The sequence below is a fragment of the Dama dama genome, chromosome 20, assembly GCF_033118175.1.
Source record: "Dama dama isolate Ldn47 chromosome 20, ASM3311817v1, whole genome shotgun sequence".
In the NCBI taxonomy this organism is placed as follows: domain Eukaryota; kingdom Metazoa; phylum Chordata; class Mammalia; order Artiodactyla; family Cervidae; genus Dama; species Dama dama.
This window is the reverse complement of record NC_083700.1, coordinates 15,570,972-15,622,915: the sequence shown is the minus strand read 5'-3', so window position 1 is coordinate 15,622,915 and position 51,944 is coordinate 15,570,972. Positions and strand designations below refer to the sequence as shown.

Sequence of the window (51,944 nt, the reverse complement as noted above, 5' to 3'; positions counted from 1 at the left end):
GTAAAGGTCTATACAGTCAAACCTATGGTTTTTCCAGTAGTCATGTATGGATGTGAGAGTTGGACTATAAAGAAAGCTGAGCACCGAAGAATTGATGCTTTTGAACTGTGGTGTTAGAGAAGACTCTTGAGAGTCCCCAGTCAATCCTAAAGGAAATCAACACTGAATATTCATTAGAAGGACTAATGCTGAAACTGAAGCTCCAGTACTTTGGCCACCTGATGAGAAGAACCGACTCTTGGAAAAGACCCTGATGCTGGTAAAGATTGAGGGCAGGAGAAGAAGGGGGCGACAGAGAATGAAATTGTTGGATGGTATCATCTACTTGATGGACATGAGTTCGGACAAACTCTGGGAGATAGTGAAAGATAGGGAAGCCTGGCCTGCTGCAGTCCATGGGGTTACAAAGAGTCGGACACGGCTTGTTCAGTTGAAGCAACGGAACAACAACAACATAACTTGTTGACTCAAGATTCCGAATCTGGCCTAGGAACTTGAACTCCTGCTCTGCCTGGCTCACTCATTTGATAAACATTTATTAAGGGTCTTCTATAGACCGAGGACTAAAGGTCCAGCTCTTGTTCTGTTGGGCCTCTCGATCATGTGGGGGTGTAACAAGTTACCATGAACTTATACCAGTGAGTGATGGGAGCTGTGGCAGGGTCAGGACACAGTGCTGTCGGGGTAAGGGGAGCAGTCAGGGCCCCTGCAGGCCTGTCCCTGGGGGCTATGTGGGGTTGCAAAAGAAGAAATGGGCCTCCAGGAGTTCAAAATTTCAGGGGGTCTCAAACTTCTCACAAGAGTTGTACAAAATAAAAGTCATTATGAGAGAACAAGAATACATGACTATTTACAAGGTAAGCTCAGGGTCTTTCTACTCCTCCATCTTGGCCCCTCTCAGTTCTGAATGCCGGGAAGTCCAAGATCAAGGCACTAGGTTGATGACCTTCTGGTGAGGGCCCTTTTCCTGATTCATATCTGGCAACTTCTTGCTGTGTTCTTTTGTGGTGGAAGGGGCCATTACTACTTATACGAAAATAATCTGAAATGCAGACATAGAAAGATCAGCAGAAATATTTATTACAGGAATATTTATAAAATGGAAAAAAAAATTTAAAGAAACTAAATATTCCACAACAGGAGAATGGCTAAATTACTTACAGTGGAACCACTGTTGCTTATTGCCCAGTCACTAAGTCATGTCTGACTCTTCGTGACCCCTTGAACTGCAGCACACCAGGTTCCCCGTCCTTCCCTATCTCCCAGAGTTTGCTCAAAGAGTGGAACTATACAGTGCACTAATACATAGTCTTAAAAAATGAATTTGAAGAAGGATTCTTAGTAATTTTGGGGAAATGTCTATGATATGATTGAAGTGAAATAAGCAGGTACAAACTGGTCCCTAAATAGTAAGAGCCATCTATGTTAAAAATTCATCAACTATGGCATCAAAATAAATAAAACACTTAGTAATTTAACAAAATATAGCAAAAAAGTGCAATAATTTACACTGAAAATTCCAAAATGTAATTGAAAGAAACAAAAGAAGACCTACATAAATGGAAAAATACCTGTGATCATGGATTGTCAGACTTAATAAGATCACAGTACTCTCCAAATTACTTTGCCAACAAAGGTCCGTCTAGTCAAGGTTATGGTTTTTCCAGTACTCATGTATGGGTGTGAGAGTTGGACTGTAAAGAAGGCAGAGTGCCGAGAAATTGCTTTTGAATTGTGGTGTTGGAGAAGACTCTTGAGAGTCCCTTGGACTGCAAGGAGATCCAAGCTGTCCATCCTAAAGGAGATCAGTCCTGGGTATTCACTGGAAGGACTGATGCTGAAGCTGAAGCTCCGATACTTTGGCCACCTGATGCGAAGAGCTGACTCATTTGAAAAGACCCTGATACTGGGAAAGATTGAGGGCAGGAGAAGGGGACAACAGAGGATGAGATGGTTGGATGGCGTCACCAACCCAATGGACATGAGTTTGGGTAAACTCCAGAGTTGATGATGGACAGGGAGGCCTGGCGTGCTGCAGTCCGTGGGGTTGCAAAGAGTCGGACTCAACTGAGCGACTAAACTAAACTGAACTGACTCTCCAAATTGGTCTACAGATTCAGCACAATCTCTATCAAAATCCTAGCAGGATTTTTGCATCAGTTGACAAGTTGATTTGAAAATTCAAGTGGAAATGCCAGGGGTCCTTTTTCTTAAAAATGAGTGAAGTTGAAGGACTAACACTTCCTAATTTCCAAACTTACTACAAAGTTATAATCATCAAGACTGTGGTTCTGGCACAGCCTTGATATAAAGATCAATAGACTAGAAATGAGGGTCCAGAAACAAATCCATACATTTATGGACAATTAATTTTCCACGAGAATGCAAAGACGATTTAATGAGGAGAGAAAAGTCTTTTCAACAAATGATACTAAGACAATGGGATAGCCACATGCCAAAAAATGAAGTTGGACCCCTACCTCACATCATGTGCAAAAATTAACTCAAAATGAATCAAAAACCTAAAGTTAGGGTGAAACCTCTAAAACTCTTAAAGTGTAGATGTAAATTTTCATAACTGTGGATTAAACAATAGTTTCTTAGATATGAATCCAAAGGTACAAGCAATCAAAGAAAAAAATAGATAAATTGGACTTCATTAAAGTTAAAGCTTTTGTGCTCCAAAAGACACCATAAAGAAGTAAAAAAAAGGAGTTTCCCTGGTGGCATAGGGCTTAGGATTCCACCACAGCCTGGGGTTCAATCCCTGGTCAGGGAAGTGAGATCCCACAAGTGTTGCAACACAGCTGGAAAAAAAAAGAAAAAAAGTAAAACATTTCTCTACAGGATGGAAGAAAATATTTGTAAATTTAAAAATGGGTAAAAGATTTGGATACATATTTCTCCAAAGAAGATTTGCAAATGGCTAATAAGCTGGTGAAAAGATACCCAACATCACTAGTTATCAGAGAAACACAAGTGAAAACCACAATGTGGTATCATTTCACACATGGTAGGATAATTGTAATTTAAGACTTTTTAAAAAAAATGTGGACCATCTTTAAAATCTTTACTGAATTTTCTGCAGTATTCCTTCTGTTTTATGTTTTGATATTTTGGCCATGAGGCATGTGGGATCTTAGTTCCCCACCTGAGGACTGAACCTGTGCCCCCTGCATTGGGAGCACAGAGTCTTAACTACTAGATCATCAGGGAAGTCCTGGATAATTGTAATTTTTAAAATAAACAATAACAAGTGTTGGTGAGGATGTGAAGAAATTGGAACTCACATACACTGCTGGTGGGAAGGTAAAATAGTGCAACTGCCTTGGGAAACAGTTTGAAATTTCCTCCAAAAGTTAAATGTAGAATTACTGTATGATCCAGCAATCCCGCTCTTAGGTATACACCCAAGACAACTAGAGACATAGGTCTGTACAAAACTTGTACACAAATGTTCATAGAAGCACTATTTATAATAATAGTTTAAAAGTGGAAAAAATCCAAATATCTCTCAACTGATGAACAGATAAACAAAATATGGTAAATTCACAGTGGAATATCATTCAGTCATCAAAAGGAATAGAGTATTGCTACATTCTACAACATGGATAAACTATGAAAATATACTAAGTGAAAGAAACCAGACAGAAAAGGCCACATACTATTTAATTCCATTTACATGCCATGTCTGAGTAGGCAAATCCATTGACATAGGTCAATGGAAGAGGAAAATGGAGTGACTACTAATGGATACAGGGTTTCTTTTGACATGCTCTGGAATCAGTGGTGATGGCTAAACTTGGGAACATACTAAAACTCACTGAATTGTACACTTTAAAAGGGTAAATTTGATGGTATGTGAATTATCTTTTAAAAAAATTCATATATACAGTAAAAGAACAAGAGAAGAATGCTAACATGTTATAGGCAGTCATTCTGAGATGAAAGAACGATGGGTGTGTCCCTTTCTTTTATAACTTTTTTCTGAATTTCAGTTTTACTACAATTAACCTATTTTATCAGGCAAAATAACTTTAAAACAGCAAATGGGTACAAATCAGAGTTCCTTGGTGCTAAGGAACTTGGTATGAATATCAGGAGAAATATGATTGGAGGAGGGGATGGCTACCCACTCCAATGTTCTTGCCTGCAGAATTCCATGGACAGAGGAGCCTAGCAGGCTACTGTCCCTGGGATCGCAAAGAGTCGGACACAACTGAGCAACTAACACTTTCACTTTTTTCATGATTGGTAACAGGGGGATCTTCAAGAGGAGGTGAGTGTGGCCCTGAGATGACCAACACTTGAATTCCTTTCTAAATTTCTGGAGCAGAATGAAATCCTAAAAACTAGGTATTAGGTTACTTTTCTTTACTCTAAGTCTGCACAATGTCATAAAAGTCGTACTCTGCTAACAAATACCTTTGGTGCATAAACTTGTGTAACATTTTCCTCTACCTTTTCTCATTTATTTATTTATTCTATTACTGAACTGCAAGATTGAGGGACGAGAAAGAACTTGTGGTTGCAACTACAGCATGGGGATTTTTTAAAAGTTGGTATCACAAATACTGACAATGTTTATCTAGTATAATGTGTGTGTGTGCGTGCACTTTGACTGTGCTGCAAGGCTTTCAGGATATTATTTCTCCCACCAGGGATTGAACCAACAGTCCTCCAGTAGTGAAAGTGAGGAGTCCTAACCACTGGACCACCAGGGAGTTCCCTAACATATTATTTTTCTGTCTGTCTCTTAGAGTTTTTCTTTAGGCTGATAGTATTTCCTAATCTTCAGGCCTAGGCAGTTTCTAATTTTCCTACTCCATTAACCATTTGGAATTTATAACAATAAAAATAATACAATTTCTTACATAGAGTGCTCTGCTATTTAAAAATAGTGGATTTTATTTAAAACAGTGGTTTACAGTTTGAAATATTTTCACAAACATCAATATATTTCATTCTCAGCCTAATCCCATGTTGTACGTAATCTTCCCTATTTGTAAGTAGGTAACCTGAGGGCCAGTCGGCACAGAAAAAGGAAATAGAATGGTGTCCACCATAGGCGGTTGTTCTTTGACTCAGTTTAGTGTGTGTTCTGCTTAACAAACATTTCTCTTTGAATCATCACTGCCACTGCTTCTCTCCAGTCTGGATCAAGACCTTTCTCTGAGTCCGGCATCACTGTCCCTATAGTTCTCCTCTCTGTCTCTCCCTGACCTCAGTGTCTCCTTCTGTGAAGGGGCTTGAACACCCCAGAGCCTGTCCATGCTGGTTGTGGTGGGGGGTGGGGAGAACGGATGAGGGAGAGAACCACCTAAGAGGTCTTCTTTCCTCTGTAGTGCTTGCTGCTACTTCTAGAGTCAGCCTAGAGGAGTAAAATTTTCAAGACAGCAGATACTTCCAACTTGGGTTGCTTTTTTATATTTAAAAAATGAAATGGAAAAATTTCAGTAAAAATGCCATGGAAAAATTTTGAACGGGGGAAGTATGAAAGACACCAACATGAGTGGGAGTAGAGGTAGGAAAAAGGACTGAGCTGAAAAGAGAAACACCTCATTCCTTTGACACTGCTGCCGCAAATATCAAGAAGAAAAACACTGAGAATTGGGACTCTCCCTCTGAACTGAAGCTTAGCTAAGCCTTGGCAAGCAAGAGTCTGAAGGGCGCTCTGAGTCTGGTAGACGCCCCCAGAACTTGAAAGTCTCTGCCGTAGCATTCCCATCTCAGAATGTTCTCCGCCTTAAACAAATGGTGATTTTCTAGCAGGGCACAGGACGCCAGCTGAGTGCAGAGTCCAGCGCTCTGCAGGGCCTGTCAGTGCTGGTAATGCAGCCTTCTCCTGCTACCTGCTGGCTATGTGATGTATTGCATATTAAATCATGAAAAAAGTCAAACCAATGTAAGAAACAAAATGCCTTGAAAATTTGGAAGGACAGACAGCAAAATGTAAAACTTTAATTCTTTCTGCATTGTAGGATTAAGAGGAATTTTCATTTTTAAATGTTTTTATGTTTGTTAAATTGTCTGCAATTAGATGCCTCATTGTGGGATCAGTTTTTAAGAAAGCAATAAAAGTGGTCCTCCAATTTAAAAATTATTATTCTATAACTCATTCTGACTTCACTTTTTAATTTATTTATTTTTAAGTGGAGGATAATTGCTTTGCAATGTGTTGATTTCTGCCATACATCAACATGAATCAGCTGCAAGTGTACACATGTCCTCTTCCTCCTGAACCTCCTTCCCACCTCCCACCCCATCCCACCCCTTTAAGCTGTCACAGAGCACCAGGTTGAGCTCCCTGCATCACATGGCGAATTTCCATTGGCTCTTTATTTTATATGTGGCTTTATTGTTGTTCAGTAGCTCAGTTGTGTTTGATACTTTGTGACCCCATGGACTGCAGCACACCAGGCTTCCCTGTCCTTCATTATCTCCTGGAGTTTGTTCAAACTCATGTCCATTGAGTCTATGATGACATCCAACCATCTTACCCTCTTTCGTCCCGTTTTCCTGCCCTCAGTCTTTCCCAGCATCAGGGTCATTTCCCATGAGCTGGTTCTTCACGTCAGGTGGCCAGAGTATTGGAGCTTCAGCTTTAGTGTCAGTCCTTCCGATGAATATTCAGGCTTGATTTCACTTAGGGTTGATTGGTTTGATCTCCTTGCAGTCTGAGGGACTCTCAAGACTCTTCTCCAGCACCACACAATTCAAAAGCATTGCTCAGCCTTCTTTATGGTCCAGCTCTCACATCTGTATATGACTACTGGGAAAACCATAACTTTGACAAAATGGACCTTTGTCACAAGTGATATCTTTGCTTTTTAATATGCTGTCCAGGTTTGTCATAGCTTTTCTTCCAAGGAGCAAGTGTCTTAATTTCATGGCTGCAGTCAATGTTAGCAGTGACTTCAGAGCTCAAGAAAATGAAATCTGTCACTACTTCCACTTTTCCCCCTTCCATTTGCCATTAAATGATGGGAACAGATGCCATGATCTTAGTTTTTTGAATGTTGAGTTTTAAACCAGCTTTTTCACTCTCCTCTTTTATCCTCATCAAGAGGCTCTTTCGTTCCTCTTCACTTTCTTCCATTAGAGTGGCATCATCTGCATATCTGTGGTTGTTGATATTTCTCCCAGCAGTCTTGATTCCAGCTTGTGATTCAACCAGCCCAGCATTTCACATGATGTACTCTGCATAGAAGTTAAATAAGCAGGGTGACAATATACAGCCTTGACGTACTCCTTTCCCAATATTGAACCAGTCTGTTGTTCCATGTAAGGTTCAAACTGTTACTTCTTGACCTGCACATAAGTTTCTCAGGCGACTGGTAAGGTTATCTGGTAAACCATATCTTAAGAATTTTCCACAGTTTGTTGTGATCCACACAGTCACATATCATGCAAGAAGGGATATGATAAAGGACAGAAATGGTAAGGACCTAACAGAACCAGAAGAGATTGAGAAGAGGTGGCAAGAATACACAGAAATATACAAAGAAAAAAAGTCTTAATGGATAACCATGATGGTATGGTCACCCACCTACAGCTGGACATCCTGAAGTGTGAAGTCAAGTGGACCTTAGGAAGCATCACTATGAACAAAGCTAGTGGAGGTGATGGAATTCCAGCTTAGCTATTTCAAAATAATGCTAAAAACTGATGCTGTTTAAGTGCTGCATTCAACATATCAGCAAATTTTGAAAACCCAGCAGCGGCCAGAGGACTGAAAAACATCAGTTTTCATTCCAATCCCAAAGAAGGGCAATGCCGACGAATGTTCAAATTACCATACAATTGTGTTCATTTCCCATACATGTAAGGTTATGTCCAAAATTCTTCAAGCTAGGCTTCAGCAGTCTGAAGTTCTTGTACCAAGAACTTCCAGATGTACAAGCTGGATTTAGAAAAGGCAGAGGAACCAGTGATCAAATTGCCAACATTCGTTAGATCATAAAGAAAGCAAGAGAATTCTGGAAAAACATCTACTTCTGCTTTACTATGCAAGAGCCTTTGACTGTGTAGATCACAGCTGGAATGCTATACAGACATGGAAAAGAATGAAGTTTAATGTCATGCACTAATAGGAACAGATGCTCACAACATATTATTAGGTTAAAAAAAGCAAAGTAGGGAACAGTTTGTATAATATGATCTCAAATAGAGTTTAAAAAGAATATATACCTGATGTATATTTCTATTTATCTGCATTCTTGTAGTTTCTTTAAAACTTTCTGGGCATTTTATAGAAGAAAATTAACAATAGTTTAATTGCTCCAGGAGGAGGTAAGAAGAAGGAAGGATTTTACTTTTCATTTTATTCCTTTGTTTGTAGTTTAATTCTTTTTTATTCTGTTCATGCATTAATTTTGTTGTATTTTGTGATAGAAATAAGCGGAACACTGACTTGTATGCATTTATGGTATTTGTGTTCTTAAGATCAGGTGATCCCTTAGAATCAATCAATCAGTATCTGTGTTTTGATTGATTCTGTTCCCTTTGGCACTTCTTCCCCTTACCAATGGTAAGGACTAAAATATATTGAGTGCATTATATGAGTCAGTTTGTTACTTTTGTTGCTAAGTAGCATCCAACTCTTCTGACCCCATGGACTGGAGCCCACCAAGCTCCTCTGTCCATGGGATTTTCCAGGCAAGAATACTGGAGTGGGCTGCCATTTCCTTCTCCAATATGAGTCAGGCTCAGTTCTAATTATTGATGTTGTTATCCTCATTTTCAGATGAAAACAATGAAGAGAAGGTAAGTTGCCTAATGTTATCCAGCTGGTAGGCTGCCTGAGATTTATCTCCAGACACTCAAATTCCAGAGCCTGTGAAATTCTAACATTATGCCCTGCCTTTTGGTTAAGCTTGCAGAAATTAAAGAAAGAAGACCTCAATTTTATCTATCTATTCAGTCAACATTTTCTGAATGCCTACTATATGCCATGTGAGAAAGCTGTTAAATTTGGGGGAGGTGGTGACTTCCTGGAGGAAGCACAATGGATGCATTATAATGTCTCTGATGTAGCTAATGAAATTGAATTGCTGTAACAATGGTGGCCCACTGGAGCAGCAGCCTTCGTAGCCTTAACTGCAAGAAGGCACTGTAGAGGACTCTTGCTGCGAATGGCCACTTCCTCCTCGTGCCTTTGCTGGTCCTCTGCAGGCTGGTGATACAGAGGAGCCTACCCTCAGAGAGGTTCAGGCTAACAGGACACTCCTGTGCTAGTTCTACAAGTGGATCTGCTGTCGGAGGGAAAACAGCCACCAATATAGGGAAGTTGAGAAGTGGAAAAACACATTTCTCTAAGTTATTTGTTAACACACATTAAAGATTGACCTAATTCATTAATGAGGGAACTAGAAGAAGACAAAGGTGCTGCTTTGAAGAGCATTTGAGAAACAGGGAATTTATATAGTCAATAAACAAAAGGAATACTGAAATAAGACTGCTAATTTAGATATGATTGGTCAATTTTCCAGGACAATAGAACCAAAATACCTTTGTGGTTAATTTCTCTATTGGGCAGTAAAACCCTATTGTTTTATCAACTTTAGCAAGTTAACCACTAACCATGGTTGTGGTGGTTTAGTCACTAAGTTGTATCCGACTCTTTTAAGGCCCCATGGACTGTAGCCCGCCAGGCTCCTCTGTCCATGGCATTTCTCAGGCAAGCATACTGGAATGGGTTGCCAGTTCCTTTCCCAGGGGATCTTCCTAACCTAAGGATCAAACCCAGGTCTCCTGCATTGCAGGTGGATTCTTTACCGACTGAGCCTCCAGGGAAGACTAACCACTAGCTATACAGGACTGTAAATGTTTTATGTTTTTTGATTGTAGATTATTTATCAAATACACTTCAACAGCAAAGTTACAATCTCCAAGAGAAACAGTTGAGTGTCAAGCAAGCTTTTAGACAGTCCACTAGAGCAACACCAAAAATACCCCAAACTAACAAAAACCCCAATAATCAAAACGACTCTAGGCAAACCTATGGACTGTGCTCGCCAAGGTCGTCCGTCCATAGTATTCTCCAGGCAAGAATACCGGAGTGGGTTGCCATGCCCTCCTCCAGGGGATCTTCCTGACCCAGGAGCCGAACCCATGTCTCTTAAGTCTCCTGCAAAGGCAGGGTTCTTTACCACTAGCACCACCTGGGAAGCCCTAATGATCAAAACAAAACAAAACAAAAAGAAGCAATCTTCATTTTACCTCTTCTAAGTTTGGAGGAATTATTCTTCTACAGAAGGGAAGAACTTATCTAACTCTAGAGATGAGCTACCTGGGTTACTTACTAACAATTTAGCAACTTTCTTTAGATATTAATTTCTTCATCCATAAAATGGGAATGATACTGTGAGAGTATTTATACCTGTCAAGTGGCAGAATATAAAGCAATAATTTGGTGCTTGCTTTTTTATATTTGTTTTTTATTTTTAAAATTTTTGCCTGTGCTGAGACTTTGTTGCTACATGCAGGCTTTCTTTAGTTGTGGCAAGTGGGGACTACTCTTCATTGCAGTGCACTGGTTTCTTACTGCAGGGGCTTCCATAGTTGCAGCTCGCTGGCCCTAGAGCACAACCTCACTAGCTGTGGCACACGGACTTAGTTGCCCCGTAGCATGTGAGATCTTTCCGACCAGAGATCGAACCTGCAGAGATCCCCTGCATTGGCAGGCAGATTCTTAACCACTGAACCACCAGGGAAGTCCAGGGACTTAACTTTTTAAAACTATTCACATTTGAGTCTGAGAATGGTTGATTAATACCTGCAAATCTTCTTACTTCTGGGCTTAAATTTGAGCCCCGTGAGACTGAGAGTGAGACTATGTACAAAATCGAGTTAGATCCTACCAAGGCTGTCTTGAAGGAGAACAGAAGCAGGAATTTGAGGGAGCAAGCCTGAGGCCCGGGAGCATGAGAAGGGATGATAAAAATGAGGACTCGGGAACTCAAGGAATTTGCAGAGGACAAAAACACAATTTTTTAAAAAAAATTATTTTATTGAAATAGAGTTGATTTACAATGTTGTATTAATTTCTGCTGTATAGCAAAGTGACTCAGTTACACACATATATACATTCTTTATCACATTATTTTCCATTATGGGTTATCACAGGCTGTTGAACATAGTTCCCTATGCTATACAGTAGGACTTTGCTGTTTATCTGTCCTACATGTAACAGTCTGCATCTACTAATACCAAACTCCCAGTCCTTCCCTCCCCAGCCCTCCTCCCCCTTGGCAACCACAAATCTATTCTCTATGTCCATGAGTCTACTTCTGTTTCATAGATAAGTTAATTTGTGTCATATTTTAGACTTCACATATGGTATTTGTCTTTCACTTTCTGACTTCACTTAGTTTGATAATCTCTATATTCATCTATGTTGCTGCAAATGGCATTATTTCATTCCTTTTATGGCTGAGTAATATTCCATTGTATATATGTAACACACCTCTATCTGTTCATCTGTAGATGGACATTTAAGTTGCTTCTATGTCTTGGCTATTGTGAACAGTGCTGCAGAGAATTATAATTCTCAAATTATAGTTTTCTCTGGATATTTGCCCAGGAGTGGGATTGCTAGATCATTTGGTAACTCTGTTTTTAGTTTTTTGAGGACTCTCCATAGTGTTTTCCATAGTGGCTGCACCACAGAAACACAATTTAAATGGCCCACTTGGACTTTCCTGGTGGTCCAGTGGCTAAGACTCCTCACTCCCAGTGCAGGGGGCCCAGGTTCAATCCCTGCTCCAAGAACTAGATCCTACATGCTACAGCTAAAGCTCTTGCATGCCACAATGAAGATTGAGGATCCTGAGTGGCACAACTAAGACTCAGCACAGCCAAAAAAGAAGGCCCACTTGAATACAACCATGAAGTGACTGTGACAAACAGGATGGGTAGGTAACATGGTTAGTAATATGTGAACTATAAATCTTACAAAATATAAATCTTGTTAAATCTTAGTAACCATGAAAATAGCTTCTAGATATTTGTTTTTTTGTTGTTCACTGCACTTTCCATCATTTTATTTTACCCTCATCTACCTTTGAGATTGGAGAAAGAAATGGCAATCCACTCCAATATTCTTGCCTGGGAAATCCCATGGACAGAGGAACCTGGCGGGCTCCAGTCCATGGGGTCACTAAGAGTCAAGCCCAACTCAGCAACTGAGCATGCACCTCTAAGATAGGAGAGGTGTTAGTTCACTAGACTTAGCACTTCATAAGGTCAAGACCTTCATAAGTTCATTTACTGAGTTGCTCAAACAGTTCTCTATATCCTGAAGCCCTTCAGAAAAGAGGAGTTTCAGAAAAACCCTACTCTGGCCCCACCCCCCACCCACGCCACCTTAAGGAAAGAGGTGGTTGACAAACCTGAGCATTTGCCAGGTTGAGATGTGGACAAGACATCCCCACTGCAGTCTTCCAAGATCTTTTAGAGTCAGCCAGCTGCCCCCTCTGGACATCTTCACTTTTAATTTCTAGGTTCTGATCAGTACTGAAGTGGGCTTTGTGGGGTCCACTTCTCAAGAGCCCCACATCAAGGGGCTGGCATGACAAACAGGGAACAGGGCTGGGCAGCCTGCGATGAGGCAGTCAGGGCTCCATGTGGCATCTGAGGCATGGTGGTGATCTCTTCCTATTCTCCACAGAGATGGAAATAGAGTAAGATAGAAATATAGAGAGGGACACCCTCACTGTTTAGACAGACCCTAGCCCCACGAGGCCCCCCCCTGTTCTTGAAGAGTGTGGCTAGTGCAAGGATGAGTGGGTCTAATGGGTCTCAGCTCTTTCCCATCTTGTTCTCCCCTTTTCTAACCCTTTTCTAACTTGAACCAACTGTTATAACAATGAACATCATTCCTAGCGTGCCTTTCACTTGGTAGAAGGCTGCTGCATCACCCTCACCCCAGCCAGCCCCTTTTGGGCAGGTGTGGTGCCCATTTGGCAGTTACAGAGACTGGAGCTCCGGGAGCTTGGCAGAGCCTCCTATGAAGTCAGCATCTGGAGAAGGATTCCTGATTCATGGTCCAGAGGTTTTCCAATAGGCCACGTGGCCTTATGCCCCCTTCAGATCGGCCCTTGCAGGGACCACATCTTCCCCTTCCTTCCCACCCTTGACTCTAACCATAGTACAAACACTGTTCAGAGTACACGGAGGTGTCCTGAGAGGAAATCATGTCTTTCCACAAGGCTGAGTCCCCCAGGTTCACCCCCCACAACGTCCTGCAGGGCGGCCAGGATCCAGCCCCTCAAAAGGCTTCAGCCTGGGTTAGGAAAAAAGGGAGGCCTGGGGGCTCCCAGGCAGGAGGACAAGGGTGACAGCCATCTGAGAAGGAGAACGGGACCGCCCTGCAACGTCTGCTGAAGACAGTGCTGCAGGGAGACAGGGAGGTGGGGAAGCGGTTGGGTGTGAATGTAAATTCTACTGGAAGGAGAGGGAAGCCCCGCCAGGCACACCTGGTCCCTCTCTGCTATGCCCCCTAAAGTACCATTTTGCCAACTCCTCCAGCCCTCCATGCAATAATCCCGTAGAAAACTGGGCCCCTGCTTGCCATCACCAAAGATCCAGCAAACTGGTCAGCTGAATGAGCCTGGAAGGTGGAGGCTGAGACTGGGGTGTCAGGGAAAGAGGTGTCAGAACTCCGGGCTCATCCTAGATGATTCCACTTCATCCTGGTTGGTAGGCAGTGAGCATGGCAAAGGCCTGTCCTCAGAAGATGCTAGAAAACATGCCATCTCAAGCCTGAGAATCTTACCCCATTCTTATCTCACAGTGTCTTTCCGGGAGAACTGAGAATGAGTGTGACCTTGAGCAAACTAAACACAGTTTGGTTATTCAGGGTATATTTATTCCTGCTCTGTTCCTTTCTCATTCCGTACTCAAAGGGTTCTCTGGCATCTATCACAGTTCTAACCCTCCCTCCTTGCCAAACTCAGCCTTTTACGAATTTATACACCAGAGACTTCCAAACCACGACTCAGAAGTGATGAGAGAAAGAGGTGAGCTGGAGAATAGAGACACAACCATTGGCTGTGGAGCCTTTTTATGCTCCCTCTCTGTGGGAGGCTGTTTGTGTTGGGCTGAAGCCAGTCAGATGCACGGGATCAGGGTGTCCTGGCAGAGGAGACAGGCAGCTATTTGTCTCTTCTCATTTGTCCCTCTCTCTGGGAAGAAGAGGGAAGAGTTTAGGAAGGGGTGGAGGAATGAGATGACAGTCAATCCAGTCCCTAAAAAGCATCATCCTGGCGGGCACCATGCTGTCAAATGTGGCCCCAGGGGAGACCTTGTAGCTGGGGGGCTGACTCCAAAGGTTGAGGAAAGGAATGGAAGAGGAATCAGCTGGAGAAGCAGAACATTCTAGGCTTGAGTCAACAACTGCATTGTGTGGTCTTGGACAAGTCACTTTCCCTTCCACCTAGTAAATGAGGACGCTAACGATGCCAAGGTCCCCTCCAGTTTTTTTTCCCCCTCCAGTTTTGAAAGTGTAGGATTGGTCATTTGAAGTCATTGATGTTGGGTGGCAGAGGAAAAAGAAGGCCAAGAAGCAATTTGAAGCTTGAAACTTTTCAAAATGGCTATTTACAGAGAGAATGCTCCCTTTGCATTGATAGCATACAAAAAAAGAAATGGGCTATTCTGGGTGTTGGAGAGATTCTATATCTTGACCTGGGCCTGGGTAGTTCCAGGGTGTGTACACATGTCAAAATTACTGAGCTGTACACTTATGATCTGCACTTTGTTTTATGTAAATTCTATCTCAATAGGTTTTAAAAATGAGCTTAAGCTCTAGCAGGAGTTTAGACTTCAGAAAGAACTTCCTAAAAAGGGGAATTTTAGAGAAGGGAATCTCTACTCGGGGAAGTTCAGGATCTCCCTTCTCTTGAGAACTTCATCCATCTGGTGAAGGAGGAGGTAGGGAACTAGGGAACAAATAAAATGACCTCTCTGAGCGCTTTCCAAAGTCCTTCCACCCTCAGAAATTCCCAAGTCCTTCCCAGAGACAGAAAAATTCTCCTTACTCTCTAATTTCCATCCTCTCCTATTGCAATGCTAACTAGTCACTCTGCCCTCCTTGGCACCCAGCCACTTCCCTGGCCTTACCCCAATTCTCTTTTGAGACTTGCAGCTGGACTATTAAGGCAGATCCCATTTCAACCTTCTCACCAACTTTCTCTCTCCCTCTCCCCATTTTCTTCTCCTTGGGGATGTCATTTCCTGTTTTGAACCCGCCCCTACCCGGGCCCTTTTTCCGGTGATGTGTGCCAGCCGGTCCTGCATCCCACATCCCCAGCTGTTGACATTTCGTTGCCATTACCCAGAGGATAAAGAAAGGGCCCCTGTTATCCAACAATAGGGGGAAAGAAGGAGACAATGGGAAATTGTGCTTCCGATGGGGAGGGGACAGAGAAGGAAAGGACAGACAGATGACAGACAGAGGGGGCTGGACAGAAGGGGTCAGGTTTCTTGAAGCAAGTGGAGGTCCTGGAAGTCTGGTTCCCACCTTGACAGCCTCTTCCCATAGGCAATGCGCACCCAGGCGCCGGAGGGCAGAGGTGAGGACTCTGTTGGGGGAGGGAGAGGGGTGCTGCTTAGAGGAGGAGCATATAGAAAAGCAGAGGCAGCTGGAACTTGACACATAGATCTTTGAGCCTCATTTGTAATTCATCCCCCTGCCCAGCAGTCCAACATCCTTATACCCACCAATCAATCCATCCCTTCTCTGGTCCAAGAGCATCTAGAAGAAATGAGGCACCCTACTGTCTGCAATATTTCAGGCAATTATTCCTGGGTTGCCTCCTTCACTCCATCCCTCTTCGTGGGTTCCCTTGTCATGCTGTGTCTTCCCCCAGGCCCAGGGCAGTGAGTTCCACAGACACAGTGCCCAGTCACAAAGCTGGACCCGAGTCACTTAACGTGGCTTAGTGGAATGATGAGTGGGGGAGTTTCTGGTACCTTGGCTTCTTTGAACTCAGGGCAGAAGCATTTCCTCAAAGGTTCGAAAGAAGAGACCACACTGATTAGGGGCCCAAATCCTGAGGCTCTTAAGTGTTTGGACCTCCTGGGGCCCAGGCAACCCCTTCACCTGGAAACTCTTTCTCCAGCAGGACAAAAAGCTGCCAATCACTGCACCCACCATCTCTGTGAAGAGGCCCACTTCTAACAGGTCAGTGTCAAAGTATCTTACAGCATATTATTGATCAGAATGTTCATAAAATAATTATCAGAGAAATGATTTTGTATTATATCTAAAAGTATCCCATAAAAATTTTGACTATTTCTCTTAAATAAAGCTTTATCAGTGAAAACAAAACAGGGAGTAGGCACTGGCGCTATTGGCCACTCTCTCATTCTCTGTAAGGGACATGAAGAAGGAATGTGTGCGCTTGCTTTGAGATACAGAAATACAGGCCAGTGACTAAGAGCTTGAACCTCATGTCAAGCCTGGATTCAAGCCCCAGCAAACCCCTCCCCTTAACAGCTGTGTGACCTCATTCAAGAATCCTGACATGGGAGCGCCTTTGAGCATGTATAATTGGGATTCATAATCATTCCTAACTCATAGGATTGCTAAGGGGAGTAAATATAAAAGTGTACTTGAAAAGTGCTTAGAGCAGTTTCAGGCACATTTAACTTTAATGTGTTGGTGCTGGCTGTGGTTACTATGGATCCCTCAACTGATCTCAGTTCCTACTATCTCTTACCAGTTCCCACTATCTCGACCAGGTGCTTACCAAGTTGTCCTGTACAGGAGACATGTTCTCTCACTGACTTCTCTGTCGCAGATGCTTTTCTTCTTAACCATTGGGAAGTCCTTTCTGCACCTAACCTCTGTCTCCTGCTGCATACTCGGCTCTGACCTTCATCTGGAAGGTCAGAAGCTCCATCAGGACGATGGAGCTTGGCTCCTTAGCCTTCCGAGTCCTCCTCAAAGTTTCCTTCCTCTTGCTATGTCCCTGCTCTTCTTCCCAAAAGTCTTTCATGTGAGCTCATTCATTAACACACATATTTATTTAGCACCCACTGTGTGCCAGAGTCTATGCCGGCAGTTTCAGATAACAACTAGCATATACATAGCACTTATTATCCATAGATATCAGGGCCTATTTAAGCATTGTATGTATGTTACTTCGTCCAACTCCACAACAACTCAGTGAGGTAGGTGTCCTACTATCCGCCCCCCCCCACCCCGATTTTACTGATGAGGATATTGAAGCAGAGAGAGGTTAAGCAACTTGTTCAAAGTCATGTGATTAGGAAGTAGATCTTTTTTTTTTTTTTTTGAAGTTGCTCAGTCGTGTCCGACTCTTTGCGACCCTGTGGATTGTAGCCTACAAGTCTCCTCTGTCCATGGGATTCTCCAGGCAAGAATACTGGAGTGGGTTGCCATTTCTTTCTCCAGGGGATCTTCCCGACCCAGGGATCAAACCCAGGTCTCCCACATGGGAGGCAGACGCTTTAACCTCTGAGCCATCAGGGAAGCCCAGGAAGTAGATCTTAAAAAGGGATAAAACTAGGTTAAAGGGTCTTTAGCCCAATTATTTAAAAAAATGGCCAAGGTGATAAAGAATAGATAAGATAAAGAAGGGGGGAAATCAACTACTGAAATAGACGGCTGTGTTCGAAATAATTTTTAGTAGCCTTCTAATTTTATACTTTATAACTTTATAATTATTGGAAAGCTCACTGATGTAGTCTACATATGCATATGTATTTAACTTTCAAATTCACACTGCTAATTTAGCTGCTAATAGAAATACTTCTAAGGAAAAAAGTTCCGAGTCCAGAGCAGTAGGAAAACCAGAGTGGTAGATCACAGTGCACTGCAGTGTGATGAAGTGGGGGCGAGAGGAAAGGTTTCCCAGAGAAGGTGACGCCCAAACTGATTGCCTGTAAGAAGAAGGTGAGGGTGAACTTGGACTGTGTTGGAGCCAGAACATGTCTGCAGCATAGAGCCGAGGGCACAGGTGGTGAGGAGTAGGGTGGGGGGCAATGCTGGAGATGCCCTGAGAGGCTGGATCACAGAGAGCCTTGGAAGCTGGGTTAGGATGCTGGATTTGATCCTCATGGCAACAAGGAGTCACTGCTTTAAGCAGGAGAGTGACTAGATCACATTTACTCTGGCTTCAGATGGAGAATGGGTGTTGGGTGAAGATAAGAGACCAGAGATGGCAATCCAGAAGGGAGGACTTGGGAAGTAGCACTTGTGCTGAAAATGGATAGGTAGAGGAGGCTCAATCATGACCTGCTGACTGACGGGACAAGAGAGGAAAAAGGATGGGCCCAGGAGGCCTGGTGGGGTGGGGATGGGTGAGTAGAGTTTGTTACTGCCCCTCCCCCATCGCCTTTCTTTGCTACCAGTTTCAGCCCCTTTATCTGCCGCCCTGGCTTCCAGATGAACAGTCCCCTCTGAGGAATCCCGGCGGGAGTTGATCATCTCCCCACCCCATTCCCTTAGTGCTAAGAAATGCCCAACCTTGTGCCCCACAGATCGTGCTGGGCTGACTCCCATCATGCAAGGCAGGATCAGTCTCCTCTCTCTCTGCCACTTCCTTCTCCCTTGGGCCTTCGCCACCTTCCACAGAGCCCTGGGGGACCAAGGTAAGACCTTAATTCGGCCCAGAATCTGGAGAACAGTGGTGGGGAAAGTGGGAAGGGTTGTTGGAGGTCCTCAGGGACTGAGAGTCATTTCTGAGTGAGCAATGGAGAGAGGTTTGGGGGAGTCTGGGGAACGCTGGCTTTGGACAGGCACTTGGGGCAGTGGGGGTCAGGGGGTTCCTGCCACTGTGGCCCCCTCTGCTCAGCACCCCACCCTGGCCCCCACTACCTCCTGCCCCCCATCCACGAGGTCATTCACTCTCGTCGTGGGGCTACGACCACGCTGCCCTGCGTCCTGGGCGCCCCGCCTCCCAGCTACAAGGTGCGCTGGAGCAAAGTGGAGCCCGGGGATCTCCGGGAAACGCCCATCCTCATCACCAACGGACTGCACGCCCGGGGCTACGGGCCCCTGGGGGGGCGTGCCAGGATGCGAAGAGGGCATCGGCTGGACGCCTCCCTGGTCATCGCCGGCGTGCGCCTGGAAGACGAGGGCCGGTACCGCTGTGAGCTCATCAACGGCATCGAGGACGAGAGCGTGGCGCTGACCCTGCGCCTGGAGGGTGAGGCCCTTCGGTTGCTGCCGCTTTCCTCTCTGGCGGTGGTTCTGCCGTCTGGCTCAGGTCTCCCTGGACTCCTCTGCAGCCTCTCCCTGTCCCTGTTCCCGGAGCCCCCAGCCCTCTCCCCTGGGCTGCACCGCCCTTCCTTGCCCCTCTCTTTCTGCCAGCTCTCTCCAGGCTGTCTGCCCCCCACTCCCAGGTGTGGTGTTTCCTTACCAGCCCAGCCGGGGCCGGTACCAGTTCAATTACTACGAGGCGAAGCAGGCGTGCGAGGAGCAGGACGGCCGTCTGGCCACCTACGCCCAGCTGTACCAGGGTGAGTGGCCGAGCCCGGGGACCGCCCAGGCTCCCTCCGAGCTGTCGCCTGGACCCCAGGGGAGGCGAACTCTGGGTCTGGCTCCCGCCTGTGACGCGTTTAATCCCGCGACCCCCTTTCCGTCCCCCGCCATCTCCCGCCAGCGTGGACCGAGGGTCTGGACTGGTGCAACGCGGGCTGGCTGCTCGAGGGCTCCGTGCGTTACCCTGTCCTCACGGCGCGCGCGCCCTGCGGTGGCCGAGGTCGGCCCGGGATCCGCAGCTACGGGCCCCGCGACCGGAAGCGCGACCGCTACGACGCCTTCTGCTTCACCTCGGCGCTGTCAGGTAAGGGGCCGGGGCGAGCCTTCCTCCGCGGCCGGGGTCTGACCCGCACCGGACAGAGGAGGATCCCACCTGAGAAGGAGGCGGGGGGCGGGGCGAGCGGGGCCGGGACTCGGGCCTCTAGAATGTGGCGGGGAAGGTAGAAGGCCAGAGGCTTGAGATTACCGGCCAACTCCGTGGTCCCTTGCAGGCCTCGCCCCTCCGTCACTCTGCCCACCCAGCCTCCAGCCTGTCTTTTACAACCTCACCCGCACCCCCAGTCTCTATACTCCCACTCCTCCTACCCAAGCTCGGACCCACCGATCCACACCTGCCCCTCTTCCCCATCCCGACTGCGCCCTGGGAGTCTGAATTCCGCCACGCCCCGGCCGGCCCTGCTCTCGGTCGGTCGGTGACCTGCTTCGGTTCCCAGGTCACGTGTTCTTCGTGCCCGGGCGGCTGACGCTGTCTGAAGCCCACGCGGCCTGCAGGCGGCGCGGGGCCACAGTGGCCAAGGTCGGGCACCTCTATGCCGCCTGGAAGTTCTCCGGGCTGGACCAATGCGACGGCGGCTGGCTGGCGGACGGCAGCGTGCGCTTCCCCATCACGACGCCTCGGCCGCGCTGCGGGGGCCTCCCGGATCCCGGAGTGCGCAGCTTCGGCTTCCCCAGACCCCAGCAGGCGGCCTATGGGACCTACTGCTACTCCGAATAGGGGCCCACCGCACCCCCTCCAGCGCGCGCGACAAAGCCTGGGAGTCGTGGCGGGGGTCTCTCGCCGCTTTCCCGAGAGCCTCCCCTTCCATCGGACGAGGAGCAGCTCCTCCTGACCCGCCTTCTCGACCGAAGGCTGCGGGCCAAGGATCCCGGCTGGCCCGGCGTCGGGGAGGGGACGTGGTGGCGCCCCGGGTGGTAGTGAGCAGCTACGAACCTCTGACTCGAGGCGGTTCGCGCCCCCTCCGCCCCCCCAGCAGACGACGCAGCCACGGCTAGGTGACGGGAGAGGCGTCCAAGGGGCATTAACTGACTTCTATCCGGCAATAAAATAACCTGAGGACTTTTTGTGTTGGGTGAAGCTGTCAGCGAGGCGGGGGGCTGGGGGCGCGGGGGTGGAGGGGGATCCCGTTGGATCCAGCGTGCTGAGCCAGCGCCTCGGAATACAGAGGGAAACGAGGGGCTACTGCCCCCGAGGGAGGAGCCTGCAAGAGGAGGGATTTCGGGGCGCTGTGCTGGGCTCACCCGCTTCTGTCGTGTCCGACTCTGCGACCCCATGATCTGTAGCCTGCCAGTCTCCTCTGTCCACGGGATTTTCCGGGCAAGAATACAGGAGTGGGTTGCCATTTCCTCCTCCAGAGGATCTTCCCGACCCAGGAATGGAACCCGTGTCTCCTGCTTCTTCTGCACTGCAGGCAGATTCTTTACCAGGGAGCCACCTACTGGAAGGAGGAGAGGGCACCAAAAGGCCTTAGGAGAGTTGGACACACCGTGGGCGGCCTGGCCTTGGATAGAATTCAGAGTGATGTTGTGCCAGGCACCACGCGGGGGCGCCACACCCCTACCTAAGGTTACTGGCTAGGCGCGCTCCAAACCCCCAGGCCTAGCCCCTGGGCACCACAGAACAGACAGAAGGTGGACCTAAATATATTTCAAAATGTGTTTGTATCCTGCCAGTCTCCCAGAAGAGTTTGCATGACTACTATTAAAGGCAGGAAAGTCACTTCGTTGTTACAACTGACAGGAAATAAACGGAAGGAGGAGGTGGCACTCTGACACAATAAGGTCCTCAGAGGGCTAATACTTCAGGGGGTTGTGCATTTGGTTTACATTCACCACCGCCATGGCCGCCAGGGCAAAAGGGGTAACTGAACAGGGAACACTCTTATCACATCAGGCTAAAAGAAACATACCTGTAACTCAAGAGACAAGCTCCAATGTCATTAATTCCTTTTCCTTAACGTATATTGTGTATTTTATTTACTTATTTCTGTTTAAGCAATTTTTTCTTTTTGGGCCATGCCACAGTTCCCCCACCATCCAGGCAGTGAACAGTGGGGAGCCCTAACTACTGGACTGCTAGGAAATTCCCTGTTCAAGCAATCTAACTACACCACAGAAAGCCTGGGCTAGAGAATAATCAGGACTGGAGCAAAGAGTAGAGCTTTCTTTCTTTTTTTTTTGAGTATGAATTTTCGGTGATGCTTGATCCATGTTGCAAAATGGCTTCCCAAGAGGATTCTTGCGATCATTGATAAGAGAATTGATCCCATGAGAATTTATATGAGGGACAAAGAATGATTGAATGAATATCATCTTCAATAATTGTCATATAGCAAATGAAATATTTGTGACAGTTCCTAAGCTTTGATTTTCTCATCTTGGTCATGGGATAATGATAACTGCCTCCTGAATTTGTTGTGAACAGTAACTGAGACAATGCATGGACTGGGTATACATGCCTGATACCCATAAGAGGCACTCAGTAAGTGGTACCGTTAATAATTAATGAATGATGGTAACAGAATAACAATGATAATTATTATTCAGGTTCTTACCAGGTAGCCTGTGGAATTTGTCGCTGTACAGCAGTAGTTAGTCAGGATGAGCTAAATTATGCTTTGATAACAAACAACCCCCGAATCTCAGTGGTTTAAAACATAAAGATTTATTTCTTAATTGGGCCACACGTTCATGGTGGTCAACAAGTGGACTCTTCTCATTTTAGTCATTCAGGTATCTATCTGGATTGATAGAGAAGCCACCATGTCGTATGCCATCAATCAACATACCAGAAGGAAAAATAAAAGAGCTCTAGAGTATCTTATACAAGCAATTAAAAGTTACAGGTCCCAGGGACACCAGTCTTGTCTACAACTCATTCTCCAGAACTAATCACAGGGCCCGGCTCCACCACAAGGGGGCCTAAAAGAATTGGAAATACCTGGCGAACAGAAACAGCACCCATGTCTACCACCAGCAGCAAGGAGAGCAGTCTAAATTCTGGGACATACTGATAGTCACTCACTCCCTTATTCTTCTAGGTTTCTAAGTTCTGGCCCATTATGTAGTCAGAGTCCCAGAAAGTCAGTATCTGAGGCCTCGCAACTCAGACTGTAAGAAGATAGCTTTTCTTCAGTATATGAGAAATGGTCATGGGAGAAGCTTTTCATTTGCTGCAAAGCTTTGTTTCTTTGCCCATTAAAATATATAACCATGGATTCTTACAACTATTCTTCATATTGCTATTACTATTATCTTTTTGTTATAGACAATTTAAAACACACACAAAATAGAGAGAATAGAATAACAAATGACTCCATCTTCCAGTTTGATGATTTAAAAATTCTTATCTCTTGAGTCCTCTCACTTGTGTTTGCTTTTTGCTGGAGTATTTTTTTTTTTTTTTATTAGTTGGAGGCCAATCACTTCACAACATTTCAGTGGGTTTTGTCATACATTGATAAGAATCAGCCATGGATTTACACGTATTCCCCATCCCGATCCCCGCTCCCACCTCCCTCTCCACCCGATTCCCCCGGGTCCTCCCAGTGCACCAGGCTGGAGCACTTGTCTCATGCATCCCACCTGGGCTGGTGATCTGTTTCACCATAGATAGTATTGCTGGAGTATTTTAAAGCAAATATTAAACAGCATATCATTTCACCTGTAAATACTCAGTTTGTATTTCTAATATATAGTGACTTACAAATCATAATTCTACTAACATATTCCTCAATAAAATTAAGTTAATGTCATCTGATATTTAGTTCATAATAATTTTCTTCTGAATGTCTAAAAAATATAACTATATTTATATATAAACTTTATAGTTTATATGTACTTTATAAAGTATATATATAAAAAGTTTATATATAAACTTTATAGTTTATTTGCTCAAACCAGGATCTACATTGCATTTGTTTTTTTTTGGTTAAGTATCTTTTAAACCATAACACTTCTTCCTCTTTCATTTTTTTCTATGCCATCTTGTTTGCTTGTTTATGAAACTAGGTCACTTTCCTGTCAAGTTTCCCACATTCTGGATCTGGCTGAGTGTATCCTTGAAGTGTCATTAAATATATTCCTTCACCCCCTGTAATTATATTTGGAAGTTTGATTAAGCTTAAATTCACTCTTTTCCTCAGGAATATTTCATAAGTGATAACTGGCATGCTGTAGTCCATGGTGTCGCAGAGTCAGACACGACGTAGCAACTGAACAACAACTGTGTACTTCCTCCTTCATCACATCAGGAGGCACCTGTTGTCTGGTTGTTGGACTAGAATAGTGATGCTAAGACTGATCAGTAAATTCAGGTAGTGTGAGTCTGACCCATTCATTATAAAGTTCTTCACTGTATTAGTTTCCTATGGATGCTGTAACAAACTACCTCAGACTTGGTGGCTTAAGACAACAGAAGTGTTGTTTTAACAACAGTCTGGAGGCCAGAAGTCCAAACTAAAGGTGTTAGCAGTGTCTCACTCCCTCTGGAGGCTCTGAGAATTCTTTCTTGTCTCTTTTATCTTCTGGGGGCGGGTGGCATTCCTGGGCTCTTTTGGCTGCATCGCTGAAATCTCTCGGCTTCCCTGGTGACTCAGCTGGTAAAGAATCTGCCTGCAGTGTGGGAGACCTGGGTTCAATCCCTGGGTTGAGAAGATCCCCTGGAGGAGGGCATGGCCACCCACTTCAGTATTCTGGCCTGGAGAATTCCATGAACCATATAGCTCATGGGGCCGCGAAGAGTCGGACTTGAGTGAGCGACTTTCACTTTCACTGAACTCTCTGCTTCCTCCCTTTCCAGTGCTTGTGTCTCCTCCTCTCCTGTCTCTCATTAGGATACTTGTCATTGCATTTGCCTTACCTGGCTAATCCAGGATGATCCCTTCTCAAAAACATTAACCGAATTTCAGGAGTGAATTTATGTAATGAATTACACCCACAAAGGCCCTTTTCGAAACAAGTTAACCCTTGCAGTTTTCGGGGATGAAGATGTGGGCGTATCTTTTTGTAGCCATCATTTAACCGACTACACTCCTCAGCTTCTTATCTAATGGCGACTGACAGTCACTTTCTAGATCCATTATTTTGTCAGGAGTGCGAATGGAGATGTTCTAATTTTGTCATTCTTCTTTTGCTTATCAGCCGTGAATTGTCTATAAAGAAAACTGTCCCTTATCGACTATTTTGTTAACCTGACAGATAAGCCATTCAGGAGGGTAGGATTATGTTTGATTCTCAGGACTTCCCTGGCGGTCCAGTGGTTAAGAATCTGCTGATGCATGTCAATGTATGACAAAAACCACTACAATATTGTAGAGTGATTGGTCTCCAACTAATAAAAATAAATGAAAAAAAAAAAAAAAGAGAGAGAATCTGCCTTCTAATGCAGAGGATGCGGGTTCGATCCCTGGTCAGGGAACTAAGATCCCACATGCTGTGGGAGCAAGTAAAACCCTCGCACCGCACCACGTGCCTCAACTGCTGAGCCTGCACACTGCAACAAGTAAATAAACATTTTTAAAAGTTTGATTCTCTTTCATTTGTCTTAGATAGGTGTTATGGAGTGAATGTTTGTGTCTCCCTGCTCCAAAAAATTCCTATGTTAAAATCCTAATCCTGAATGTGCTGGTATTTGGAGATGGGACCTTTGGGAGATAATGAGGTCATGAGGATGGAGCTCTCATGATGAGATTAGTGCCCTTATAAGAGACTTGGGAGAGCTTGTTTCCTCTCTCTGCTCTCTGCCATGCGAGAATACAGTGAGAAGACAGTTGTCTGCAAACCAGGAAGCAGGCCCTCACCAGACACCAGATATGCTGGCCTCCAGTACCGTGAGACATTTAAATCACCCCAGCTATGGTAATTTATTTTAGCAGCCTGAACTGACCAAGACAACAGGGTTCCCTAAAAGTAGATGTGAGTCAAGACTTTGAGTGCAAGGAGTTTATCTGGGAGGTCATGCCAAGGGGCACTGGTAGAAGACTAAAAAAGAGAGACAGGAAAAGAGAGAAAGTTGATGAAAAATTGTGATAGAGCTGGTGGAGCAACTGGGGCTGAATCCTGCTTGGGAATTCTGGAAGGCGGTATAGAACCTGTCTCAGGAAATACCACCTGAGGGGCAAAGAAACTAAAGTACAGTAAGTCTCCAGATACGAACCTTCAAGTTGTAAGCTTTCAAAAATGCAAACATTCATCACTGGATTGTTGTTTCAAGAGGGTAGATAGAATTGACACCATAGAGGAACCAGAACCCATGTCATCAACGTCAGGTGAGAGTGAAACTGTGGCTTGCCCTCTGTCTCCTATTGCTGACAATCTTTCAGCTTTACCATCTCCCACCTCCTCTCCCTCCTCCAGTCAATAATTCCTCTTGCCTGTTCACTTGATGCCAGCCCCTGTATGCCAGTTGTTGTATTGTACTACTGTACTTTTCAAGGTGCTGTCCTATAAAGTTAAAAATGTTACCTTTATTTTTTGTGTTTGTTTGTTATGTACATATAATTAGTGTGTAAAGTATTATAAACCTATTACAATACAGTACTGTATAGCCGATTGTGTTAGTTGGGTACCTAGGCTAACTTTGCTGGACTTACGACCAAATTGGACTTATGAAGTGCTCTTTGAATGGAACTCATTTGTATGTAGAGGACTTATTGTATTACTGGTCAACTTCCTGTCTGAAAGTTGAGGGCTGCTTCTGGGAGCATTAACCCGTTATAGCATTCCTGGCTAGCCCTGAGCACAGGCAGGCTCCCACAGCCAGAAGAAAACACCCCCAGGTAGAGTCACAGATGCTCTCCCAGAAGGCTTCCTCTCCAGGGATGAATGCGAAGGATATCCACAGCCACGCTCCATCCTTTGCACTGTTCAGACCCATTTGTGTCTCCATAACAAGATCACTTTGTTCCTTCACTGATTCTTCAAGGTGGTAGCTGATCACAATTTCTAACTCTTTAAAAAGAGAGTATTGGGAATTCTTCTGGCAGTCTAGTGATTAGGACTCAGTGCTTTCTTTGTTAGGGCCCAGGTTCAATCTCTGATAGGGAAACTAAAATCCTACAAGCCCTGTGGTGTGGTCATACAATTTTTTAAAAAGAAAGTCTTACAACAGGAGGGTTAGTGGGACAAACAGCTTCTGCAGTTGGTTCCAAGGCTGTAATCAATATTCAACATCTCCCTCCTCTACCGTTCATTCTGTTGGTCTATGAGGCTTTAACAATGGAAAAACCCTGACCTTCATCCCCGAAGGCCTCAGTCTTTCATTATCATGCCCTTAACAGGCCAACATTGCTGGAACTGCCTATTCATGATTACCACTGGACATGGGATAATCAAGATCAAGCATCTTTGCCAATAGAATTCTTTCTTTGCTTACTGGTCAGTTGGCATGAGGTGTCCAACCTGACCCGGAAGCTGCTACAGCCCTCAGTTTAGTGATACCCTTCCTGTGACACCTGGTAGTTGCATCTCTTGCCCTAGGAACTAGGACTGCTAATCCTGCAGAGCTTAAATTTATAGGGACAGGAGGCACAAATTCCCTAAGTGGGTCACTGGTGAGGGGGTATTGCTTCCTCCATATCCTGGTTCCTGTACCCATGATTTCTAGCTAACTGGGACACAGCACCATGTAATGGCCACTGGTTCAAAATACACATACTTCATTGTAAAGCCAGTACCCCAACGCCAGAGGACATTTTACCCAAGCTGGCCACACTAATGTACTATTAGGTTGGCAGTTTCAAAGAGACGTTGTATACTGTAGGGTCAGTGGACCCTGTGATCCTGTGTCCACTGGCACATTTACTTCACTGTAAGTAGATGCCCTTGGTTAGAGGTGATACTACATGGCGTCTCATATGGATAAACCCTTTCCTTTATGTCCTTGGATATAGATATTGGTGATGGCCAAGGTACTTGGGTAGGAAAAACAAATCCATATCCAGAATATGCATTAATCCCAGTAAGGAGTAACTGCTCCGCACCTCCAGACTGAAAGAGGTATGCTGTAATCAATATGCTCCCCAGTGGTGGTTGGTGTCCTTGAGGGGTGGTACCATGTTGAGCTAACATCTGTCTCTGCTGCTGACAGGCTGAACATCCAGCATTGGCAGCAGCTAGATCAGCCTTGGTGACAGGGAGCCCATGCTGGTGAGCCCTTATCTAGTCTCCATATTCATCACCACAGTTACTCCATTCACAGGCCCATTGTGCAAGCCCTGGCATGGTGGAGGACAAAGGCTGGCTGTTATCTACTGGAGTCCTTCTGTCCCTCTAGCTCTTCAATGTCTCCTCTGCAGTGAATGCCCTTAGATGGAACGCCCATCAGACACAATGCCCACTCCTGTAGGTCCATCCATTATGGCTCTTGCCTAGACTTCCTTACCGCCAACCTTCCAGTCTTGCCCTCTCTTGGCCTGATCAACCAACAAGCCATTTGCCATGCTCAAGAGTCCGTGTATATACTTCCTTCAAGTCACCTCTCTCCCCGCAAAGTAGATGACCAGTGTACTGCTTGAAACAACCCCCTGGGAGGATATTCCCTCACCACCGTCTTTCAGGGCCACCTGTGGGTGGGGCTGCAGTGTGGTGACAGCCCGTGTTCAGCTCCCATCAATATGTCACAGTGACCCAGCCATGGTCCAGGCATAGGTTTTCTGCTCCTCCGAATTCTAATCACAGACAAACCGCACAAGGTGATCGGGTGAGCTGAGAGAGAGGCAGGGGTGCAGCAGAGATAGGTTACGTGGGGCCGGGCCTCCGGCTCACACGGCTTTCTCCTGTCTCTGCATGTACTCACACCCACTCACAAATGCACCACTGGATTGGAGCTGTGCCCACCCAGGCGTGCTCAGGACTCAGGGGTCTGAAAATTCCCAGACCTTAATAGGAAAGGGAAACCTTAGTAGGAAGGGGAGGAATCCAGTTAATAATTAAGTAAATACAATTGGGCAGGTGATGACTGAGGGCAGCTGAAGCTCACAGCTGCTGGGAGCTCTGGGAGGAACCTGCCTCACAGTGTTCCTTCCTGAGAGGCAAGGGGCTGGGTTTTAGTCTGTCAGCTCGCCCTCTGTCGCTGAAGGAGGGCGGTTGCCAGGGCCATTCTGACTTGCGATGCACTTAGCCAGGCGTACCTGCGCGTCAGAAACTAATCCTTAGGCAGTCAGCAGCCTTTGGCCTATCAAGGTGGTTGCAAAGGGCAGACGGATGGGGCCACCAACAGGATCTGCTGTACCCTGTTCATTTTCAAAATTGAGTTGATGTCTTATCACTATCCAGAGGTGACCAGTGATCCTATTTTGCAGCATCATTATAAACTCACAGACTCTGTATCTGTTTCACGTGTCTCAACCTCTTCCAGCCATTTCAGCTTAGTGCCCATGTTGTTTCGTCTCTGGCCAGTGGGAATCTTCTCAAGCTGGCTACTGGCTCCTTTTCACATGAACTTGACCTGAGCCCTATAACTTCCTTATTCTCAAGTATAACAAACTCTCCTGCCCCAGACCTGGAATTTCTCCAAAGAGTTCCTTTTAGTGAAAAGTACTATTTAGAGACCACAGTCTGGACATAAGAGGTATTCACTGTTATTGATTTGTCATTGCTTCTGAGTCTTTTCAGGAGACTTCTCTCAGAAGATAGATATGTAAATCATGAGCTCATGCTGTTATTTTCAATTCGGTTTTTTTTCTTTCAATTCGGTTTTAAGATGAGCAATTTTTGCTTAATTTTCCTTTTCTTACACTGAAAATCTTATTTCTGAACACCATTACTATAATTACTTGTTTGCTTTATCACCATAAATAGCACTTTTCAAAATAATAATGCCAACAGTAAGATATCTCCATGGTTCTTTTTGTTCCTGGGGATCTACAGAAAATGCTGAGTGTTATAATCACTTGAAAGAAAATTCTTCTATGTAGTTTTGCCTCCAACTTCATATATATAATTAGGTGCATTTGCTTCATTTTGTTTTAAAATTTTAGGGATTGCATCACTTTTCCTCCATTTACTTTAAAATTAATTCCTTCCAGTTTAATTTGTTTGTTCTAATTATATAAAGCATTTATATGGTTCCAACATCAAAACCATAAAATAAAATGTTATTACCATTTTAAAAGTGAAGAAACTGAGACTCAGAGAGTACCTACCTGCCCCAGAATAGAAAAAGTGAGCTGTCTCTCCCCATCAGGGGTGGGAGAGGGGAAGCGGGGAGCCTGCAGATGGCATGGACTTTTTTTTCGAGAATTAGGTTTGGAAGTACTCAGGGTTGAGGCTTCCAGTTCCTTCAGCTGTGGTGTCCTCTGAACACGAGTTTGCAGCCCTCAGAGCGAGGGTCCGTCAACTCAGGGGGGACAGCTGGCTCCTGCTCACGTTGCAGGGTCTCTCCCACAGCGTTGTCAGCTTGCAGGTCCCCGCACTGTCTCCCCACCACCCTACTTCCCCTCCCAGCCACAGTCAGCTGCAGGAGCCCTCAGGAGCCCATTCCTGTGCCCTCCCTCGCTAGGGCTGGGGTCCCGTGCTTCCTGGCCCTTTTCAGAAGCTATCAAAGCCCCTATTCTCCAAACACAGCTGTGCCAGCCTTCAGCACTGTGTCCGTCCCCCGTCTCAGCCCCACTCCCATGTCCCCATGGCACAGGATCCAGGTGCCCGAGCAATGTGCAGGGCCTCAGAGAGGAACCAAGCTGCTTGGGCCCCCACCCCCAAGTCTGGGAAAGTGGGGGCAGGTGTTCAAGAAGCTGGAAGGACAGGCTCTCTCAGTAGCCACTGTGACTGTGATTGACAGTCCAGTGAGGAAGGCCCAGGGCTAACAGGAGATGGGGGGAGTTGAGATGCTAGAACTTGGAGAGGAGAGGGGAGATTCTGTTTCCTGAACTTGGGTCACGGCCTCAGCTTTGTCCTGGATGGAGGATATTGGTGGGGTGGGGTTGGGGGGAGTGGTCTGGAGATTGATTGTTCTCATCCAGAGAGACTGGAAAACTCTCCAGGGTCCAGGAGTCTGGGAGACAGCCAGCTGGATTGCACGTGGGACAGGGAGGAGGGCTGCCCCCCACTCACTTCTCTCTTCTCTCTACCTCCCCCATTTTCCCTCCCCTGAGAGAGACAGCTGCAGTTTCTGGCAAGAACTCGGGCCTGGGAGTCTGGAGACTTGATTTTGGTCAAATCAGGTACATGCCCTGTGACCCTAACAGTTACTTCACCACTCTGGTCTCAGTTTCCTCATCAGAAGATACTAAGGTTACCGGAGACATGCTCCTTCTGTTACTGGGGCAGAAAGTTCTACCTGAAAACTGACTTTCAGTCTCCCTGCTTCCATTAATCCTGTTTGCTTCCAGTCAGTCCCTGAGGATCCCTCTCTTCCCCTTCCTAGAAGGGGAAGTCCTGGTTCTCATCTCTTCTTAGAAAGAGGATAGAAATGGGCAGTAGGTGCAGGGCGGGTGGGGGGGCGGTTGTCCCATGGCCATGGCTCAAGATGCAGGTAAAGAAAGTCCCTGATCAAAAATTGCCAGATCAAGGGCAAGGTTAGACTTTGGTATGAATTTTCACATTTGGAAATAATGGAAAGTCTTGGGAGGGTGCACATTTCCTCCCCTGGGAAAGGACTCCTCTCTCAAATAATGAGCCCTCTACCCCATTCGCAGGGGAGTGGCCCTCTGACCTCCCGGCCAGGAGATCTGGTGCAGAACACAGTTTATGTGTATGATTAGTAAAGGAAAATAATTAGATTTTAGATTGTGTTGTTGTGCACCTGAAACTAACACAATATTGTAAAATGAGTCTACTTCAATTAAAAAAGAAAAAAAAAAATTAGATTTTGCTGAGCCTAAGCTATGGGTCAGGTGCCTCCCTTACCCATCCCATGTAGTAGATATTACCCAGTGCAGTAGATACTATTCAGCCTGTTGTACACAAGAAGAAATGTTCCACAGAAACAAAGACCTTTCCAAGGTTTCACTGCAAATGGTGGTACAGGAGTTTGACCTCAGTGCCCATGACTCCAGAGTGCTGCTCTCATCAAGATCTTTACAGCAGTGGCCGACTGTTCTCTCACCAGGTCTGGTTTCCCACCAGGGATCTGCCTCTTGGAACAGACTGTCTGGTTCCAGCCCTTGTCCAGGCCCAGGTGCTGCTGGAGGTTGGACTCCTCCAGGGCACCAAAATGTGTGCCCACATTTCTAGTCACAAGGGTAGGTGGCGAGGAAGGTCACTTTCTCTGCCTTCTCTGGTCACAGCCAGGTTTCCCCGAGGCAAGAATTGTGGTTACATGTGAGCCACCACTGGGATTGAATTTCAGCCACTCAGTTGCCTGGCTCTGCCTGACTGTGCTCAAGCTCCAACAAGCCCCATGTGGAGATGAGCCTGAGTGGGGGTTAGGCTGGATGCAGGCACCAATGCTGAGACTGTCTCTCAGCTCGGGGATGCAAGGTCTGAGGAGAGCAAAAGGAGGTCCCAGGACTACCCAGGTGCTGCCCAGATCTGTTCCCAGAGGCCTTCTCAGATCCCCTCCTCTCCACTAGAAAACAAGGGACAGCATTCCCAAGACCTAAAATAGTGCCTGGTCCATAGTGGACATTCAGTTCATATTTGTTTAATGAAATGGATGAACTGAGGTTTCTTTCTCCCCAGATTCCCCAGGTACATTGCTGTGTCCCCATCAGTTTTGCATCCCTGCCTGGGGTGTGTCTCTTACTGAGGGACCTTACAACCCGCTACTGCCTGGTTCTCTTGCCCTGTCTCTACAGGAGATGGGTCTCTGGGGAAGGGCTAAAATAATACCTTTTAGGTCCTCAAGGATTTGGAGAGGAGGGTTTTCTGTTTGAGGGTTTTTTGTTTATTTGTTTTGTGAGTTTCTCAAGACCTTTGGAGCCAAGTCCACAGCACAGAGAATGGCAGCCCAGGCAGTGATGAGTGGGGCATTTGGGGCATCCAATAGAGTACAGTCCAGAATCCCATATAGAAGTGACTTGGACGGGCAAGGGACCTGCCTTGAGGTTGCATTTGCATTACAGGCAGCCCACTTTCCTTGGGATATTTTGGAGGTGCTGCTGGAGTTTGTGGGGATCAAAGCCCCTGACAATCTATCCTCGATGCCATCCCTGGTATCCAAGGGACAGAATCCAGGCATCTGGCTGTCCTACCCACAGTCTGTACCATGGACTTTGCCTGGAATCCCAGGAGGGAGGAGGGAAGGGGAGAGAGAGCCTGGGAAAGAAGAGGGAAGCAGAGGCTCTGGAGCTGTGGAGGGGGTGTCATTGGTATTCTGGGCGCTGAGGAGTCCCCAGCCGCTGGGCAGCTCTCAAGGCCCACCCCCTGGCACCAGGCTGTGCATTCATCAGCGACAGCTCTGGCCTGTGGGCCCTCTGGGCTCCCAGCAACGCCTGCATTTTGCACATTGGTTTGCATGACCAGTAATGTCCGCTCACAGTGCCACGTCCCCTCCTCCATGTCTAGAGAGGTCCTGACTTGCTTTCCTTAACCCATGAATCTGCTGCCTAACCTCCATCCCTCCAGCTGCAAAGTCAGCTCCTCCTCTGTGCAGGGAGTGGGAGCATCACGGAGAACAAAACCCAATCAGAGCTTCCTCCAGGGAGGTGGTTAAGGTCACCTGCACCTGATCCTGCCTCCAAAAAAGAGATTCCCTCCCCCACTTATACGTGTGATGTCTCTCCAGGAGCAAAGCCTCCCTCCCATTCTCCCTTCATCCTTTTCTCTACTGGCTGAGTCCCTCCTCCTCTCCCCCTGAAAAACGGGAAGTCCCTCCGACAGTCTAACTTCCATCCCTCCAGCTGCAACATCATCCTGTAGATCGCGAGCGCTCCCTGCCCGCCCCTTCTGCCTTCCCTCCCTCCCTCCCTACTCCAAGTCTTCGGCTTCTCATCCCCAGGACGATGTCCTACTTCGCTCGTCCTTGCTCTCGCGGCTGCCGCCGCCGGAAACCGCTGCAGAGAAGGCAGCGGGTCGCGTGATCTTTCCGAGCCCCCTGCGTTCCCAGCCTGGGGGCAGGGGCGGCCTCGAGGAAGGGCGGGGCGGGGGCGGGGGGAAAGAAAGGGGGTTTTGTGCGGCGCCCGGCGGCCCCGGCGCCCTCTTCCGAGCGTCCTGCGGGCCCAGCCTCTCCTCGCGCCCGCGGAGTCCCCGCCGCAGTCTCGGCTGCAGCTGCAGGACCGAGTCGTGGACCCAGAGGAGACCCCCAGAGGAGGCGGCAAACTTCGCGGGTGCCGCACCCCCACCCCGGTCCTCAGTTGCCTGCCGGTAGGTGAGTGTGACGGCATCCCGGCCTCCCAGACACGGGAGGGAGAGAGAAGGGCGCTCCCGGCGGCTGTCCTGTGGTCCGCGCCCCCGACCCCTCAGCCTTTGCCTCCCGCGGCCCCGGCGCACTCACCCTGCAGACCCCTGACTCCTCGGCGAGGTCCGCTGCCGGCCAGCTCGGAGCGCCCGCTGCCCCTGCTGCCATCCTGCCATCTCCAGCTCTGCCGCTGGCACCCCCATTGCTGCTTGCAGTCTAACCCGCAGCCCCCTCGACTCCGCGGGCTCATGGGAACGCCCCTCTGGGTTCTCGCGTCTTCCCTGCTGCGGGCTCCAGTCCCAGCACCACGGCCGAGATTTCCGACCTTCTCCCCCCGCCGCTGGGTACCCACGGTGCAGGCAGCAGCGCGGGAGGAGCCGAGGCGGGCCACCCTAGGGGTACCTCCTCGTAGCTCGCGCGACAGCCGACAGGAGCCTCTGTATTGGGTGGTCCTGGCGCCCACTGGAAATGGAATCCCAACTTACTTGCTAAGTGACCTTGGGCAAGTTAGTTGACCTCCCTGAACCTCGGATTCCTCATTGATGTAATGCCTAAAGAGTATTTTTCTTAAAGTTGAGGTTATACATGGAAAAGACTTCGCAGGCGGCACTAGTGGTAAAGAACTCGCCTACCAATGCAGGAGACATAAGAGAAAAAGGTTCGATCCCTGGGTGGGGAAGATCCCCTGGAGGAGGGCATGGCAACCCACTCCAAAATTCTTGCCTGGAGAATCCCATGGACAGAGGAGCCTGGCAGGCTACAGTCCATGGGGTCACAAAGAGTCAGACAGGACTGGAAGCAACTTAGCACGCAAACAGGCATACATGGGAAGCATTTAGTTAAGAGGCCTGGCTCAGGTAGATGGTCAGAAACTGTCAGCTGGAACTCCAGTTACCACTCCTCTTTTCCTTCCTAGCACTGCTGTTGGGCTGGGGAGCACCCCCTCCCCCATCAAGTACTTCCATACTCCCTTCCTATCGGAATAGCTCAGCCCACTGGGTTCTAACAGGACTAAGATTTGCCATCAATTTTATTAGCACCATTAGTATCTGTGTTATTCCTATTCCAGATAATACCAGTGAGATCAAGGGACACTGTTGCCCACAGACCCTCCCCAAGTATCACCAGTGCCTATATTGTCATGGCTAACTTCGCCGTTGATAACAGCATCACCCACAATTCAGATTTTATACTACACAGTAGCTCAGCTGGTGATGTTGCTAATCATATTATTAGTTGTGCTTCCAATAAATAGGCCTATTTTTTACAATAACTGCAATTACTCCTGTAGGCCCTGTTAAGGCCTCGCTGATATTGTGTAGGTTCCTGTTGCCCCTCACATGGCCTCAAAAGGGATAGCAGAAAGCTTCCCTCCTGAGGTGACCAAAGTTCTGGCCTCCTGTGCATCCCTGCTGACTGCTGAGCCCTGGAGCTCAGTTCCTTTGGGGCAGACCTTGAACTGCCAGCCGGTGGACATTCAGCATGGAGATGGTGGGCGTTGGGTGCACACACACAGCACACACAGCCTGGTCTTGATTCTCTGTGGACTGGGATTATGAAGCCTGGGAGGGGATAGACATCCATAGTCAGACAGGAATGGTAATGTAACATGAGGGAAGTTTCCTGAACAGCTGGGGAAACTCAAAACAAGGGCAGAAATCCAGAAGCTGGAGCAGAGGAGTGGTGTGGCATCAGGGGAAGGGACAGGAAGACTGCTGAGCTCCTGAGGTTAGAGATGGAGTGGTGTGTCCAGCTCTGGAGGATGAGAAGATGGAATGGAGATGGGAGGATGTGTGGGATGGAGACTAAGGCTTGGATCCCTGAGTCTAAGTCTGGGACCAAAAGAGGGGATGCTTAAGTTTTCTCAGGACTCCTAGCTATTCCAGGAAGGGGTTGAGGCCCAAGCTTAGTGGGACTGGTGAGGGGGTGGGAGGTGTGTAGAACTCTCTGCTCCTGAGAACCACACAATCAGGGCCACCTCTTGGCCTTGCTAATCAGTGACTCCCAGTCTGGAGGTAGGGGTGGGATACACTCCATGATTCAGCGCATCGAGGTCCTCATCAGCTTCAGACTTTCTCCCTTCATTCCCCCACCTACATAACAGGGTTGAAAGGAGGTTCTAGGGTGTTGGTCCCAGAGTGGCTCCAACTGTATGGGTTTCTGGGCCGCCCGTCAAAGAGCTGTGAGCAGCTCCAGCTCTAGCCCAGGGAGAGGGGAGGGAAGGCGCCAGAGAGGGGCCTAGCTCAGGACCTGGCACAGCTCAAAGGCATGGCAAAAGAGTCTCCCAAGCACCTGGCAGGCACTGACTGTTCATGCCAAATGGTCCCCACTCCAACCCCAGAAAGCAGTCCTCTCAAGTGCTCCCATGCCCAGAGCTGCTCCCAGCATCCTCTGATTGGGTCCCAACAAGAACCTCTTCCTTCTCAAAGGTCAAAGAGAGGCTCTGGGTATCTGGCTCCTGCCATTCCACCCCTACCTCTGACCCCAAGGAAATGATGCCCAGCCACACTGGGGAAAATGGAGATCACAGTGGTGGGGAGGTGTCCTTAGGAGGATCTGGGATCTTTGGGAGGATCTGGGAGAAGAGGGTAATTTCCTATCAGCTCAGCCTCAGGAAATGGGATATATATACAAGGGCAGAGCCTGATTGGTCAGGGAAGATGGGAGTAGCCGGTGGGAAGAAGCCTGATGTCTAGGAAGTCTTGCTTGTAGTCTAACCTTCATCTCTCCTGCTGCACCCCTGGCCTATTCCATGGCAGTTTGGGACTCCATGCTCTTTTGAGGCTAGGCCAACCATTAAAAATGAAGTTGACTCTGCAGCCTTCCCTCCTTGGGGCACACTGGCCTGGTACTTGACTTGGTTTCACTGGGGACTCAGTTTCAACCCTATCCCTCTCTGAGCCCCTTTCTCAATGTCCCGCCCCCATCCATCCATTATGAGAGTGTAATAAGTGCCTTGAGATCTTCGGAGGAATAGTCTGAGTTCTCAGAGCTTCTGATGGCCAAGAGCAGATGGGAAATGGTCCGTCTCATTTATTCTCACACATCCCCCTTAGCCTGGTGCTGGAATTGGGGGAGGAAGAGGCTGGATGGAGGCCAGATTAGCAGAGACAGGGGCTTTGTCCCAGCTGGTTTCTGAGCCAGGAGATCCGGTGGGAAAGCCCGTGCCAGGCAGAAAGGAAAGGCTGGGAAGGAGAGAGAAGGCAGCCAAGGAGGAGGGGGTGGAGGATGCTGGGGGGTAAAGAGAAGAGTTGCCTTATAAGTAATGGTGCAGTGTAGAGGGGGGAGGTTAAGGAGGGGTTAGACTGGAGAGAAGCTGTATATTGCCTGGGTTTAGTCTAGGAACTCTTCCTGGAGGAAGCTAGGTGGGTAGAGTACTCAGGGAGGAAGGTATAGGAAGGAAAGGTTGGATGGGTATTGTGGGAGGAGGAAGGTTCAAAGAAGTCTGGCCCTGGGAAGGACAGAGGGGACTCTAAGCATAATAGCATCTGCCATTATGCTATATGCCATAAGCATTTATTGAGCTCTTACTCTATGCAGGGTTTGTTGTTTTTCTTTTTCGATGAAAAGCATTCTCAAAGCACATATCCTCATCACAACCTGTGAAGTGGTAAAAATGGTTCTCCTTTACAAGTAAGAAAATAAATGCTTAATGAGAGTAAAGAACTTGCCTGAAGTCACATGGTGAGCTGACAGCACCCAGGTCTTGGTTCTGAATAAGAATCCCCTGGGGGGAGACAGGGATCAGAAGTAGTGTTAATAAATTGTGAGGTGGGGACAGCGGGCTCCTGGAGTCAGCATATGTATGATCCATGTGGATCTGGTGGGGAGTCAGAAGCCCATCCTGAGGTCTAACCCCATCTTTCCTCCTCCAGTCCCTCCCTCATCCTGCAGCATGGCCCCACTGTTCCTGCCCCTCCTGGCAACCCTGGTTCTGGCCTGGATCCCTGCGGCCTTGGCTGATGCTCTAGAAGGAGACAGCTCAGGTAAGCAACCCCACTCAGGGTCACCGTTTGTCTCCTACATCTCCCCTGTGGTAGGAAGGAGCCTCTTGTCCAGCCCTAAGCAACCTCTATCAGCGCCAAGGGACCAGGGAGGAACTGGGAGCACTGTGGAGGAGGGCCTACGCAGGGATACTTGAAAATCAGGGATGATTTGTGGGCCCTTGATAGGGTGATGGAATTTGGGGAGTAGGGCTGGAGTGGGGCACTAGGTACAAGGCTGTCGGTCTCCAGGGTGAAGGATGGGGGACCCTCCGGACACGATGAGTGGGGCTGCGAGGCAGAACAGGGATGGAACTGGGAGAAATCCAGAAAGGGACTCAAGGGAACAGACTAGGGAAATTTTGAGAAGAGGGTTGCAGGACCCAGGGGTGAGGTTTAAGGACCCAAAGTGGGGCCCAGGAATCCTAGGGTGGTACCGGGAGGCTCTGGGGGCAAAACTAACTGAGAGACTTTGTGGACGGGTCTGTCGACCCTGAGGGGTGGGCCTGGGGGACCTACAGGTGAGTTTGCAGGACTCAGGGCCCGAGCCTTGAGTTTCTGGGGGGCGGGGTTACGAAAACCCGAGGGCGGGGCGTCGGGATCCTGGGGCGGGGCTTAGAAACCCCGGGATGGGGCGCGGCAGATCCACAGCGCGAAGTTCCAGCCGGCTCCGCCCGTCCACAGAGGACAGGGCCTTCCGCGTGCGCATCGCGGGCGACGCGCCGCTGCAGGGCGTGCTGGGCGGCGCCCTCACCATCCCATGCCACGTTCACTACCTGCGGCCGTCGCCGAGCCGCCGGGCCGCGCAGGGCTCCCCGCGGGTTAAGTGGACCTTCCTGTCCGGCGGCCGGGAGGCCGAGGTGCTAGTGGCGCGGGGCCTACGCGTCAAGGTGAGCGAGGCCTACCGGTTCCGCGTGGCACTGCCTGCCTACCCGGCGTCACTCACCGACGTCTCCCTGGTGCTGAGCGAGCTGAGGCCCAACGACTCAGGCATTTACCGCTGCGAGGTCCAGCACGGCATCGACGACAGCAGCGACGCTGTGGAGGTCAAGGTCAAAGGTGAGAGGTCGGAGACGGAGAGGGGCTCCCGGAGAGGGGGAGGGGAGCCCACTGTGGGGGGGCGGAAGCAGACACCTAGAAGGCGCAGACCGAACTGGAAAGGGAGTTTACCTCCTTTCTTTCTTCAGGTGGAGGAAAATTCTACCCACAGCCTAAATTAAGTCCCTCCTGCTGTAGAGTGAGCGCAGTCCGGACTTTACCCTTTGTCTACAGGGGAGTGACAAGGAGGGTTAGGGGAAGTCAGTGTGCTGGGTGATCCCGCCTCAGGGTCCTCTCTGCCCCTCAGGGGTCGTCTTTCTCTACCGGGAGGGCTCTGCCCGCTACGCTTTCTCCTTCGCTGGGGCCCAGGAGGCCTGTGCCCGCATCGGAGCCCGAATCGCCACTCCGGAGCAGCTCTATGCCGCCTACCTCGGGGGCTATGAACAGTGTGACGCTGGCTGGCTGTCCGACCAGACCGTGAGGTGTGCCGGGGCTGTCGACCACAAACTAGTTGTCTCTGAGGGGGCTGTGGCTTCTGGTTCTACCAGGGGCTGCCGGCTGCTGCCTCAGGCGGGCCATATAGGGCTCCCTGCCAGTGGGAGATGAAGTTGGTCTGCGGCGGGCGGGTTAGGACCGTATGCTGGCGGGAGTGCGTTTCTGCAGAGCTGAGAAGACACTTGGCGGCACTGAAAGCCATGTGATTCGGGGCGGGGGGGGGGGCGGTCACCACTGGTCGGCTCCTGTGAAGACATTTGTACCTCCGCCCCAGGTATCCCATCCAGACACCACGAGAGGCCTGTTATGGAGACATGGATGGCTTCCCTGGGGTCCGGAACTACGGAGTGGTCGACCCAGATGACCTCTATGATGTTTACTGTTATGCTGAAGAACTAAATGGTGATTGGGGGTGGGAGGTTCTCAGGGGAAGAGACCCCTCTCCAGGGCTCCCCTTAGGTCCTCCTGGGCCTCTGCTGGACCTTATCATACTGCATTTAAGTGTGCAGCCAGGAGTGAGGGGAACAGAGTCCCTCCCTCCAAACACTGTCATAGAGACAGGTTCACGGCCAAAGCCTCCAGACAGGCAGCTGAGATAGGAGGCTGAGTCTGGCTCCGCTGCCACCTACTGTACATCTCTTTGCTGGATAATCAGTGTTAGTGGCTCAGTCGTGTCCGACTCTTTGCGACCCCATGCACTATAGCCTACTAGGCTCCTCTGTCCATGGAATTCTCCAAGCAAGAATACTGGAGTGGGTTGCCATTCCCTTCTCCGGGGGATCTTCCCGATCCAGGGATTGAACCCGAATCTCCCGCATTGCAGGCTGGTTCTTTACCGTCGGACCCACCAGAAGGTTCCATACATCTCTTTACATTTTAGCATCTTTGAGCCTCAGTTTCCTTCTTTGCAGAATGAGGAAGTTGGGCCCGGTTCCTTTGAGCAGTATTATTTATCCTAAGGTTCTATCAAGACTTCGAGCCTATGAAGTAGGGCGATGGGCTCCATGTCACAGATGAGGAAACTGAGGCCCAAAGTCCCAGTGGGAGCCCTGGGTGGAAGGAGCTACCTTCCTGGTAACCCAGCCTCTTCCTCCTCCCCAGGAGAGCTGTTCCTGGGTGCCCCTCCAGACAAGCTGACCCTGGAGGAGGCGCGGACATACTGCCAGGAGCGGGGTGCTAAGATTGCAACCACCGGCCAGCTATATGCAGCCTGGGATGGTGGCCTGGACCGCTGCAGCCCTGGCTGGCTGGCTGATGGCAGTGTGCGCTACCCCATCGTCACCCCCAGCCAGCGCTGTGGTGGGGGCCTCCCTGGTGTCAAGACTCTCTTCCTCTTCCCCAACCAGACCGGCTTCCCCAACAAGCACAGCCGCTTCAACGTCTACTGCTTCCGAGGTGAGCCCACTCCCTTGCAGAGGCTGAGACCAATCTCAGGCAGGCAGAGTCGAGCCCTCCAGTTCCACCCCAGCCCTGACCGGTTTCTCTTGGGTCTTTGCCGTTTGCCTCATGGTGCTGTGGGTGGTGCTCTCTAACTCGGGTTGTGCTCCCTGACTTGGTCTGTGTGGCCTCAAGGAGGGCTTACCTCTCCGCATTGCCTAAACTGCCCCCACATCAGCAGTTCTTGCCTAGGTCTTTCTGTTGCAATACTGCCTCTCCCCTATTGGGCTGCCAATTATATCTCCATCTCTGGTCAGCTCATGAATAGAGCAGAGATGACCAACATTCTCTGAATCCAAGGAATGATCCACTTCAGTTAACCAAAAATCCTCCAGAGCCTTCAGCTTGAGCTTGAAGGTATCAACTCTTTAACACCAAATATTGATGGACAGACGTAATCCCCCACCCCTCACAGGGAGCAGATCCTTAAGGACTGTTGGGTAGAGACGGCTTCCTGCCCACGTCTTATATTGAGAGCTGGAGGAGAGGCCCAGGGCCCAGGCCAAGGGTGACTGGCAGTCAGGGAGGCATTGCCATGGAGATCTGAGCCTTGACCCAGCTGGGAGACTTCAGTAGTACTGGTACAGGGCTGGAGGCAGAAATGGAGGGAGAAGAAACAGTCTTTACCCTCAGGGAGCCCCCAGTCTGAAGGAGGAAGATGCAACTTCTGCCTTGGGAGCCCCCAGTCTGACTGAAAACAAGATGTCTCACTCCCAGCATGAGCAAAGACTGGGAGAAAAGCTTTACTTCCACTGGGACTGATCTCCAGACAGCTTTGGCCTGAGGCTGGGCGGAGTAGGGAAGTCAAGTCCACAGGAAGACAGGTCCACCTGAATAGGCTTACTGGAACCTGGATAATGGTGATGATGATAATTATAATAATAGTAGCTAACACTTCTAACACTGATTATAATTGTGTGCCAAGCACTGTTCTGGGAAGAATTGGAAGGAGGAACTGAATCAGGAAAGGGGCTAGGGAAGAGGATGATTAGAGTGGGGAGCAGGTGGGGACAGAAGCAGCCTAGGGCACAGGTTTGCTTGTCTGGTATGAGCAGGTGACAAAGGCAGGCAGGACATGCTGTCCTATCCTGTCTGGCTGAGCAAGGACAGCCCCCAGGGCTTTTCTTAGCCCAATTCCACCTTCCCTTCATTGGTTTTCTGCTCTTGGTTCCCTTCCCCAGGGACAAGTCAATTCATTCTAAAACTCTGGTTATTTGAAGAGAGCAGATCCTGAAATGGTAGGTCTGCTCATCCTTTGCCCTTTTGCCCCAACACTGAGATCGTCTGGTGGTGATGGTGGAATGTCTTTCCTGTGGAATTCTCTATCCTTCAGCTCTCCTGTGGTGATGGCAGCCTGTCCCTGTCCATTTCTGAAGTTTTAGAATGACTGGGATCCCTCACATCTTGCCCCAAACCCAGGGTCCCAAAGTGCTGAGGCCATTCTGTTCATCATTCTGTCTCCAAGGGATGACTTCTCTCCTGAGCCTTTCTTTACCAGTCTATCTAAAGTAGTACTTCCAATCTCCTAACTCTGCTTAATTGTTCTTTAGGTGGTAAAATTATAATGTATGTTTATTTGCTTATCTGTATCTAGAATATAATACATTCTGTAGGGGCAGGAATCATGCTATTTGGCTCTGCACTCTGTCCTCAGTGCCCAGGAGATTGCTTGGCGTGGTACATAGTGGACACTTGATTAATGCTTGAGGAATGAGTGATGAAGTCCTGGAGTGCTCCCTGGGCCCCATGAGTGCGCCACAGAGAGGATGAGAGAGAATTAAGAGAATTCCATGATCTCTGAGTCTAACCCAGAGCCCTCACATGCAGGCATGGGTTGGGGGGAGAGCCACCTCTCTAACCTCCCATTGGCACTTTCCTTCTGCCACAGACCCTGCCCAGCCTTCTGCCATCCCTGAGGCCACCAACCCAGCCTCTGACCTGGCCTCTGATGCACTGGAAGCCATTGTCACAGTGACTGAGACCCTGGAGGAACTGAAGCTGCCCCAGGAAGCTGTGGAAAGCGAGTCCCGAGGAGCCATCTACTCCATGCCCGTCATAGAGGATGGAGGTGGTGGAAGCTTCACTCCAGAAGACCCAGCCGAGGCCCCTAGAACCCTCCTGGGTAACTCAAAGCTCTCATCCTGGGGGTGTCTTCACCTGGAAGAAGTTAGAGGCAGAAGGGGCCAGCCTGGGCTGGGGCTGGGGTTGTCACCACCGTGGCCCTGCCCTCTCAACAGCGCAGTAGTGCAAGGCACTGCCTCTTGTCCCTCTCCCAAACTTTGCCTTTCCAGCAAAGCCCACTCCCAAATAGCTAGGTCTGGAGATGCTTGGACTAAGGAGCTGCTCTTTGGGAAGGAAGGATCTCCTTTCTTTGGTCCGTCCTCCCCATCATCTATCTAAAATAAACAGAATTTTAACAGACTGGTAGAGGGAGATGCAACCACCAGGTTTTCCAGGACTGATGGCACCTCACAGAGCCTTCTCAAGTGTGGCCTCAATATTGCAACTCCGGTTGAAATTCTGGTTCAGAGCGAAGACAATTCCTCCCCAGGGCAGCCTCTCGCCTCTCCCCCAGGGCTCACCCTCCCCAACCCCACTTCTCTCCCCGCGTCCCCTTCCTTCTTCCTGTCCTCTGGCGGGTGCTGTCCCTGGTGCTGAATCATCTGTGCTTTGCCTAGAATTCGAAACCCAATCCATTGTGCCTCCGCTGGGGTCCTCAGAAGAGGAAGGCAAGGTGTTGGAGCAAGAAGAGAAATACAGGGGTGAAGAAGAGAAAGAAGAGGAAGAGGAAGAGGACGAGGTGGAGGATGAGGCCCTGTGGGCCTGGCCCAGTGAGCTCAGCAGCCTGGACCCAGAAGCCCCTCTCCCCACTGAGCCGGCTCCAGAGGAGTCACTCACCCAGGCATCCCCTCCAGTGCGGGCTGGCCTGCAGCCTGGTGCATCACCACCCCCGTATGATGAGCCAGAGGCTCCCAGGCCTCCAAGGGTCCTTGGACCACCCACCAAGACCCTGCCCACTCCTAGGGAGGGGAACCTGGCATCCCCCCCACCTTCCACTCCGGTCGGGGCAAGAGAGATAGAGGAGGAGACAGGGGGTCCTGAGCTCTCTGGGGCCCCTCGAGGAGAGAGTGAGGAGACAGGAAGCTCCGAGGATGCCCCTTCCCTGCTTCCAGCCACACAGGCCCCTGGGGATACCAGGGACCTGGAGACCCCCTCTGAAGAGAATTCCAGAAGAACTGTCCCAGCAGGGACTTCAGTGCATGCCCAGCCGGTGCTGCCCACTGACAGTGCCAGCCGTGGTGGAGTGGCCGTGGCCCCCTCATCAGGTAACTCTGCCCAAGGCTCAGCCTCCCTCCTTATCCTCCTCCTCTTCCTCACCCTGCAGCTCTGGATCACCTGACCCATAGTCCTTTAACCCGCCATTGCCCCAGACTCTCGTCCTTTGCCTTCATTCTCCTACCCACCTCTACCTGCAGGCTTCCGATCCTGGATGCCCCACTTTGTGACTACCATCCCAGCTCTCTGAATTCTCACCCTATAACCCCCAACTCCATGACTCCCACCCTGTGACCTCTCCCTGTTTCTGAAATCCTCACTGTGAGCCCCAGCCCCACCACCAACCACCTGGAACTTTTTCCTAGCTTCCGTTCTCTACCTGTGACTCACATCTCACTGACCTCACAGAGCAGCCTTGTTCAGTGGGACTTCTCGTAGCCTTTTGCATTCTTCAAGGCCCAGGCCCATCCCCTGCTGCTTCTTCCCTGTCCTGTATGCCTTTCCCCTTCAGCTGCCTCCCACTGGTATCAGGGAAGCCTGCAGTCCCGTTCCCACCCCTCAACCTTTGGGGTCCAGGAGAGCCCTTATCCCCACAGAGCCTTAAGCAACTACTTCTATGAAGTACTTTTTTCAATTGTTTCATGGAAACAAGCCTTGGAAATAAATCTCTATTAAACTGCTTTATAACCAAAACTCTGGCACCCTCTGTCTCCAACCCCAGCTATTCGCCCCTTTCATCCCATGGATTTGTGTGCTGGGTAGCTCTTTGGTGCTTCCTGTGGTTCCATCTCTGTCTCTCTGTCTCTCTCCCTGGGTCTTTGTGTGTCTCTGTGCCTCTTCCTTTTCCATCTTCAGCCTGCACCCTTTCCTGTCCTAGTGGTCTAACAGCCCCTTGCTGTTCCTTCATGCTCTTCTCAGGCTTGTCTCTGCCTTCCTTCCTGTCTCCTGAATCCCAAATCTGACTATACATGTTGCCCCAGAGAAGTCTTTGTCAGTCTGTGGGAGTGCTGGGAGTTGTAGTCCCTCACTTCTGACAGGGAGAAACCTCTGCAGCCCGGAGTGTGTGCATGTGTGTGTGCGTGTGCATGCTTGAGTGTGTATATGTCCCTTTGTATTCATTTCTGATCCATTCTTATGGCTCCCACCTAGAGCCATGCACAGAGTACTGACAGACAGAGTCCATCCTAGCGTGGAGGCCATTCCCTGGCATCCAGGTGCCCCAAGAGCCTGTCCCCCTCCCGCAAACATCCACAAGGGGTTAGGGTCTCACTTTCATGCCCATGATCTCTCCCTCCTCCACTAACCCCTGTGCTAATAATGACTACCCTCACCCCCTATTTTACCCTCCCTGAACCCAAAGGATCTCAAAGTTGCTAATGCTGGAGAAGACACAAATCAGCAGGGGAAGATGGAAAGTGTGGAGGGAGGGGGAATGGGAAGGTAGGTTTTGGGGTCTGAGAGCAAGAAGCCCTACCTATTCAGTGAAGGCTGAATTTCCACACTGAGATCTCTGGAGAAGGCTGGGATCCTCCTAGTCCAAGGACCACTGTTCTAGATGGTCCAGGGTGGGCTCAGGGTCTTTGCATCACACCTGGGCTCATGCATTTTGACTACTGGCTCCCTGCCCAGCTGGCCTTGGAATTCAGTGCTACATTGGGTGGGAAGGGGCTTTGGTGGGAGAGGAGCACCACTGGAAGTATCTCTGGTGTCTTAGTTACCCCATATGGGGGATGAGTGAGTGGTCCTCCAGCCCATTATTGCAGCAGGAAGGCAGGGAGAACTTTCTGAGTGTGTATAAGAGTTGATCCAAAAGGGGTGGGGGGGGTGGGAATACCAGAAAGTCTTGAGAAGTTCTTCACCACCAACACAGCCTCCCCTCCTGGTCAGGTTCTGCCACTCACAACCAGGGAGAGGGAACTTTGGCTTGGATGGGACTCCACAGACCAAGTTTGAGAGTCTTTGTCCACCAGGATTGGAGGGTTGGGCAGAGAGGACCACAGAGGGAGCAGAAAAGTGTGAGGAATGAAAGGGAGTTCAGGACTCCTACCTTCTGTAGGACCTGGTGCTTAAAGAGTTAAGTAAAACACCTCCCCTCCTTGCTTTGCCTTGGGAGGCAGCAACACCAGATTGGAAGAAACTGTTGGCAGAAGAGGTGATGACAGGGGGAGTGGTGCTGGAACAGCTGATTCATTTTACCCAAAACAGCTCGGTCATCCCAGAAAAATTCTTTGAACCAACTCCAGCTTCTCCTCCCCCCACCTCTGCTCTGATCCCCACCAGGCAGTGGGATCTCAGGCCAGAGTGAAGCATTGTGGGCACTGGCCTTGGCCACTAAGAGTGGATGGCATGGTCTGAAGGTCCCGCCCCAAGCTGGGCTGAGAACCCTGACCTGTCCTGTCAGTCTGTGAGGTCATCGTCTCCTGGTCATCTGGAACAGAAAGCAGTAGAATTTGTCAGCCCCTTCAGCACCCAGGCCCAGTGTAGGGGCAGCCACCCAGCATCCTGAGAGAGAGTCCAGAAAAAGAGGCAGATGGCCTAGCCAGATGGAGCTGGACCTAGATAACAGATTGCAGGCCTTCAGGGTAGTGTGTTAGTCCAAGAAGACTGCCTGGAGGAGAGGGAACCAGAAGGAAGGAGTTGAAGGGGTTTCTAGGCTGGGGGAATCTTCAGGAGGCCCCAAGTGGAGGGGGAAAGGGGAGCCTGGTGAGGGGGGAGAGTCTGAAGCAATAAGAGGGGAGGCAAAGAGGTTGGATGATGTTGAAAGAATGTGTGGAGTCAGTGCTGCAGGACAGGGGGAGTTACTAAGGTCCATTCCTGGGATGGGTTGGGGGTAGTGGGGAAAGAGAGGGCATAGAGTGAGGGAAGTACATTGGATCTTCCCCCAACAGCTTCTGGGCCTGACTCTGCCCAATGGACAGCAGGAGGGAGGGTTGGCTCCCTCCTGGACCACCCCAGTATCAGGTCTCAGAAGCAGTAAAGGGCAGGTCACAACTCACTGTTCCTATGGTGACTCTCCTCTCCTTCAGCTCCACCCAGCCTATCTAGACTACACAGAATCAGGCTAAGACCTGGCACAATGATGGGGGTGGGGGACTAAACTCTAGACCTAGAGAAGTAAAATGACCATCTCAACGTCACCCAGCAGGGTCAGAAGCTAGGTGAAAGTCCAGGATGCATGACTGATAGCCCAATATCTTTTCCCTTGGTGGAGTTATATCCTGACTGCTTTCCTGGACACATCCCCTTGGTCCCTGATATGGCCCACACTGGCAGACATGACAGTGACCAGCATAGGACTGAGCCAGTGCTGAAATAGGGGGCAGTGTCGAGAGGAGAAACCCAGAACTCAGGCTTCAGGGGGAACACTGAGGATGCTGTGATGGCCCCCAGGATGAGGCAGTCGGGGCTGGAGGGCTGGCTGCAGAGCTGCGCTCCCCTGCCCCCCACCTCACTTCTCTCCCCCCTCAGGTGACTGTGTCCCCAGCCCCTGCCACAATGGCGGGACATGCTTGGAGGAGGAGGAGGGGGTCCGCTGCCTGTGTTTGCCTGGCTATGGGGGGGACCTGTGCGATGTTGGTGAGTGTGTTGAGGGGCTGTGGTTGGGGGAGATCTGGAGCCTAGGCCCTGCCACAGTGCGCTAATTCTGGGGGAGGGGGGCGGAGGGGGAAGGGGCCTCCCTTTGGCCTTGTCACTAATGAACCTCCATTTGTTGTCCTTGCTCTTGGACATTCCCTACCCGGGATGAACTCAGGCCTCCTGCAGTGGAAACGCAGATAATGAATTATCATTTTAGACAAATCACATAACTTCTCTGAGGCCTACCCTTAAGTTCCTTATCTGTTAAGTGGAACCAAAAATGACTCTCTCGGGGAGTCTGTGAGCCTGGAATTTGGCAGGCACAGTCAGTACTTGTCGGTTTCCATTCTCCTGGGAGAACAGGAAGGTTCGGCTTTTCTTTCGGATGGAGGATGGCGGAGACCCAGGTCGGGACTCCAGCCTTCACCCTGGTCTCTTCCCTGCAGAGACGGAGGGCATCAGGGCCGCCCTCCACGAGGGCCCCGCCAGCTCCTAGCTGCTCCTTCCCGGCTCGCTCTCGGGCGCCGCCCTCCTGCCCTCAGTCCCGCCCCCTCGGCCTGCGGCGGTGGGAGGAGCCCAGTCTTCCTGTCTGGGGACCCAGCCTCTCAGAGTTCTGGGGTCCTCCCCCCTAAGCTGCCTGCCCTTCTGTGTCCCAGGCCTCCACTTCTGCAGCCCCGGTTGGGACGCCTTCCAGGGCGCCTGCTACAAGCACTTTTCTACCCGAAGGAGCTGGGAGGAGGCAGAGAACAAGTGCCGGATGTACGGCGCGCACCTCGCCAGCATCAGCACGCCGGAGGAACAGGACTTCATCAACAGTGGGCTGGGGACAGGGAGGGAGGCGACCCCTCGTCACCTGTCCTCTCAGCCACACATTCACTCACTCATCAGTCAGTCAGTTAGAGAGTGTGTTAATTAACCCCCTTATACTTTAATTCAGGTACTCATTACTTGGTTTACCTCATTCATTCATTCATTCACTTTTCCTTCCTGTCTCCCTCCTTCCCACTCCACACCTGGGCAGTGGGGCTTCAGGCAGGGCAGGGCTGAGAAACACCCAGAAAATACACCTGCATAAGCCTGGTGGTTCCTTGGGGGCTCGTTTATAATCGCTCCCCACCCCCCTGGCGCTCCTGCTTCCATCTACTCTCCCCGACTCCGACGCTATTGAAAGTTTTTACATTTTCCAGAGTTTCCCTTTTCTAGACCAAGTGATATTTTCCCTCTTCCCTCACCCCTACGCCCCTGTTTTCTTCCTACCCGTGTTTAGAGGTTGGAGGGAGAAATAAGGATACCGGGAAGCGTGCATTTGGGGCTGCGGGGACTTGCCCCGCGAGCGCCCACAGACCGCTCGGTGACGGGGAATGGCAGCCCTCTGCTGGCAGCGAAGCTCACTGCACACTTTGGTCTCCTCTGCGGTTGTTCCCCAGATCGATACCGGGAGTACCAGTGGATCGGGCTCAATGACAGGACCATCGAAGGGGATTTCCTGTGGTCAGATGGCGTGCCCCTGGTGAGAGGTTCCGACCGCCCCTCACGTGGTCTAGGTCTTTTCTTCGAAGCACTTCTACCTTCTACCCCCAGTGACCCCCATCTCTCCCTCTCCTTCTCCTGACCCTTTACCTTTCCCTCTTCCTGGCCCTTCTTCCTTCTGTCCCCTTCTCCTTTCTTCTCATCTGGTTCCCATTACCCCTACCCCCAAATCCCCTGACATCTTCTTCCTTCGGGGTCCCGTACTCCCCATCCCGCAAGGCTTCCCTCCCGTCCTCGACCTCCTTCTCCTCCAGTCCTCCAGGCCCATTCCTCCCGGTGCTCCTGGACTGGAGCTCCTCACTACCTCCTCCATCCTCCCCCCACCCTCCCAGCTCTATGAGAACTGGAACCCTGGGCAGCCAGACAGCTACTTCCTGTCCGGAGAGAACTGCGTGGTTATGGTGTGGCACGATCAGGGACAATGGAGTGATGTTCCGTGCAACTACCACCTGTCCTACACCTGCAAGATGGGGCTGGGTGAGGGCAGGCAAGGGGAAGGAGGGGCCGGGGAACCCTGGAACTGCTGTGTGTGCAGGAGAGAGGAGAACTACGCAGAGGAATCAGAAATGTGCCCAGGGCTGTGGGCGTGGGCGGGACACCAAATTAGACGGGTTCACTAGGCGCCCCTGCTCTTCTAAAGGACTTTGTTATTTTATTTATTTTTGGCTGTACTGGGTCTCTGTCGCTGTGCCGGCTTTTCTCTAGTTGCTGTGAGGCGGGCTCCTCTCTACTGGCCGTGCAGGAGCGTTGTAGTGGCTTCTCTTGCTGAGAAGCTCAGGCTCTTGGCACTCGGCTTCAGTAGCTGCAGCGCCTGGGTTCTGCAGCACAGGCTTAGTAAGTAGTTGTGGAGAACTTGGTGGCTCCGCAGCATTTGGGACCTTCCCAGATTAGGGATCAAACCCATGTCTCCTGCAGGGCAGCAGATTCCTTACCCCTGAGCCCCCAGGGCAGCTCCTCCGCCGCCTGCTGTCTGTCTGTCAGGTTGTGGCCTGCTCCTCTCCTCCTTCATCCCAGTTCTGGGAACTGTTCGAGCCGGGCTCCCGGTTCCTGACTGTGTTCTCCCCGCAGTGTCCTGCGGGCCCCCACCAGAGCTGCCCCTGGCTGAAGTATTTGGCCGCCCACGGCTGCGCTATGAAGTCGACACCGTGCTTCGATACCGCTGCCGGGAGGGGCTGACCCAGCGCAACCTACCACTGATCCGCTGCCAGGAGGATGGTCGCTGGGCACCCCCCCAGATCTCCTGTGTGCCCCGCAGGCCTGTGAGTGCCAGGAGGAGAGAGGTGGGGGACACTAGCCCACATAGCCTTGGGCTCCAGTCCTAGCTCTGTCCATCACTGGCTAGGTAAACTTGGAGTTACCACTACCCCTCTCTGGGGCACAGAGGAGGTGAGCTGAATGCTCTCGGGGTCCCCTTCAGTGCTGCTGTCTGAGAATACGCAGCCACAGTCTGGGCTCTTAACGGCCAAGCCAGGGAAAGTGTTTTGATGAGACCAAAGGTCAAGGAGCAAGAACACCAGAGGGCCGACCCTGAGAAGAGAAGAGACAAGGAGCCCAAGGGTGGAGGGTGAGTGTGTGTCTTTCCCAGGCTCGAGCTCTGCGCCCAATAGAGACCCCAGGAGGACGTCAGAGGAGGCTCGTGGGGCACTGGAAGGCACGGCTGAACCCCTCTCCCAATCCTGCTCCAGGTCCCTAAAGGGCAAGGCCCCTGGCGGCACTGCCCTCTGCCACCAGCCCACCAAGACCCATGCTCTTCCCCCCGGGGGGTGACAGCCCGAGAGGGGCAGAGCTGAACTCCACACGGCAGTGCCTGCAGGGGTTTCTGGGAAATACCGGGTTGGCGAACAATTCCTTTGGCTTTTTCGGTGACATCAATATCGGGGCGTCTCCAGTCCTGCCTTCGGCCCGCTCACTCCTATTCTGGGCCTCAGGTTTTTCCCTCAGGGCCTTGAGTGGGTCTCTAAGTGCCTCAGCTGCCCGTTCCTTGCCAGCCATCCTGTCCCGTCCATTCCCCTGGAGGCCCCAGTGCCCACTCATTCTCAGTTTCCCAAGAGAATGGGTTTGCAGGATGGGGTACCTGTAAAACAAGCAGAAAATAAAGCTGCATTTGAGCCCAAGCAAGTCTGATGCCTGTGTGTGTATGTGTGTGTGTATGTGAAAGAGACAGAAAAAAAGTGGAGTTGGGCCGGGCCTCACAGGATATATGGACCTTCTGTGTTTATTAGTTTCTGAAGGTCAGTGAAGTCAAGATGTCAGTGGATATGAGTTCATGGCACGGAATAGTCCAGTGTTTATGGAATGAATGAAACACAGGGGTTGGAAAACAGCATAAGGATATTTGGAAGAAGCTGGAGTGCCCAGAGTGTCCAGTAAAGCAGGCTGGAGAAGTTCAGTCTGGGGAGAAAGGGGCTGAGGGTTCAGAGAGGAAGACAGAGAGGTGGGTGCCTGGTGTTCCCATTCTGAGGTTCTAGAGGGGAGTGTTCTCTTAGGGAGTATGAGCGTGAAGGGAATGAAGGGGGTTACACTTCAAGCAGGCCTATTCCAG

General features: G+C 49.6%; 2 protein-coding genes across 2 annotated transcripts; both read left to right on the top strand.

The window, feature by feature from the left end:
• The first annotated feature begins 18,533 nt into the window (after positions 1-18,533).
• On the top strand, positions 18,534-20,507 carry HAPLN2 (hyaluronan and proteoglycan link protein 2). The gene is made up of 5 exons (XM_061119850.1): positions 18,534-18,621; positions 18,825-19,178; positions 19,375-19,491; positions 19,635-19,817; positions 20,227-20,507. The coding sequence occupies exons 1-5, from the start codon at positions 18,534-18,536 to the stop codon at positions 20,505-20,507; spliced, it is 1,023 nt and encodes a 340-aa protein (XP_060975833.1).
• Positions 20,508-37,962: 17,455 nt separating this feature from the next.
• On the top strand, positions 37,963-51,095 carry BCAN (brevican). Its single transcript, XM_061119848.1, has 13 exons — positions 37,963-38,053; positions 38,735-39,109; positions 39,396-39,570; positions 39,858-39,985; positions 40,685-40,978; positions 42,909-43,142; positions 43,699-44,346; positions 47,765-47,872; positions 48,529-48,687; positions 49,300-49,382; positions 49,735-49,879; positions 50,471-50,661; positions 50,988-51,095. The coding sequence occupies exons 1-13, from the start codon at positions 37,963-37,965 to the stop codon at positions 51,093-51,095; spliced, it is 2,739 nt and encodes a 912-aa protein (XP_060975831.1).
• The last annotated feature ends 849 nt before the right edge of the window (positions 51,096-51,944 follow it).

Bases quoted from the DNA above. Each gene is read 5' to 3' on its own strand.
- HAPLN2 (XM_061119850.1), top strand. From the start codon at position 18,534: ATGCAAGGCAGGATCAGTCTCCTCTCTCTCTGCCACTTCCTTCTCCCT. The intron at 19,179-19,374 runs GTGAGGCCCTTC...CCCCACTCCCAG, and splicing joins GCTGACCCTGCGCCTGGAGG to GTGTGGTGTTTCCTTACCAG. The intron at 19,818-20,226 runs GTAAGGGGCCGG...TTCGGTTCCCAG, and splicing joins CTTCACCTCGGCGCTGTCAG to GTCACGTGTTCTTCGTGCCC.
- BCAN (XM_061119848.1), top strand. From the start codon at position 37,963: ATGGCCCCACTGTTCCTGCCCCTCCTGGCAACCCTGGTTCTGGCCTGG. The intron at 39,986-40,684 runs GTGATTGGGGGT...CCTCCTCCCCAG, and splicing joins TTATGCTGAAGAACTAAATG to GAGAGCTGTTCCTGGGTGCC. The intron at 48,688-49,299 runs GTGGGCTGGGGA...GTTGTTCCCCAG, and splicing joins GGAACAGGACTTCATCAACA to ATCGATACCGGGAGTACCAG.